Here is a 55614-nt window from a genome sequence, read left to right as displayed (position 1 = left end):
ATGTTAAAGGAGGACATTTATTTTGGCCCAGTTTCAGAAATTTCATTTGGTGTTGCTTGGTCCTGTAAAGGTAAAATTTCTAAGCTGATTCTAAGCTGCAAAAGTCTGAGTTAAAGTGTAAAAGACCGGGCATTATAAAGCTTCTAAATGGCAAGGCCTGGGCTAAAAAGTAAAGACTAGGTATTGTTAAAATTCTTCTGCTATCCCCGGAACCTGTAATCTCTGTAAAGTTGTTAGGACAATGCTGGAACTGCCCAGTAAATATTTCCACTGACTTTCTGGTTGTTTAATAGCTAAGGGTTCTGAGTTGCTTGGCACGTAGGCATTGCAGGACCTAAACCAATCAGTTTGAATGTGTACCCCACTTAGGAGCACCAATCACCCCTGTCCAATCTGTTCCCGCCAATGTATGCACTAATCCTAACTCAGGGTTGTTGTTCAATTTTCCCGCGCCTCATGATGATTTGTTCTGATGTATGCAAAGCCCCCCACCCTCTCCAAAAAGTGTATTTAAGCTCCGCTTGAACTCTGCTCTGGGCTCTGGGCTGCTCTCCCTTCTTGAGTGAGCACAGAGTCCCAGCGCGCTGGAATGGATCCTCAATAAATCCCCTTTTGCCAATTGCATGGAGTCAGTCTCTTGAGTGGTCTCTCCCTCCGACGTTTCGCCGGACCCCCCTTACAGTCCTGTTGCTTTAGGTCCATGATGAGGCAGAACACCATGGCTGGCAGCATGTGGCAAAACATATGTTCACTTCATGGTGGCCAGGAAACAAAGAAAGAGGAAGGGTCTAGGTCTCAATATCTCCTTCAAGGGCCTACCCCTATGGCATAACTTCTTTCACTAGGCTCTGCCTCAAATATTTCTACCACCTCTCCTCAGCTCCACCTGCAGGTAAGCAAGTCTTCAACAAGTGGTCTCTGGGGGACATTTAAGATCCACATAGTAACAGGTGTTCTTTTCAGAGCTTCCTGGTCAATCTTTGTAGGCTAGACCTCACACTGTGACAACTGTAGTTACTGATATGGGAAATTTAAATGAAAGGGGAATAATGGATCCCAGGGTAGTGGGGCCAAGTGATTGGGGGAAAAAAAATCACCAAAGTTAATGTGGCACAGTTTTCAAAATAGACAATCAGAACCAGAGGAGTAATAAGAATAGTCTGCTTGCCTAGACCAATGGCTTTGGTGATCATGGTTTTCCTGTGAGTGAAATAGACAGGAAGTCTATTAACTTCTTACCTAATATGTATAGGCACAAAAGTTCTAGGTCAAGTGAACAAAAACCTAACTTGAATCATAATGATGAAAGAATCTTAGACCCTGAATTAATTCCTAGACTTAAGTCAGTATACAGAAGTCCTTGAGCGATGCAGAGGCTGGGTCCTTTAAGGAAGGATTTTAGTACATTACTAAGAATTTAGTGTTAAGTGTCTCCCAGTCTTTTACAGCCTTTTGACAGGGTTACTATACAAGGTAAAAGACAATAATCAACTTTTGTGGAATACTGGATACTGGCATTGTACTGACACAAATTTCAACAAACCCAAAATGTCAATGTGGCCCACCAAGTGTTGAACAGTGTCTATGCAGGCCCATCTCCCAGTGTATCCTGTGGCTATTTATCTTGGTCTAGAATATATACTCAACAGATGGCAAAATCCCCATATTGATTCTCTAACCTGTGAAGTGTAAGCAACTATGGTGGGAAGGCTAAGTAGAAGCCACTAGGACTTTTATCTATTAAACCAAGAGCATTATAGATGCTCTTCAACTTAAGATGGGATTACACCCTGATAAATTCATCCTAAATTGAAAATATCATAAAGTGAAATATGCATTTAATATACTTAACATGCTGGACATCATAACTTAGACTTACCTACCTTAATAGGCTCACAATAGCTTACGGTTGGGCAAAATAATTTAACACAAAGCCTACTTTATAATGAAAGTGTTGAATATCTCACATAATCTATTAGCTTAACAATGGGGATATCTCTGAGGAATGTATCATTATGCAATTTCATCATTATGCAAACATTAGAGTGTGCTTATACAAAGCTAGATGGTAAAGATCAATCACTTGATATATCCTTTTGAAACAATCCAGAGACATGGTAAACATGAGAAATGTAAAGCTTCTGCCACCCTAACATGGTTGCAACTGTATTATCATTATTATTATTATTATTTCTGTGGTGCTGGGGATTGAACCCAGGGCCTTGTGTATACGAGGCAAGCACTCTACCAACTGAGCTATATCCCTAGCCCTGCAACTATATGTTTTTTATAAGTAGGAGTATACTCTTAAAGTATAATAAATACATAAGCCACTAACAGTCATGTTATTCAATGTTATACATAAGGAATGTACAATGACTGGCACATGTTTCACATGACTGGCAGTGCAGGAGCTTTACCATGAACACATAATGTTCTGTGCTATTATGTTATGATTCCTATAATGTCACTAGATAATCAGAAATTTTTCTGATTATCTAGTGACATTATAGGATGTATGATGGAACAACATATATGCATTCTGTCAATGACTGAAACATTGTTATGCTGAGTATGACTGTACAGTAATAAAAACAGAATGGTTGTATGGTATAGGAGACAGCGATTGGCATTTTGTAGACATAAGGTATGAAAACACAAAACACAATTGCCAAAAAATGCTGGAAACACACTAGAGTATTGGTTGTTTTCCCTCCTTATCATGTGGAATATGGAGAGCTGTGGCTGGTTACTACTGCTCAGCATGCAAGAGAGTATTATAACCCATAGCTCTGGCCTGGGAGGATCAACATTCAAAAGCTGAAGTGCTGTTTCTATTTAATGTGTGCCACTTTGGCAAAATTGTACATTTGAAGTAACTGTAAACCAAGGATCATTAGTACTAAATTCTTAAGGATCTTGAAGAGATCAGTGCTATAAGTTCTCAAAGGATGCAGGGGTGGTGATCCCCACTACATCCCTATTCAACTCACCTATTTAATCAGTGCAGAAGACAGATGGGATTTGGAGAATGATTGGATAATCCTAAGTTTAACTAGGGGAAGGCTCCCATTGCAGTTGCAGTACCAAAAGTGTTTTCATTGTTTGAACAAATTAATGCAGTTCTTGGTTTCTAGTACCTACCTAACTACTGATCTGACAAATTTCTTTTTCTTCATCTTTATTTACAAAGCGGAGAAGAAGCATTTTGCTTTCAGCTGGTAAGGCCTAACTCAGAAGTATATAAAAACTATCCACCCTATGTCATAATTTAGTACACAGAAATATTAATTGCTTTCTCCTTCCACAAGGTATTACATTGATTGGTCCATTACATAGATATTAGGCTGACTGGACTCATTGACTCGGAAGTAATTTAGTCTTATGAGTAAGATATTTGCATGCCAGAATATAATCTGGCAAAAATTCAAGGACCTCAGTAAAATTTCTAGGGGTCTGGTGATATATGTTGAGATATCACTTCTAAGGTGAAGGGAATGTGGTTGCATCTGCCCCTTCCCATAACCACAAAAGAGGTACACCACCTAGTGGGCCTCTTTGAATTTTGGAAGAAATGTATTCTTTATTTGGGTGTGTTACTGTGGTTGATACTGAGTGACCTGAAAAACTGCTAGTTTTGAGTAGGGCCCAGAATAGGAGAAAGATCTGTAATAGGTCCAGACTATTGCTCAAGCTTCTCAGTTGCTCAGGTTACATAATCTGTCAGATCCAATGACACTTGAAATGTCACTTGCAGATAGGGATGTTCTTTGGAGCTCATAGTAGATCTCTATAGGTAAATCAAGGGGTATATCCTTTTTGGAGCAAAGAACTGCCATCCTTTGTAAATAAGTACACTCCTTTTGAGAAACAGCTCATGGCCTGCTGTTTAGGCCTTAGTGGAAATATAACACTTGTCCACAGGCCACCAGTTATCATGTAACCTGAGATACTAATTGTGAACTGGATGTTATCTGATCCACCAAACCATAAAGTTGGATGTAAACAGCAGCACCCCATCATTAAATGAAACTGGTATATAGGTGATAGGGCCCAAACAGGCCACAAAAGTACAAGTTACATGAAGAATTAGCCCATATGCCCACTACTGCCTTTTTTTTTGCCGTTCTGTACTTGTGACCTTGTAGGAGTTTCCTATAATCATTTGATAGAGGAGAAGGCTTGTGCTTTTTTTGTAGATGATTCGATATGATATGCAGCCACTATCCTCTACAGTGGAGAGCTGTAACACTGTGGCCATTTTCTGGGACATTTGGGTATGACAGTGGTGAAGGGAAACCCTTCCAGTAAGCAGAACTTCCAGCAGTGCACCTGTGTGTTTACTTTGCTGTTACTTCAGCTTGACTAAAAGCAGTCTTAAATCATTTGATTTTATTGGACAATTTTTCTAATTTCTGTTTTCTTCTAAACCTATTTCAAATAATCACAGCTTAAAATTCAACCATGTACTAAGGTTTGACAAAATAATTTATTAAGAAAAACTTTTCTGTGATTGTCTGTTAGTCCATCAACATTACAAAAATGGTGTTTTACAATCACACAATTGTGCAAATCAGATATAGCAGAGGGAGAATTACCACTTTCTAAAGAGTATCATTTGTGATTACTGGGAACAAGGGCCAGTCTGGTGGTGGTGGGGGGAACAAAGAAAATAAATATATCTTAAAGAAGAATTAATGTAGCTTCATAAAATGAAAATTTAATAACTGAGTAAATTTACTCTGTGATTTTATTTCATATTACACAGATACTAAACAAAGTTTCAGTAGATATACACATCAAGTTCTCTAAAGAGGTTACTTGCAAAGTTTCTAAGATTTTTAGCATATCTAATAATTATCGAATAATTTGTTATCGAATAAAGTGCAGGTTTATAAGCCTAATTACAAATTAAGATAGAGTCTAGGAATCTGTAAATTATTAAATAACTCAGTGACTTTGATAAACGATAATGAGGTTACTAGGAGTTAAGTCTGTCCTTATTTCATGTTTGAAATGGATAAATGGATGGATGATGAGTAGGTCAGAATAGACATTATTAGTAAATCAAAGCAGAAGCAAGAATGAGCAAAATGTATTTAAGCCTTTCTAATCCTTTTCAGATTAGAAAAGACTCCAGAATCAAGCTAAAATAATCTGATAAATAGAAACTTGAAACTGAGGTTACAGAATAGGGGAATAATAATCTGAACGGTCATTTTTAAAGAGATGCTAATTTGATGGTGTGTACTGAAAACCGAAAAGCCAAATAGAATGTTTAGAATTAAATAATAAAGTATTAAGGAGTTACTTTACAATAGAAAATGTCATCAGAAATTTTGGTTAAAAAAAAAAAGTTGAACTCCCTCCTAACTGAAAAAAGTTGAACTTCCTTTACATATCTGAGGATAGGAAGCTCAAATGCTCAAAATTCACATTAAATATAACATTATAAGACACCCATTGTAAACATAATAATAACATCAACAATAATAGCAGTAAGTGTAAAATAATCTTCAACAGGTTTTTCAGACATTTACTTGCATGATTCTTGACACTGCACAGGAGTTCAGTAGCAGTTTGAATTGCCTAGGAAGATTATTAAGAAGTATTATTATTTTTTTAAATTAAAGCAAATTTCATCAAGTGTTATAAATGAAAAAGAGGCTTCTCATGTTCTAGAAGGCAGATGGAACAATATTTATACTCTGCAGTTTAATTTTGTTTATAGTTCTTTATATACTATTTAACCTACTTGGATTTATAGTGAAAGACACAAAGATTCAGTCAAAACAGAAAATTTGCTTCTGCAAAACTACAAATTAGAAAATTATTATTAAAGGCCTAAGAGACATTTAGGTTAAAATGTACATGTTTTATACAGGGAATAAAAATTTTGGCAGGGAGAATATAGAAGCAAAAAAGTAAAACAAGGCTTCAAGGAAGATCTAATTTTAAAGGGGCTTAAAGAATAGACAGGATCTAGATATACAGAAAGAGTATGACAGGAGGAAAAAAAAGCCTTATATGAATCAATCTTAGGAAGAATTTCTTATCTATAAAGGTATCAACAAATTTCCACAGTTCATAAAAAAGGTAAGTTGCTAAATGCTATGAAAGCAAATCCAAAGGAAGAGGACAGTTCTATACATGTACTCATTTCTTACCTTCTTTTAATGGAGTTTTGAGGGCAAAATTTTCTTTACTTTCATGATGAAAGGCCTTTGAAGGATCAAAGTGTTTGATACCCAGGACTTTATTCAATTCCTCCTGAAGTTTTCTCTCATTTTGTTTCTTTTTAGCAAGCTGAGATCGGAGTTTTGACACCTCCTACATGAGAAATGTATAGAGAATAAACAATTATTAAAGATCATGTTGGTAGAAATGTATTATTACCAATGTTGCAGGCAAACTGGGCAAAAATCACTATTACACTTTAAAAAGGAATTACAAAATGCCTTTGAACAGCTATGCAAGTGAGATAGACTTTTAAGTCTTTTTGTTTCTCTGTAAGTACAAAGTTATTTTTCTAATAAAAGTTCTACTCAAAAGAAATTGCAGAAATCAACTACTGGCATGATACCATGCAAGCTCTGCTAACCTACTTTCTAGTGAAAAAATTTATAAAAAGGCAATCAATTAAGGCCTCTGAAAAATGGCTACAAAGGCAAAATACTAAATGAAGAAACATTTATTCAAAAAGATCCACAAAAAAATCTGTAGGAAACCTGAAAGTCTGGGGAATTTCAACCCCAACTGCTCTAGCCACATAATCCTTCCTTCCCTCCCAACTTCCAGAGACTTCTTGCCAGCAAGATCAAGGCATCAGACTTTCTCATCTTGCCCAAAGCTTCTATTGCTGTAGTTATATCCTTGCAAATGCAGCTGAGGGTAGAAAATCCCTTCTCCTGCTCAGCCTCACCTGTGGTACAGGGGTTTGACTGGGACACAGTATGTTGAAAATACTGTGACCCTGATCACCCTTGCTCAGGCTCAATTTCATGTCAGAAAAGGCAAGCTGAGAAATTTTCCTTGCAAGACCTCAGCTCTAAGGGCAGATGTAAAATTCAAAAAACCTCCCACTATCCCCAATTTCAGTTCTAGAATTATAGCTCAGATATTGTCTGAAGGAAAAACACACCATAAAATAGCTCCTAATTTCTTTCCAAGGGAAGTGATTTCACTTGGAAGAGATTTCACATGCAGAGATGAAGCCTAAGTATGCTCTAAAGAGCAGAGGTGGTTGTGGTGAAAAGAAACTGGGAGAAGATTAGGGATAGTCTAAATTGTAGGTGGCTAATTTTGTAGGACAGAAATGGGGAATAAAACAGCTGGGATGAGCCTTTCCAGAATCAGAACAAATACCACACAGTACTCTCATATATTACTCCTACAAATGAACCAGAATTTGATTGGATTAATATTGTAGGCAATTTGTATGCCTTAGAACACTACTGAAAACACCCATGAACCAGCAACTAGTAGAGTTATCAGTCATGCGTGTCAGTAAAAGACAGGAAGATAGCACTACCAAAGCAAGACTTACGCCAGAGTAACTAAGCATACCCAAACTATACCTCCCTGAATAGCAACATCAGAGGTACAACAGTGTTGGGAGGCAAGGTTGTCATGTTTGGAAGTATCCACCCTAGATCAACATTATTAGACAAGTGAAAACTATAAGGCAGGTATTAATTTATACACACTAGAATGGCTAGAATCAAAATGTTAGGTGATATCAAGTAATGGTGAGCATATGGAGAAAATGAAACCCTATATTGCTGATAGAAAGTATAATGGTATAGCCCCTTTAGAAAACAGTTCTTTAAATGATTAAACAGAGCTACCATAAAACCCACCAATTTCACTCTTGGGCATATAACCCAGAAAAATAAAAATACATGTCCATATAAAAACTTGGATTTTTTTTAGGGAGAGTATATTGGGGATTGAATGCCAGTGTGCTTTCCCACTGAGCTACATACCCAGTCTTTTTTTTTTTTTTTTTTTTTTTTGAGACAGGGTATTGCCAAGTTCCTGAGGCTATCCTCAAACTTGGGATCCTTCTGTGTTAGCCTCCCCAGTTGCTGGGATTACTGGCTACTGCCCCTGCAGAAAAAACTTGTATGGAAATGATTAAAGTACGATTATTACAATAGCCAAAAGGCAGAAAAAACTCCAAATGGCCATTAACTGATGAATACATAAATGTTTATTCACACAATGAATTGTTATTAGTCCATAAAAAATGAATGAAGTACTAAAACATTCTACAACATGGATGAATCTTAAAAATGTTATGCTGCTTGAAAGAAGACAGTCAAAAAGACTACCTATTATTTGAGGCAATCAATTAGTAGTTGCTTAAGGTTGAAGCTGGGATAGAATAAGGAAATAAGAGGGTAATAGTAAAAAGAACAGGATTTTATTTTGTGGTGATAAAAAGTGATCTATAATTGTGATGCTGCTGCATACATCTGTGAATATACTAAAAACCACAAATTGTGTATTTTAAATGGGGGAATTATATGGGATATGAATTATATCTCAGTAAGCCTATTAAAAATTTAAGCATCTTGGGCCAGGGGTGTGGCTCAATGGTAGAGCACTTGCCTAGCATGCGTGAGGCACTGGGTTCCATCCCCGGCACCACATAAAAATAAAACAATTAAAATAAAGGGTATAATGTCCATCTACAACTTAAAAAAAAATTAAGTATACAAGTGTTTTTGAACATTGTTTGCTTTTATGGTATTTACATCAAGGAATTTGCTATTTTGCATACAGAAATGGATGTGTAAAGCTTTATACATTCTTCCAACTACACCAGTAATTTTAAATGTATTAAACCATAGCTGGAAAACCTGAGCACACTGAATATCCACCTTGTAAACACTAAAATAAATCCATTAATTCTCCGAATTTTCTCTGTAAACTGTTATTTTTTTTCTGAATTAGAAGACTTTCATCATACTTAAATATTATTAATAAGATATTAAGCCTTTAACTTGAATACTAAATAAAACTAAATGCTATTTTACAAACCGATTTCAGTTGGCTATTTTCATCTTTCAATTTCACAACATGCTTGATTTTTTGCTTCAGATTCTGATGACCCAATAATTCCGCATATGAATCTCTTATTTTATTTAGCTGCTCCTGAGTTGCACCATGTTCACTCAACAAAGCCTGTTTCTCTGCTTCAAATGCATCCAGTTGAAGCTAGAAAAGATTTTTTAAATGAAATAAAGACTTAAAATTATTAAATTTTACAGGTTTCATACAGAGCATAAAAAACTAAACCCCAAACCAAACCAAACCACAGTATGCTTACCTATTTTCCAGGATCTCAACAGATTTTCTGATAAATCTTTTAAATTTTTTAGTTTTCATTTTAAATATCATTAAGACAGAGGAAAAGAAACAAGAAAACCAACTAGATCTATCTGATACAGATAGATCTCATGTTATAACCAATATGTTTCTACTGTATTTAAGTGCCAAACTTAGCATTTATCCATTTCTTCTCTTAAAATGATACTATTTGAGCTGGGTGCAGTGGTGCTTGCCTGTAAAGCCAGTGGCTCGGGAGGCTGAGGCAGGAGGATCATGAGTTCAAAGCCAGCATCAGCAACAGGGAGGTGCTAAACAACTCAGTGAGACCCTGTCTCTAAATAAAATACAAAATAGGGCTGGAGATGTGGTTCAATGGTTAAGTGCCCCTGAGTTCAATTCCTGGTACCCCCACCCCCCAAAAAGATAGTATTTGAGATAGATCATAACAAAATGCACATCACAAAGTAACATAGATTAATCATCGAAAGTTTATTATCAGGACAGCCTTCTCTGATTGAACTTTGGGGTACTTGTCCACTGAGCCACATCCCCAGCCCTACTTTTGTACTTTTTAAGGTAGAGACAGGGTCTCAACTGAGTTATTTAGTGCCTCGTTATTGCTCAGTCTGGCTCTGAACTCTTGATTCTCCTGCCTCAGCCTCCTGAGCCACAGGGATTATAGCATACGCTACTGTGCCTGGCTAGAAAGCAACTTTTAACCTGTAAAGAGTACATTAAAAACTTATGGGGGCCGGGGTTATGGCTCAATAGTACAGTACTTGCCTAGCACGTGTGAGGCACTGGGTTCGATTCTCAACACCACATATAAACACATAAATAAATAAAGGTGCATCAATAACTAATAAAAAAGACAAGGGCATGAAAATTTAAGTCTAGTAAAATTTTAAATTATATTTCAATAAAGGTGGAAAAATTTTATGCATAATCCATTTCATAAATCTTTAATTGGAACTTAAAATAAACACATATAAGTTTAATTCTAAGAGACAAACCTGAAAAGGTTTTGTTTTCTTATACAGTTCTTCATAAAGGAGACGCCATTTATTAACTTCCTCAGTTAATTCTGCCACTGTGTTTTCTTTCCCAACTTTTCTATATGGGAAAATTAAATTAAGAAAACATTAATTATGAAAATTAATTACGAATTAGAAAAAAATAACCATTACATGGTACTCACTTTCCCATTCTAACTTACCTTACTTCTTCCTCTTCCAGTTGCTTCTTAAAGTCTTCATCTTGTTGTTTGAGTTGGTTCTGCAAATCAGTTATCTTTTTAAGAGAAGAAACTGTCATTTCTTTAATTTCTACTTCTTTCAGTGCTGATTTGTTCTGTAGATCTACAAGCATCCTTTGAATTTGAGAGAAAAGTCACTAAATATTTTAGACATTGATTTTTCTTTCACTTCCTGCTTTTTAAAATCAAACCAAAATACCCCAAATAACTCAAGTATCTTAATTTTATGGATTTAAATAAAAATTTATAATTTAAGATGACCAAAAGCAAGCCATGGGACAATTCCCTGCACCACTTAGTAGCTGAATTTTGACAATATTAAGAAGTTTTAATGGTTCTAAGGTATTAGTGTGAGCAAGCAGCTTATTCATACCTTGCATATTCTTGATTTGTGCTTTCAGTTGTCAGTATCTGATGTTGAACATCCTCTGCTCTTTTTTCAGCCTTGGCCACTTTTTCCTGTAGTGATGAGTTCTCCAGTCTAAGATCTTCTAGCTCACTAATTATTAATGCTTTATAGCTTATTAAAAAGAAAAAACAAAGTTAAAGTATTTTTCTAACTACTATGAAAATGACAAATAGAGTGAATCAGTTTACATTTAACATACTCTTCAGCAAAGTTAACAAAACTTTATAATATAATCCTGCACTTACACAGGTAGGAATTCAGGCTTCTAAGGTAAGAGTTATGAAGGGAATATACAAAGCACTTTAAGTTGGTAAAATAGGGGAACCTACATTTTGGTTGGTGATTCAGAAAAGGCCTTTCTAAGAAATTTAGAATTAAGCTGAGACATGATGTGTAAGGAGGCATTAGCTAGGCAATTAGGGGAAAGCATTTCAGAGGATAAAGATGATATGAGAGTGAGGTAGAACAATGTCCACTAAAGGGTCAGAATGGAATCTAATGAATAAGAGAGGCAGAAACAGAAGCCAGAGCCATGAAACCAATCAGGGGCACAATGGGTTTACCTAAAGAATAAGGGAGAAGCATTAATTTGTATGCAGATTACTCCAGAGATATGTGGAGGATGGATCCTGAAAATTAGAGGATGGAAAACCAGGAGATCAGAAGGAAGACAATTATTTATCATCCCAGGTGAGCAATTATGGAGGCTTAAACTAAGGTGTTAACAATGGAAAGATGGGAGATCTGTTTTGTAGGCAGAACAGAAAAACTAAAGAGATTAATTGGATGTTGGTGGGAAGGGAAAGAAAAACAAGTTTAGGATTTATGGAGTGAAAGGCTGGAAGATGAAGACGTTATTGCTTGCAATTAAAAAAAAACATGATAAAACAATGAGAGAATAGAGGTGGAAAGAGAAAGAAGACCAATAATTATTTGATGCAGGTTATTATCAGGCAATAATAAAATATCTACTTCAATATATCAAGTACACAGAGATGTATGATATGGAGCTGAAAAGATAAGTGTGTTTGAAGAAAAAAATTTTCATGTCATTAGCATACTGATAATATATAACGAATTAAGAGTTCCTGAAGCACTATTTTTTAAAAAGTTTTTTTATGGTTGTACATAGACAGAATGCCTTTATTTCATTTGTATTCTTTTATGTGGTGCTTAGGATTGAACCCAGTGCCTCACACCAGCTAGGCAAGTGCTCTGCCACTAAGCTACAGTCCCTCCCCTGAAGCACTATTTTTAAGCCAGTCTGCCCCCCCAACAGTGTCTCATTAAGTCACCAGGCTGGCCTCAAACTTGTCCTCCTACTGTCTCAGTCTCCCATGTTGCTCTAAAGCACTATTTTTTAAACCACTGAGAAGAAAAATTCCTTTATTTATTTATTTATTTTTTCCTTTTTTTTTCTTTTTTTAATTTTTATTGGTTGTTCACAACATTACAAAGCTCTTGACATATCATATTTCATACATTAGATTGAAGTGGGTTATGAACGAAAAATTCCTTTAGAGGACACTGTGATTGTGTTATTTACATATATGTTCTGATATATAAAAGTTTTTAGTGAAATATATGAAAAGTAAAATGAAAAGTAAAACTTGAAACTTTAAGAAGAAAAATAGGTAAATATCTTCATGTTGCTGGGATAGAAAGAAGTTCTTATAAAATTTATAAATTTAAAAGAATAATTAAAATTTCCAAATTTAAAATCAAGAATTTCCACCCATCACAAGAAACCATGAAGAAAATGCAGACAGGCTACACTGTGGAAGAAAATATTTACAACTCATAGCATTAGCATAGTGGCAAAATTTTAAAAGTACAGCAGCTTTGGTGAGAAAGTAGAACACTGGGTATATTCTTACCCTCACTTTAGAAAATGATTGGTATTAAATTTTAAAAATTATCATTTACATACAAGGATTCTTATACTTGTGTACTAGGAGACGCTAAGATAATTTTCATTAAATATACCACCAACAATAACCAAAACATAAATAAATACATTTAAAAAAAGGAACAACCCAAATGTGCAAAGTAAGAATGCATAAAAAAATTGTGGTATGTTCATACTCAGATATTCACAGCATGACCATGAACAAACTATATTCTCATGAAACAATATAATTCTGTTCTAGAAATACATAAGGCAGAGTGAAAACGCAAGTCAAGTCATAGGAAATGGCATATGGTATGATGACAATTTCTGTTCATGCTAAGAGTAAAATTAGATAAGTGATATTTGTATGGGTATACATGTTATAAAACTATAATGCATGGGGAAAAAGATGAGAAAATACTAAATGGAGGCTTTGAGACAGTGTTACCTGTTCAGAAATGGCATAGAGATGAAACTCATACAACCAATTTGTTGAATATCATTATACTTAATGGTTGTCTTTCATGGGTTCACATGTATTGGTTTTATACTTTATGCTTTATTATTCATGTATATTCTTTTGTGTCTAATATATGTATTAAAGTGGCAGAAACCTCCTCTCCAAATGGTCTAAACTATGATAAACAAAAATATTAATACACTGTTATCTTTTGCAATTAAACTTCTTTTTTTTTTAAAGGAAAAATAGCAAGAGGTAAAGAAGTAGATATAATATGCAGACAGATAAGCTTCTATTAAGAAGATGGACTGGGAATAGGAATATAATTTTAGGTTAAGACATATTAGAAATGGTTTGTATTGGACATGTACAAGAAGCAAGGAAGGGTCAAGGAGATTTTTTTTTAAAATCATGCATTTTAAAGATGACTGCACATTAACATTAATTCATATTGATGGGGAAAATTCCAGTAGAAAGGTTGAAAATTTTGAGAAACAAGGATCAAATATATAGTGATGTCACTGAAGGTTAAAAGATAGAAATAATCTAGTAGGTAAGAAGACAGTATGACTTTATAGCCATGTGGCTGTTTTTTAAGTTTGATGAGGACATGAAAGTTTTTGAATTTAAGCAAACAATATCAGGGAAGTAAAATAGAAGTGTCAAAAGTTCAAGAATGCATGAAATTTAAACTGGGTAGTGGGAGTGAAACATTTCTGAATAAATATAGTGACCAATTTATGGCAAGTCATTATGGTATGGAAAGTAATACCAAGTGTCATAGAACACGCCTATAATTACAGTAACTTGGGAGACTGGGAAACTGAGACAAGAGAATTACAAGTTCCCAGACCAGCAAGTTAGTGAAACTGTCTCAAGATAACAAAAAGGGCTGGGGATATAGCTCAGTAATAGAGCACTGTTGAGTTGAATCCCAAGGACCACAAAACAAAACAACAACAAAAATAATTTAAAGTAGTACCAGCCATCCTCTGTGTGATTACTTTGTTCACAGATTTCTGTAGATAAACACTTCTCCCTGCTCACATTATATTTGAGAGTAAAGGCTCCTAAGAAAAATACCTTTCAAATTGAGCAGTAACATCTCCAAGGTTTTGCACTGTACTATTATACCTTTCCTGCAAAATTAGGGTGGCCTGCATGTGAGCAGCATCATTTTTCTCCATTTCAGCTTCTTTCCTAAGAAAAAGAAAAATTTAGAAGATAAAACGCTAACAACAGATCATTAAGAAAGAGAATACATAGGAAATGTGAATCATACAACTCCTATCTTCATCTTTGCAGGACCTGCATTAGTTTAGAGTTTATGGCCTAATTCTCATATTTTTATTTACTGTACTAAGAGTACTGGCTTCATCTTATTTCTTCTGCTCTTATTTTACTTTTTCATCCAAATTTATGCATTACTAAATTCCTTTTTTCATACCATATGCATTTAAGTGGGTGTTTAAAATTTGGGGGACAGGAGGTAAGTAAAAGCCCTAATGCAGAATCTTAACAACAAAAGCCCCAAATTACAAGTTAAAAAGTACCCAGATTAACTCAAGTTTCATTCTCTGCACTTAGATACTAATACTAAACATAGTTAAACACTTCATTTTAAAAGTTCTTTTGGAAAAAGAGTTATAAGATTCTGTGGATTATTCTGATTATATGATTAATCCACATAATTAATTGTTATAAAAAATTCAACACTTAAATGGATTATTTTATATTGACAAAATAAATTAAGTCATCTTTATATATTATAAATCACAGAATTTTTTGAAATATTCATGATAGATTATCAAAATGGTGAAAAAGTTTTTACATAGTTATCTGAGCTTATGAGAAACCTTTTAAAGAATATACAAAAGTAAAACTGTAATAAGCATTGTGTACTTACAAACTAGGTAGGACACTGAAATAAGATAAATAGTTAATCAGGTTCATTAAGCAATGAGTTTAGATTTTTAAAATATACACATCACAGCAAAAGCTATCAAATGTTACTAAAGGGTTTGTAATAAAAACATTTTCTTCCTTATCCTTTAGAGAAATTACTTTCAATCCTTAGTTGATCTTTTCCTAAGCCTGAAATTTCTAGTCTAGGAGAGACCCTAGAGATCATCTTATAATTAAATTTCTTTATTTTATAGAAAATGATAGAAACTAATGATGTTTTGCTCAGAATCAGACAGTTAGTTAACAGATGCAATAATAAAATTCTTATGTCTTGAATACTACACCAGGGCTGGGGATGTGGCTCAAGCGGTAGCGCGCTCGCCTGGCATGCGTGCGGCCCAGGTTCGATCCTCAGCACCACATACCAACAAAGATGTTGTGTCCGCCAAGAACTAAAAAATAAATATTAAAAATTCTCTCTCTCTCTCTCTCTCTCTCTAAAAAAAAAAAAAAAAAAAAGAAAAAAGAAAAAATTGAATACTACACCAGAGTTCTTTGTCTTTAGGATAAATGTCTCAACTATCCTCTGTGAAATTGATATCTACTCAGTTTCTTAAGGTTCCTGTTCTTTAAAACTGGGAGCAGTACAGAACAATCCCCCTAGTTATACTTTTGTACTGTTTCCCAAAAAACAGGTATAAACTCTTAAGTGTTCTTTGCCATCACCAATCACAAAAAAAATAGAAGAGATTAATAACAAAAAAAATTCAACAAGAAAAAGTGGGAGATTTACTATAATAATATAGGTTCATATCTAATCCATGGTTCCTTACTAATAAAATGTTTTAGTGATGAGTTCCTAAGGATTTGCAATTCAAATTCAAGAATCAAAATGGATATTTTAATATAAATACATAAAATGGTGAAAGAGGTATAATATAATGAAAGGAATATAAAATTAGAGTCAAAAACCAAAATGAGATCTCAGATTTTCTACTTTGATAAAATTCTTATTTTTTAATGTTTTCCATTTCTGGTGTTTTTTTCCCATTTTGTAATGAAATGTAATGAAAAGTACCACTTACACTATGTAAATTGATGTACACATAGATAAAAAAATGCAATCCATTTTATTATTAAAGGGTAGAGTTATTAGTTTTTTTTCCCCTAAATTCATCACTGTAAAGCTGATGTACAGTGACTTTTAGAATACATAAGAGTAGTAAAATAGCACAAAGCTTCTGTCATTTGTTAACTAAAACTACTTCTGGCCTTAAAAATTTAAGAAGGGACAATACTTTTTATTTTAGCTGTCATATTGGCTTGCACAGACATTCTTTGCATGTATAGACTTTGTCTATTCCTTCTTGAAAAGCAATTTCAATCTCACATATTCACAATTGAAGTGAGAATCTTAAAAAAATAAACCAGGAAATAATTTTAAACATCTCAAATCATATATAAATAAGAGGTACACTATTAATACAAACTCTTTCAACTGTTCTTCTAGGAGTTTTAGTTCTTCTGCTGTAGTTTTTGTTTCCTCTTCCAACTGTTTGACCAGTCTTTCAGTTTGTTCTTCCTTTTGCTGAACTAGATCTAGTTCTTCCAGTGCAAGCTTTAATTCTTCCTTAAAAAGAGTTCTTTCTTTAATCATTTCTTCTTGATAAAAAAATAGCTTCTGCTGAAGATTAGAAGATAATTCCTATATCCAAAAAGATAACCAACAAAATAATTTGAAATGGCATTCTTAGGTTTTAGAAGAGACAAAAAAATTTATATATATATATATATATATATATATATATATATATATATAATGAAGTATGAAAACTAAATTTAAGAGTTTCAAAATAACATTAAAAATATAGATATATGGCTGGGCATAGTGGCATATGCCTGTAATCCCAGTAACTCGGGGGGCTGAGACCCTAAACAACTCAGTGACATCCTGTCTCAAAGGTAAAGCGCCTCTGGGTTCAATCCTCAGGACTATATATATTATATATAAATAAACATAAACATAAATAGACAAACACAAACTTTTTTCATGAGCTATTTTCCACATCTTAACACTGTGGCAACTTTCATTTCAGGCTTTTTTTTCCTATGCAACATACACATAAACTTATAAAACTAAAATTATATTTATATCTGTTTTACAACTGGTTTTTATGTATACTTTTCTCCTATAATACTATATAAAAGCATTTTATGATTTCAACATTATATAAAATACTTTAAGCTATATAGTACATCAATTATATAAACACATCATCATTGTGAAAAACATTCTAACATTACAAAGAAAATGACTATTATCTTTGACTACTTCCCACCCCAACTTTAGTTGTCTCTGCCCAGAAACATCTACTAATTTGGAACATGTATGCCTTCTGGTCTTTGTCAATATATTTATATATACGCATACATATTTTTTGGACATATGTAAAGGTCATTATAAAAAATCATAGATAGTTGAGATCTTTCTAACTCAATGTGTTCTACTTCATTTGTTGTACGTTAACCAAATACATACTACTTCACATCAATGCTGCAGTCCGGCTGCAGCAAAATAACCGGGGTGTGGGTGTGGGTGCGTGTGTGTGTGACGAGCAACTTGGTGTACATTGGTACAGCAGGAGTGGGAGCTGTTTATTGTAGGACAGGAGCGGTATTTATACATTCCACACAGCTTATATAACTAACATAAACTAGATACGGCAGTCAACCAATAAGGAATCTCCACACTTCATGGCTCGCTGGCTTACTTCACAAACCACTCCCTCTGGCATTTTGCCAGGTGCCATCCAGACTTGTTTACAGACTGTAACACATCAATGCATGTAAGTACCAATTGTCTCAACCATTACCAATATTTTACATTATTAAATGTTTTAATTTTCACCAATCTTGTAAATGGAAAAATTTTATTTCCATTTCCTTGATTACTACTGAGATGGAGCATCTTTCATAAGATATGGGAGAATTATCTATTTCTGCACTATATTTTAGTGGACTGTTTTCTCTCTCTGTCTCTCTCTCTCTGTCTCTCTTTCACACACACACACACACACACACACACACACACACACGTAATGTTATTCATGTAATCTAAATTTTATAATTATATTTTTCCTGTAGTAAGATATTCTTCTAAAGACAACTCTAAATGTCTACATGGGCTTCAAATACAAAAATGTAATAGGAAAGCAATGTTAAATGATCCCTACTTTGCTACATCTGTATTTTAATTATTTGACATTATTAATAACCACATAGTGAACACATTGTGAAGGTGTATGGCTAAGTCTTCAGAATATCCATGGTCATTTCCTCAGGATTAGATTTTAAAATTAGAATTGTTGGATCAAAGGATATATAACAAAGTTTTCTGACAGTGAAATTTATGACACATAATAAGCATTCTTTAATTTAAAAAAACATTGCAGTTAATTACTTTCTCTTGTTGGAGAAGTGACTCAATTTGCAACTCTTTTTGTTGTAGTCTTTCATGTTCTTGTTTTTCCAGAATAAGCTTCTCTTTTAAGTTTTGCATCTCTGCATTCAGACTTTTATCCCTTTCCGTTTTCCTGCTGAGAAGGTCTTCTATAAAAGGAAAACATTTAAAATACTGTAACAACATACAAACAACATTAAAAAAAACCTAGATACCCAAAATACTTCATTATGCTGGTGTTTAGCACAATTCACAGATCAAAAATTTTCAAAGGAAAAAAGCAAAAAATTATGAAGCTTGTACAATTATTACAACATATAACATATATTGTATGCTATATAACAAAACCCTCAAAATTAGTTCTATGTTATCTACCAATTTTAAATAGCCAGTCAAGGGAAGTCATGAACTGTACAATTGTTTCTTTTTCTATCAAGAAAAGCAACATACTGAAATAGAGAATAAACATTATAAAAAAAATTTCAAATACAGAATAAGGTTTTCTGTTGTTGATTACATAATTTTAAAAAAGTTGTTTTGACATAGCAGTGCTTTTCTTAAATACAATAATGCACTAACTATAAACACAATAATACCTTTTTCTCTTTCAAGCAGCTCACATTTAGCATTCAGGTCTTCTACTTGTTTAGACAAGATAACATTTTCCTCAATAGACTGCTTAAGGATTAAAATTTCATGATTCTTCTCTTTCACATGTTCTTCTAACTGGGCAATATCTAGCTTATATTTTTCCACTTGATCTGATGCACAACTATATTAAAAATATTGAAAAAGAGCATATCTTTTTAGGCACATGGAAACAGCAAAAAGATGAAAATGATGTTTTCATCAGTGTTTAACAAAATAAGGTTCAATATTAAGCTACGTTTTCATATTACCTAATTTCTTCGATGTATTCTAAGAGTTTCTCTGTTTCAGATTTTTCATCAATCTTTTCTTTCTCTATTGAAACACTAAAAAAAAAAATTGGATGTTAGTTTATTTAATAATTGCACATATAGGAAGGGGATAGGAAAGGCAGCAGAATACAAGAGACACTAGTATGGCAGTATGTATAAACGTGGATGTATAACCAATGTGATCCTGCAATCTGGACACGTGGTAAAAATAAGGATTCATACCCCACTTGAATCAAATGTATGAAATATGATATGTCAAGATCATTGTAATGTTTTGAGCAACCAATAAAAAAATTTCACATAATGCTTACTATGTATAAGATACTGTTGTATTAGGCAAGTGACTGCAGAGTTCAAATTCTTAATCATTAAGAGTGACTTACTTCTCAGGTTGACAATTTATATGCAAGCGAGAGACTAATGATTTTACTTAAGTAAAAAAGATTTTCAAAGGTACTATGACAAAAGAGCTATGATAATGAGAATCATCTCACAACATCCCAAATCAAAGACATAATCTTATTTTGTAGCTTTCTTGGTCTCCTTACCCACCCAAATAGCATTTTGAGTGTCATAAAGCTTTTGTTTCAGGCTATCTGGCATTCAATTATTTATATGTTCAACTCTTCTTAACAACCTAATTTAAGAAATGAACAAAAGACTTAACTAGACATTTCACAACAGAAGATGTAGAAATGATCTATAAGTACACAGAAAGATATTCAAGGTTCATAGTAACAAAGTTACAAATTACCACTTCAAATCCATTAAAAAGGCCAAAGTAAACAGGATACATCAAATGGTGTTAGAAATATAGAACCACCTTGCTAGTGGGGGTATAAATGATACAACAACTTTGAGGGTTTTTTTTTAATGTTATATATTACCCTATGACCCAAGAATTCCACTTCTAGATATTTACACATGAAAAGTACAAATAAATATCCACAAAAATGTATGTTTATAGTAGTCTTCTTCAGAGTAAGAAACTTTTAAAAAGGCCTAAAATGGTGAAAAGAACAGTAAACAAATAGAGATGTATTCATAGAATAGAATGCTACTTGGAAATAAAAAGGAAGAAGAGTATACATTGATGAATTGTGAAAAATTATGTCATACAAAAGAAGCCCCCAACTAATACTATAACAAACTTCTCATTTATGATGAAAAATAGAAAGTAGCTGCAGGGATGGCCAGCATTACATAGGTAACGAGGGGTATGAAAGTAACTTTCTGAGGGAATGGAGATATTCTCTCTGTTATTTGGTTAATGGTCACAAAAATGTATATAGCTGTCAAAAGTTATCAACCTGAATATTTAAGATCCGTGCATTTATTATATGTAAATTACAGAAGTAATTATAAAAAAGGAATATTACTATGCATTAATCACAGCTTCTTATACCAGTGTTTCTCAGTTTGGTTCCGACTACCATCTCCGTAAGATTACACTAATGGGAAGATCATAAGCATTTCCTTTTCATTGCTACTGAAGATGGGACAAAAGTACTACATTCATATAACTTTCTAGCATTAAATGTTTGAGAATGATTAGGGTTCACTGTCACTTAAGAGAAATAGGGAGGACTGGAGTGTAGCTCAGTGATAGAGTGCTTATCTAGCATACACAAGGCCATGGGTTTAATTCCCAGGACCACAAAAATAAATAAATAAAAGCATACTCCTGGATCCCAGTGTGGGCTTCCTATGTAAACCATGGAGGATTGAAAAAAAAAAAAAAAGAAGAGAGAGAGAGAGAAACAGGAAAATTAAGGAAGTGATAAGTGTTGAGGAAAGATTAAAATCTGACTAAGGAATAATTTGCTTAGAAAAGCCAGCGAAGAACTGCTAACAACCTATGGCTGCATCTCCCAAAAGCAAAAAAACTAGAATGAACACAAAATTAGTAGAAGGAAAGAAATAATAAAGATCAGAGTGAAAAATCAATGAGACAGAAACTAAATAAAATAAGAAGATAAACAAAAGGAAAGTTGGTTCTTTGAAAAGATTTTAAAAATTGACAAATTCTCAGCCTAGTTTAAAAAAAGAAACCAGGGGCTGGGGTTGTGGCTCAGTGGTAGAGTGCTCGCCTAGCATGCACAAGGCACTGGGTTCGATCCTCAGTATCAAATAAATGTAAAATAAAGATATTGTGTCCACCTAAAATTTAAGAATAAATATTAAAAAAAGAAACCAGAAGACTCAAACAAAATCAAATACGTTTATTTCATAAATAAAATGAAAGGGGTATGCTACAATTGACACTGTAGATACACAAAAAACTGAATGAAGATTATTACGAACAACTATAAGCCAAATTTGACAACCTGGAAGAAATGGATGACTTCTTGGACACATTCAGCTTAACAAGATTGAATAATGAAGAAATAGAAAACCTGAACAGATCAATAACAAGACTGAAACAATAAAGAAAAGTGTCCCACCCAAGAAAAGCCCCAATCATACAATTCAATGCTGTGTTCGACCAAACATTTAAGGAAGAACTGGTATCAGTTCTTCTTAAATTATTCTCACACATTGAAGAGGAAGATATTCTTTCAAACATATTAAATGGAGACAGGATTACCCTGATATGCAAACCAGACAAGTGAATAAAAAAAACTGTAGCCAGGTACAGTGGCACATGCCTGTAATCTCAGTGGCTCAGGAGGCTGGGGAAGGAGGATCGAGAGTTCAAAGCCAGCCTCAGCCAAAGTGAGGTGCTAAGCAACTCAGTGAAACCCTGTCTCTAAATAAAATACAAAACAGGGCTGGGGATGTGGCTCAGTGGTTGAAAGCCCCACAGTTTAATCCCTGGTATCCCTACCCCCGCAAAAACAACAACAACAAAAAAAACCCTACAAGCCCAAATCCTCATGAACATAGACATAAAACTCTTCAGCAAAATATTAGCAAACAGAATTTATAGCACAGCTGAGCCTGATGGTGCATGCTGTAATTCTAGCAACTTGGGAAGCTGAGGCAAGCTGATTCCAAGTTTGAGGCTAGGCTCAGCAACTTAGCCAGATCCTCAGCAGTCTTGTCTCAAAATCAAAAAATAAGAAAGGTTGAGATGTAGCTCAGTGGTAAAGTGCCCGTGGGTTCCATCCCTGGTACATACACTACACACATACAAAACTGTCAACAAAATCCGTAGCATGTTAGAAAGATTATTCAGATTATTCACCATGATAAAGTAGGATTCTTCCTAGGTATACAAAGATGGTGTAGCAGAAGCAAATCAATAACTATGACAAACCATATCAAGAAAACATAGGATAAAAACCACATCATCATTTCAAGAGAAAGAGAAAAGTTATCTAATAAAATTCAAGCCATTAGGCATGGTGACATTATAACTTTAATCTCAGCTATTTGGGAAGCTGAGATGAAAGAATCCCAAGTGTGAGGCCAGCCTTCACAACTTAGTGAGATTCTGTCTCAAAATAAAGAGGAGTTAGGATTGGGGTTATGTCTCAGCAGTGCAGTGCTTGCCTTGCACCTGTGAGGCCCTTGGTTCAATCCTCAGTACCACAAAAAACAATCAGTCAATCAAACAAAAAACAACTTGGGATGTAGGATGTAGTCAGTGGAAGAATGCCAACTTAGCATGCATGTGGGCTTGATCCCTAGCATCAACCAAAAAAATTTAAAAAACAAAAAACCTTCAACATTTCATGATTAAAAAATGCTGAACAAATGAGGTATAAAAAATGTACCTCAATATAATAAAGTCCATTTATAATAAGCCAACAGTGAGCATATTGGGAAAAGTTGAAAGCTTTCTAAGATCCAGAAAAAGATAGGGATGCCCACTTTCAATCAAAGTAGTACTAGAAGTACTAACTAGAGCAGGAAAAAGAAATAAAACACATCCAGACTGGATAACATAAAGTCAAACTTTCATTGTCTGTAGATGACATGATCTCACATATAGAAAACAACAAAGTCTCCACCAAAAATTTAAATCAGAGAAGTTGCATGATACAAACTCAACATCCAAAAATAGGTATCAATATTACTCCCTAATCGTTTACTACATGAAAGAGAGAAATCATGAAAGCAATTTCATTTATGATAGCTACAAAAAAATTTAAGGAATAAATTTAATCTAAGATATAAAATATTTCTACAGTGAAAATTATAAGGCACTGATGAAAGAAATTGAAGAAGATACAAAAAATTGGAAAGACATGTCCTGCTCTAGGATTGGCAGGTTTAATATTGTTAAAATGTCCATATTACCCAAAGTGATCTACAGATTTAATATCAACCCTGTCAAAATACCATAGCATTCTTTACTAAACTACAAAAAATTATCCTAAAAATTCAAAGAAACCACAAACCACCCCCAAATTGTCAAAGCAATCTTGCACAAAAAGAGCAGAACACAAAAAGGCATTACACTACCTAACTTTAAAATATACTACAAAGTTACAGTAATCAAAACAGCAAGGTATTGAAAAAAATTATACACAGACCAATGGATTAGAAGAGACATAAATAAACCCATACATCCACTGCAAACTGGTTGTCAACAAATGTGCTAAGAATAAGCACTGCAGAAAGGACTCTCTTTTCTATAAATGATATGGGGAAAAATGGGTATCTACATTCAGAAAAGTGAAACTAGACCTTATCTCTCACCAGCTATAAAAATCAACTCAAAATGGATTGAAGACTTAAACTTATGACTCAAACAATGAACTAGTAGAAGAAAGCAGACAAACTGTTTTAAGACATTGGAATCAGAAGATTTTTTTGAACCAGACCCCAAAAGCATAAGAAGAAAAAGTAAACAGGACAAATGGGCTTGCATCAAATTAAAAATCTTCTGCACAGCAAAAGAAACACTCAACAGAATGCAGAGACAACCTACAGAATGAGAGAAAATGTTTGCAAACTATACATTTAACAAGGTTTGTTTTGTTTTTTGGTGGTACTGGGGATTTAACTCCTGGCCTTGGGCATGCTAGGCAAGTACCTTACTACTGTGCTACATTTCCAGCCCTTCTAACAAGATTTTGATATCAAGAACATATAAGGAACTTCAAAATCTCAATAGCAAAACCCCAAATAATCTGATATAAAAATGGACATTTCTCAAAAGAAGACATAAGAATGGTTACCAGATATATGAAAAGGTGCTCAATATCACTGGTCCAGTAAATGAAAACTTAGTCATATAAGAATGCCATCATCAAAAAGATTAAAAATTAAACAAGTGCTTATGGTGATGTACAGAAAAGGGAACCACTGCATACTGGTGGTGAGACTATAAATTAGTACAGCCATTATGGAAAACTGTAGGTTTCTCCTTAAAACAAACAAACAAACAAACAAACAGACAAATACACCATGTTTACTGCAGCACTATGCACCATAGCCACGAAATGGAATGAAAATGAAAACACCTAACTGTATATTTACTAATAATGGATAAAGAAAATGGTCCATATACATCATGGAATACTGTTTAATCATAATGAAGAATGACATCCTGTCATTATTACAACATAGACGGAACTAGATATCATTATATTAAGTAAAGCAAGCCTGGCACAGAAAGAAAATACCACAATATCATTCATATGTAGAATCGAAAAAAGGTTATCTTATAAAGTTGAAAACAGAATGGTTATCAGAGCAAGGAATAGTAAGGGTAGGCAGAGAGGGGAAAGATTAGTCAATGGGCAGTAAGTTGCCATTAGGTAGGAGTAAGAAGTTCTGATGTGTTATTTTACAGCAAGGTGACTACAGATAACAATTATATATGGTAGACTTCAAATAGAAGAAAGAGCCAGGCATGGTGGTGCATACCTGTAATCCCAGAAAATCAGGAGATTGAAACAGGAGGTTCACAAGTCCTAGGCTAATCTTAGCAATTTAGTGAAGCCCTGAACAACTTAGTAAGATACCATCAGAAAATAAAAAACAAAAAGGGCTGGGGCTGGGGTTGAGGCTCAGTAGTAGACTATTTGCCTAGCATGCATAAAGCACTGGGCTCAATCCTCAGCACCACATAAAAATAAAGATATTTTGTCCACCTAAAACTAAAAAATAAACATAAAAAAAAAAGCACTGAGATTGTAGCTCAGGACAAAGTGCCCTGGGTTTCTATTCTCAGTGTGGGGTGTGGGGGGAAATTCTGTATGTTTTTGCAATAACTGAGAAGATAGATATGTTTAACCTGATTTAAACATTACACAATGTGCGTGTGTGTATACATATACATACACACACACACACACACACATACACATATATATATATATATATATATATATGAACACCATGAGGCAGTCAATGAATGTGTGCCATTTTATGTTTTTACTTATCAGATAAATAAAACAAAATAACTGGTTACACTTAATAATTTCTTTTATTCACTTACATTTTCCCCTCAAGTTGTGCTATTTTCCCCTGAGACTCTTCCAGATTCTTCTGAGTAACCAGCAGCTTCATTTCCATGCCTTCTTGTTTAGCCATCATACTCTACACCAGAGAAATTTGTTTTAAAGAAATTTGAGTGCTTATATGTGTAATAAGAATTGTAATGCATTCCACTGTCATTTATTTTTTAAAAAAATCACTAAAAAAAGAAAGAAATTTGAAATATTTAGATCTAGACACAGTAATTTACCAAAGGTACCACTCACCCTCATTTTTGTTTCTCTTTTGTTTCTAAGTTTCATCAGCTCCAGGCTTAGCATTCTTATATTTTTCTGGTTACCATCTTCCGAAAACTAAGCACAATAAACATGCAAAAAATTCAGAAATATTTTCTGCTATGCCAAATATAAAATCATTTAAATACTGATCATTCTATTTATCATTGTAGCTATTATTTGCCTATACTATACTTTGGTAGAGAAAATAGCTTTTGATCAACATAATTACTGATTCCATACTAATACTGTTTTTGTCCTTTTTTTCCCTTAATGTGACTTTCTGTTTTATTTCTGAAACCCTCTGGGTGGTTACTTACATTTATATGCTGTAAAATCCACAGCAAACCTCTAAAATTGCCTCTTCAAGAGAATTTACTGAAATGTGTTGGCTTACTAAAACTAATCACCTGGTAAATCTGAAATATGCAGAATACCGGTTCCGTCCCCAGCGTACTAAATAAGAAGGCTCCTGGGAATGGCCCAGGTTACTGCTCCCTTCCCCATGCTTGAGTCTAACGCACTTTGACTCTCTAAGTGAAAAGAGCCCTGAACATTACAGGCTCTGAATTAGTGACTCTTATTAAACTGAACACTTATTTACATCCTCCCTCAACTTCTATAACAAGCATATGAGGACCATGTTCAGCTCTTTAAGATCATGAGTACATTAATATTGATAAATGCAGATTATTTATTGAACATTACTTATTCTATTAATTCATTTCCCATAAGGATTAAAGATAGAAGCATGCTGCTATGCTATTATGTGTTTCAGAGAAAGATCTTTAAAATGAGGTCAAAATGTAAAGTCTGTGATTTTTATTGATGATGTTAATTGGGGCTGATTATGAGAGGTGAGAAAATGTGAAGACATTAAAACAAAAAGTAACTTGTTTGTTTATAACCACTCATGTGCCAGACAACCTAATAAAAAAGAGAAACACTAGTTACTTTAAGTATTAATATTTAAGGTACATTCAGAGAAAGAAAAGGGCTCAAACAGAGCCTCCAATTCCCAAACAAGAGAAATGAGTTTTCTCAACACGCTTATTATTTATTTGATTTTAAGTGTTATCATGAGGTTCAAATACCTTAGATTTTAGTAGTTCATTAGTTCTAGTTAAGTCAATAAGCTGTTTTTCCAGTGAAGCATTGTTTGCAGAGAGAGATGTTTTTTCCCTGACTACAACATTTAACTTTGCTTCCATCTTCTCCAACTCATTTTCCATATCCTGGATCCTCTTGTCTTGAACACCACGCTCCTGGACAAGGACACGAATCTGGAGAAAACAAGATCATAAATGAATAATTCGCTAATAAAATACCAATGTAAATAAATGCTACTGGTAACAAAAGCATTAAAGCTTCTAGAAAAACCATGAGTTTTGACACCATGCTCTCATAGATATTCTTATTTTATCAGTTATTTGAATAATAATATTTACCTTATTGTAAATCTTAAAAATCTGCATGCATCTTAAGAACTGAAGAACTTTGTCATAAATTTCCAAATTCAATTAAGCTGTCTATTCACTTTAAAAAAGTATTTCTACCTATTACAGCTCTTCTTTTCTAGTTCTAATTACACAAATATTAATTATAGTTTGAGATGGGGACTCTTTCTTATTTTGAGAAGGCAGAACTAGGCTGTCAAGTACAATGTAGTAGGCATCAGCCATAACTCTTGCCGTTACTAACTAGTAGATTAAACAAAACAAAATAAGAAAAGACCCCCAAAAGCCCTAATATTTGTCAACAGAAATGTAGAAGCCAGAGACAAGGAAATCCTACAACTTTAAAATGATCGGGGAAAATCTTTGCACCTAAAATCCTATACCAAATGAGATAATTTATGCAAGCTATCAGTTCTGATCCTGACACTACCATTCACTCACCAATTAGTTCACTGTGACTCAGTTTTTAGATGTTAAGTATCAATTGCATGTATCCTCATTGACATGTACCCTCAATAAAATGACAATCAGTATTATTAAATACAAAAAGATCAAAGCAACCGGAGCAAAGATTCACAATTATTTTGGTATATTCTTGGTTCTAAGATATCATTTGACTGTGATTAAATGGAAAGTCTTAATATAGCAAAAGAACATGTCCACCACATTCTGGTTAGTCATGGAAGTACGGAAAAGACTGGCAGAGAAGCAAAGAGTACAGTGAGCAATTTAGTATTGTGAAAGATAAGTGGGTTCTTTAGGTCAACACTGCACATACAAATGCCTGCCATGTTATAAATGCACTGCCCAGTAGAGGCAACTGAGCAGTTAAAATGTGATTAATGCAACTAAGGAACTAAGTTCTGTTCAGAATTAATTTAAAAACAACCATATGTGCTAGGCACAGGGGTACACGCGTATAATCCTAGCAACTTGAGAGACAGAGATAGGAGGATTGCAAGTTTGAGGACAGCCTCAGAAACTTAATGAGACCCTGGGGCTGGGGATTTAGCTCAGTGGCAAAATGTCTCTGGGTTACATCCCCAGTATACACCTACCACTTCCAAAAAAAAAAAAAAAAAAGCCAAAAATAGCCAGATGTGGTGAGCATCTACAATATTGGACAGTACAGTCATCACAGTCCATCTAACCTGTTAGAATTGTATGCTCAACATGTTAATTCTCTAGCTATGTTGTCTTAACAAAGAATGTCATACAGGAAGAGTATACACTACAAATATTTGACCCACTCATCTGTCCATATATTGTAATTTTAATAAATGGACACAGATTTCCCAAACTACAACAGAATCTTAGTTTCTCAGTTGTATGTGATCCTTTTTCCATAATACAGCATATTTACTTTTCAATAAAAGTATTGCTTACCTCTTTTTCTAGTCTCTTCAAATCTTTATCATTCTTTTGAGATTCTTTCTGTTTAAAAGCCAAAGAATAATTATAATCAAGCTTAAGCACAAGAAATATCACGTAAAATTTGATTTTTAGCTATCTGAAAAAATTAAGGGTTTTCCAAATAGTTAATTTCTATTTTAAAGAGTTCACCGAGTCTGCGAAATATTTTGTAGATCACTTATTTGGTTAAGTGAAGGAAAGGTTCTTAAAATCTCAAAATAAGCCATGAATGGTGGGACACACCTGTAATCCCAGTGGCTCAGGAAGCTGAGGCAGGAGGATCAGGAGTTTGCCAGACTCAGCAAAAGCAAGACACTAAGCAACTCAGACCCTGTCTCTAAATAAAATACAAAACAGGGCTGGAGATGTGGCTTAGTGGTCAAGTGCCCCTGACTTCATTCCCTGGTACCCCCGCTCCCCAAATATCTCAAAATACTTGAGGTTTAAGTTTTCAACCCAATAGGCCAATAGCTATTTCTATGAAGCCCCGTTGAGGGTGGTGGGGGGCAGGATAAATGGAAGTTTATGGATAAACTACTGACAGGTTACCTATCTTCTAATGTTAAATAGCAACAACACATTTTGATTATCCAATCTCATACGGAAAAAAATCTTTTAAAATCAACTTAAACTTCAAATATGCAATTCCAGAGAAATAACAGAAAAATGTAAACAGTAAAATCTGATTCTAAGGCCAGGCGTGGTGACGCACAGTTGTAATCCCAATGGCTTGGGAGGCTGAAGCAGGAGGATCATGAGTTCAAAGCCAGCCTCAGCAACAGTGAGGTGCTAAGCAACTCAGTGAGACCCTGTCTCTAATAAAATACAGAAAAGGGATGGGGATGTGACTTAGTCCTTAAGCCCCTGAGTTCAATCCCCTGTACAAAAAAAAAAAAAAAAAAAAAAAAGAAATCTGATTTTCTCATTACCTTTATCCTAAGACACAATTTCACACTATATCTTTTTATATACAACAGCTTTTCTGATGTAGTAGCTAGAAACAGTATTGATTTTTGGCATCTAAAAATGGAAGAAAACATCTTAAATAAAATCTGTTTATTTGTTTCTACATTGAGGGGAAGGCACACCAATCTCATGTTTTATTAATTTTTAAACTGATATTATTTTGTATTAGAAAGTCTATTATTTGGGAGTTCTACACATACTTGTGTGGTCAGAACTATAGTTTTCTCAAAATACTACAAAAAAAAAACCTATACAATTCAGTGGCAGTAATTAATGAAAGTATCATATAGTTTGTATAGATTTATAAGAAAAATTTATCTAGATATAGAAATGACAGAAAAATAGTAATCATTTTGTAATTGTGAACTAAGGGCACATTTAAATATAGATTTAGTAAAGTCCTAGGCAGAATATAAAACTTGAAAGAGTCCTAATGATAACTTATTCCATCTATTTACAGATTTAATTATAATTTTGATTTATACTTATAACTCATTCTAATTACAGATAATACCCTTTGGATATGTTTTCAATGATAATTGATAAGCCAGATGGCAGTAAAAGCTCCTCACCTTTAATCTCAAAGTCTTAGCTTTTTTAGCTGAAGAAGGCATGGTACTATCTTTGTCAACACTAAGATTTTGTTGAGATTCTGCAGAAAAATGAATTGTACCAATCATAGTTAGTATTTACATGTTTCTACCACACAAAACACAATTTCTATATTACTGCAACTAAAAACACAGCAATATAAAGTTATTCTTTTCTTGATAATATATTTCTAAATAATTAATTGTACAATATTTATACATCTAAAAACCTTTCTCATTTTCCTAATATTCTCCAAGAGAAAGGTTAAGGAAATAACCAAAGAGAAAATTACATATCTATGAGCATATTGCTTAATATACAGTATGATGATGAAAGCATTATTTTGTATCTGATCCTTTCATAAATCCACCAAGAAAGTGTAAATATAATTCTAGTTTTATATCTTTTGAGATGCAACAGCAACTTTAAATTTAAATATTGTCACTTATAACTTTAAAACTTATAAAATAATATAACCATTGTTTTATTTTGGGGCACATTACCTTTTTGTTTTTTAAATCTCTGTGATTTCTGAAAGGATACCGGTCCTTTAGATATTTCTGAAGTGTTAACATCATAAGCACCTGGAGATGGTGCACAGCCTAGAAAACACAAAGTATCAATGTATTATATAATATTATTTATGATGTGAAGTTAAAACTATGTCATGATAATGTGAATATAAGTGTAAAAATGCCATTTATAATTGGATTCTTTGTTTCTGTAAGTGTAACAATAGCACCTATTTGAAATGATGAAGAACAATATCCTAATCTTGCCTTTTCTATAGACTGGGTCAAAGGAACAAAAATCATATGATTTTGTTGTTCTTATTTTTTGCAGTACTACTGAGCTACATCCTCAGCACCCACCCCCCCATACACTTTTAAAGAAAGCCTCCCCTGGGGCTGGGATTGTGGGTCAGCGGTAGAGTGCTCGCCTAGCGCGTGCGAGGCCCTGGGTTCGATCCTTTGCACCACATAAAATAAATAAAATAAAGGTATTGTGTCCATCTACAACAACAACAACAAAAAGACAGTCCCCCCCCTTTTTTTAAAGACAGTCTCACTAAGTTGCCCAGGCTGACAACTTATACATATACATTAATATATACTGTATATTAATGATGCTGTTACCTCAACCTTATAAGTAACTGGGATTACAACAGGCATGTGCCCCTGAATCCAGCCCATAGTTTTGTTGTTAAGAACTAAATATACAAAATAAAATATTTGGTATCAACTGTCTTCAAATAGAGTCACTAAGATAAATACCATGGGATTCTAGGAATCATAACTAAAATGACCTAGCCTTAGTATATATACTTAATGGAATACTACTCAGCTTTAAAGAAGAAAAATAGTAAAAGAGTAAAATTATGGCATTTGCCAGTTAATAGTTGGAGCTGGAGAATATCATGCTAAGCGAAATAAGCCAATCCCACAAAACCAAAGGCCAAATGTGTTCTCTAATATGCGAATGCTAATTCACAAAAAGGCAGGGGCACTAGAGAACAGCATTTCCTTAGATTAGGTAGATGGAAGTGATAGGAGGGGAGGGGAGGGGATTTGGGGATAGGAAAGATAGTAGGATGAAACAGACATTATTGTGTGTGTGTGTGTGTGTGTGTGTGTGTGTGTGTGTATGTGACTACATGACCAATATGATTCTACAACATATACACTCAGAAAAATGAGAAATTATATCCCATCTATGTATATCAAAAGTGCATAAATGCATTCTACTGTCATGTATAACTAATTAAAACAAATTTAAAAATTTAAAAAAGAGTCTGTAATAAAAATTTAGAGTAATAATATATGTCTGGCTAATATCAACATGTATAGATGATATCAACTACAATTGGAATGCAGAGACAGAAAGCAATTGCACTAATAACAAGTAGAAATTTTTAGTATTTACTAAATGCCGCCATTGTGCTAAACAGGTTAGAGATATTATTTTATTCAATCCTTACAAAAACTTTACATGTTAATTTATAGATAAGGAAATTGAGGCTCTAGAAATCTATAGTCATATTATATGAAATATGAACTATACTATAGTTTTACTTTCAAAAAGTTCATACTGTGTAACCTCATTTAACTGGAGTCCCAAATTTTAAGGAATTTCAGGGTGATTACAGGTAGCAGAGTTGAAATGGGACTCTCATGATTTAAATATTAGCATAAAGCTTTAGCTGATTTGAAATCAACAGGTTAGATCTATTCTCTAAAAAGCTATTTACTTGTTTAGATTCTCATGTAAATAAAAAGGGAATATCAAAGAACATTGACCATTCCAAGCAACTACTACTGTCCCTAAAATATTTTTCAAATAGTAGATAAGCACTCATTAGTAGATTCAACTAGCATTTAAAAAAAGTAAAACATAATAGAAAATATCAGTGTAGCTCATAAACAACAAAGTTAGGCATTTTTTTCCTAGAATTTAATTCTGTGTGTAGAAATATAAAATATATTGTCAATGGGGTGGTTTTCCAAGTTTCTTTGAGGATTTGTCACTTATGTAGAGAAATGCCTTTGATTTATGGGTGTTGATTTTATATCCAGCTACTTTGCTGAATTGATTTACTAATTCTAAGAGATTTCTGGGTCCGGGACCAAGAGGCGACGATGGAGGCAGGAAGGCTTTTACCCAGAGCCTGACTTCCCAGACAGGGAAGCTGAGGACAAGGCAAGAGTGTTTGACACTACCTCAGGACCTTGGGAGACCAATGCCTCCCACCCTGTTCCCTTCGCCCCAGGCATTCCTCGTCGCGCTGCTTAGGAATATTCCTCCCCGTCAGAAGGAAAGGTCCTCCGGGCAGGGACACTGTTTCACTGACCATTGTGTCATTCGCATCCTTAACATGCTTGGCGTGTGTCACAAACGTTTATGGGAAAATAAAAAACAGGGAGCCGCGGCCCTCCCTAAAGTCGCTTCAGGCTCTCCCGGGTGAAGGGGACCAAAAAGGGCGAGAAGCGTAAGGGCATCTCCCGTCCCTCCGCCACCAACCCGCACCTTCCAACGTACACACCTGAAGGATCATTGAATCGCTTCAGCGGCGCCTTAGGAAAAGACATGCTGACGGCCGGCTTCCCAAACGAAGCTAAATCTCCTCACCGATTGCCGACAGCTACTCGTTTGAATTCAAATATCCGCGCAGAGTCCCCGCCCACCAACATATTAGCCAATTGGAGAAAACCCAAACCCCGGGGCAGACCAATCAAGCAAGGAAACACCAAAGGAACATGCGCACTAGCTCCTTGCCGCATCCAATTAGAAAACCTGTATATTGAGGCTCCCAGCCAATGGGAGGCTGGTTTTGTTCGCTGCTTCCACGCCCAATCATTTTTGCGGTTGCTCACTTGCAGCCTAAACACTAGCAACATTTGCGCAAGCGCACTTCAAACTGGAACGTTAAGGTTGCATTTTGGCGTCACATAAGTGAGGGGGTAATGAATTCCTACATCACTGGTTCCAAACTTCTCCCACCGTTCTGTCCCTTCCCTTGATTTCAGTTCTTTTAAACCGGTTCCTCTCAGTGCCTTAAATGGCCCTTGAGAGGGAAAAAAGGGCACACAGGGAGTCACCACCTTGAGCCCCTGCGCATGTGCAGTGACCCGAGGCGGAACCGGAGCGTGGGGATTTGGCGCCTGCGCTCGGGTGGCTCGGTGCGGCAGTGCTGGCCGGCGGCGAGAGCATGTCAGCCCCTTTTGAGGAGCGCAGTGGGGTAGTTCCGTGCGGGACGCCCTGGGGTCAGTGGTACCAGACTCTGGAGGAGGTGTTCATTGAAGTGCAAGTGCCACCGGGCACTCGAGCTCAGGATATCCAGTGCGGTCTGCAGAGTCGACACGTGGCCCTGGCCGTAGGCGGCCGCGAGATCCTCAAGGTAGCGGCTAGTCGGGCCGGCGTTCTCCTTCCATAGACCTCCGGAGCCCCGGGGCCCTAAAGCCCGCCGTTCCCGAGGAGTGGTTGTTGGTGGGCAGGTCGGCTCCTCTCTCCGGCAGCCTGGGAAAGGGGTGAAATTGGCCTGTGTTTGCTCTGTTCAGAGCACCCATTCTTAGGGCAAACCGTGAATTGTGGAAATTTCCAGATTGCATTTTACTGTTTAATTTCCCCAAAAAGTCAGGCTTCTGCTTGCGATTACTCCAGAGGTCGTGCGGAGAACAGGTTAACTAGGTCGTTAAAGGGACAAGCATTGATCCTACATCTCTTTTCCGGGCACTGATCTAGGTTTGGAAATGAAAGACGGATAAAATCCTCCTGCTGCAGAGCGGGTTACGTTCCTAGTACAAATGTAGGCTGGTATGGGAAAGCACAACATGGAAGGGACGGTATAACAGGGTGAGAATTAAGAGATAGTGTCAGGTGACTTGTCATCTGGAATTAGACATACCCTACCTGTTTGCAAAGTGGTCAAGCCAATTGTGAAGAGGAGTAGAAAAAATAATTAGCGCCCATTTCTTCTCATCGATGCCCTTTGGGTCTGGACCTGCTTTTTTCGTTGCTAAACCCAAAGCAGTCAAAGTTCACATAACAATTTGAAATTAAATTTTGTTCCTAGATTAGAATCCCAAGATGTTTGGTTATCTTGTAGTGTGGAGGTGAAGGGAGACTACTTGGTAGGATACCCTGCTGTGCCAGTTTTCTAGTTTTTTAACCTTAGTCAAAAAGTTATTCAAAGTTCTAAAGACCTCATTTATATGCAAGGTGTGGTAATTATAGAACCTTTCTTAGGGTTGTTTTGATCAAAGTATGGTATCCATGTGATTGAAGAGCTTGCAGAGTGCTTGGTATGTTATTGTCTCACACTGCTCATCTGTTACAATTATTTTCTATAGAAGCGCCTTGAGTGCCTGGGATGATTTGTGCAAAAGATATTGATTTATGTCCTCTTGGATCTTAATGAGCTTTCTGAATATCTGTACAGTTCCTACTTTCCAGAATAATTAAAATTCCCAGCACCTTTTTATTTTTTATTTGGAGACAGAGTCTCCCCGAGTTGCTGAGGCTGACCTTGTACTTGGATCCTTCTGCCTGAGTCTTCTTGAGTTGCTGGGATTACAGCCATTAGTCATTATACCTGGCTAAATGATTTTTTAAAAGTAACATTTTAATTTCAATTACTATAACTTAAAAGTATGTGTTTGAGCATGGGCATTTTCATCTAAATTTATATTTTGCTTTTTTTTATTGACACAAGGTTTTGTGAAAAATTAGAGCACTGTGTCATGAGCTACAGTATATGCTTTAAGGTTTTTGTTTTTAATGCCAACATGTCAGCGAAGAGATTGATCCAGTTTTTATGTTTATTTATGTTTATTTTAAACCATTTTTTAAGCAGGAAATCCCTTTTTGTATTCTTAAATTTGATTAGTAAAATTAAAGCATTTAATATATAAATTTTACATTTGGCCAATTAGTGATCAGTAGTACTTCTTCATCTTCTAAAAAGTTAAGTCTGGGCACAATGGGGCATACCTGTAATCCCAGTGACTCAAGAGGATGAGGCAGAAGGATGGCAAGTTTGAAGCCAGCTTCAACAATTTAGCAAGACCCTGTCTCAAAATAAGACGCAAAGTATAAATGGCTGGGAATATAGCTCATGGGTAGAGTACCTTTATGTTCTAATCCCCAGTACCACAATAAATAAATAAATATTCAAGGGCCCTGGTCTTCTTTAGGGAATTCTGTGTTGCTTGTCATAGTAAATATTCCTATAACCTAGATTTCATTTAACCCTGGAAGGAAACTTAAGGTTGAGCACATAAATGTAGTGAAATGGTGTAAGATGTGTTCAGTTTGAAATTAGCTAAGTCTTAATGAAAGCTTTGTAAAACTAGTGTGAAACTCTATATTTAGTAACATGTTTATTTTTCAGGGCAAACTCTTTGATTCTACAATAGCTGATGAGGGAACGTGGACTTTGGGTAAGGATAATCTTTTAGAATTCATAGAATCTTTGTTAAAATTTATTTTTTGTTGGAACTTAATATCTTTCCCCTTAAGTCCTTTGTCTTCAGAGCTTTGGAGAATATAGAAATACTTTGAGAATAGTTATATGCAAAAATTACCTAATGTTTTTAGGAATATATAAAACTTAATAAACTCTAGTATTTTTTAAATTTTTTTCTTTAGAGGATAGAAAAATGGTTCGTATTGTTCTCACAAAGACAAAGAGAGATGCGGCAAATTGTTGGACTTCTCTTCTGGAATCTGAATATGCAGCTGATCCTTGGGTACAAGACCAAATGCAGAGAAAACTTACATTAGAGAGATTCCAAAAAGAAGTAAGTCAGATGACTCTATGAAGGTATATGGTTATATATCTAAAAATAAGAGAATGATTATTATTTGACATTAAAACTCAATGTGTTTATGAAAGGTAATAAAAATTAATGTAATTTTTAAGGTAAATGATTAGAAAATTTGCTTTTATAATTTTTTAAAATTTTCTTGAAAATAACTTACTTGTATTGCTATGATTTTGAGTTTAAATTTACTTAATGTACATCAGTAAATCGTGAGTAATGAATTCTTTTTTTAATATTTTTTAGTTGTAGATGGACATAATACCTTTATCTTATTTATTCATTTTTAAGTGGTGTTGAGGATCGAACCCATTTTCTCACGCTTGCCAGTCAAGTGCTCTACCATTGAGCCACAACCCCAGCCCCAAGTAATGAATTCTTATAAAGTTAGTATTAGGATACATATGTGGCATAAAAATGTATAAGGTCCCTTCACCATCATTCCCTCATTTGTTTCATGTCTCATTTTCATCTTATATTTTGGCATTTCTGTTTGTTTCATTTTTAGTTTAAGTGGAGGTTCACACTGTATTATTGTTGTTGTTTTTAACATTGAGAGTTTATTAGTCATCTGGCCATGGTCCTTTGATTGAATTCATAATGCAAAATATTTATATAGCAAATTGCTAAAAGGGGTGGTATCAAATCAAGAGAGAATGCAAAAGGCAAAGCAAGATTTTAGTTAGTGAATAGAGTATATTAAATACATTAGATTTGAGAGGCAGAGATATTCATACCCCTCTGAGGCATTATGAAAATATCCATGATGGAAAGGAAAACTGCTTGAAAGACAACCTGTTCCACTGTTGTTTGAGATGAAAAAAGTGAGTTTTTAATCATCATTCTGCTGTGTACTCTTTCTCATATTTACTAAGGTGTAATTTGTATATCATATAATGGACCTATTTTAAGTGATCCATTGGGTTCCACGCTGTGTTGTTTTTCATGTTGTCTTCTCATTTAATAGTGTATCTTGGATATCTTTCCCTAATAGTATATATGGATAAAATTCAGTCCTTTTAATTTGCTTCAGAGCATTTCCTGGTTTGGGTCTATTAATTATTTATTTGGCTATTTCTCTTTGATAATATTTGGATTTCTCCATTTTCCTCTATTTTAAGCAGAGCTTATGTTTCCGTCTCTGTAAAACTACTTGAATGTTCCAAGAAACATATCTTTGAGACAGATATCTAGGAGAGGAATTACTGAGTCAAAGCACTTTTAAAAATTTTTGATGAATAATTCTTTTTATATGATGATTTCCAAATACATATATCTAGCCTAGACTTTTCTTCTGAACTTTGGATCTGCATATTCAATTACCTGTTCAGCATCTCCATTTGACTATCTGACAGATGTACCAAACTCATCATGTCCAAATTAGTAATCTAATTTCCTCCATAAATTTATTTGATTTCCATCCTTCTCATCTTGTTAAACGCAATTGGGTCTAGGGATTTTGCTCAGTAGTAGAGCACTGCCTAGCATGTATGAGGCCCAAGGTTCAGTCCCCAGCATTGCAAAAAAAAAAAAAAAAAAAAAAAAAATGTTAAATCAGTTAATGGAAATTAGTTGCATAGGTCAGAAAAATTGGGAATCCTCTTTGATTCCTATCTTCTTTCTCATGACCTTTCCAGTTTGTTAGGAAGTCTTATTAGAACTATCTTCCAGATGTATTCAGAATTTAACCACTTATCACTACCAGCGCTACTACTACTCTGCTGTATACCATCTCAAATATATTACCTGGATTACTTCAATGATTTTCTAACTGGCCTCCTTCCTTCTACCTTGCCCAGGCTGTCTTCTCAAAATAGCAGCTGGAGAAGTCCTTTTAAAATGCAAATTGGATCATACAATTTCTCATAACTCTGCAAGTTGCTTCTTTTACTGGATTAATCTAATCAGTTACTCTATTATCTCCCCAACCTTCTCTTCTCTTATTGCTGCCCCCCTCAGTCCTTATACTCCAACCATGCTGTTCACTACTATTAAACATAGTAGCCTTTTCTTTAGTTGTCCTGACTTGAATACTCTTTTTCCATAGTTTAGCTAACTTCTGCATTGTTTTCAAATCATTGGTTGATGGAGCATATGTTGATCAGTCATCCCATTTAATACTGTAGATTTCTCCCATTCCCTTACCCTATCCTATCCTATTTTTTTTTTTCTCTTTTTTATGGCATTTAACCAGCTTTTAACGAACTAGACCAGTGATTGGCAAACTGTGGGTTGTGGACCAAATTCAGCCCAATGCCTAGTTTTTAAGTAAAGTTACTACTATACATCATGCTCATTTGTTTGTGTATTATCTTGCATGCAGCAATTTCATATAGTTGTATACTTGTGAAAGTTGTATATTTGTGTATACTTGTGTTGTCTGCAAAGCCTGAAATATTTACCAAATGACTACTTTAAAGTTTGCCAACACTTGTATTCAATAATACATGGTTTATTGGTCTCTTCTACAATGGAAACGCCACTAGAGCAGGAATCTTTGTTCACTCTTGAACTTCACATGCCTTTAATGGTGTCTTTCAAACAGTAGTAATTCAGTAAATTTGTTAAATAAATGAAATTGCCCAATGAAAAGATGAAAGCCTGAGGTGGTATGTATTTTATAGAATTGCTGTGAGAGTTAAATGTGTTGATATATATTTACAGAACTCTGCATGGCAATACAGTAAGCTTTCAAGATAGCTTTTAAAATCGGTTTACGTATTGATATTCAAATATGTTTCTTTATAAGTTTGTCAATGCAGTACTATACATATCAATCTAAATATCTATAAATTGTAAACTTGAAAACTACTTCATTGTTTTAAATTTTATTTTGGTGATTACAATGAGGTTTGGTATCTTCAGTTTTTGTCCATTTAGATCTCCTTTTTTTAATCAATTACTAGTTCATACTTATCTTTTTCCTAGTTTAAGTTTTATATCATACATTTTTTTCATGTCTTTTAGAATCCTGGTTTTGACTTCAGTGGAGCAGAAATCTCAGGAAACTACAGTAAAGGTGGACCAGATTTCTCAAACCTTGAGAAATAACTGCTTTTTTTTTTTTTTTGCTACATTCTGTGGATCCTAACTGATGTTGCCAACTTAAAGGAACAGATTATGTGCTAGAAGAAAAATATGGATGCTTGCAGTTAAATTGCAAAATACATTTAAATATGGTTCTAAAAATTGCATTCAAATATGATTTACATAGGAAACGTACAGTGGGAACTGTCTGTGAACATATGACAATTTTTTTGGACTTATTTTTGCTCAGCATAGAGTTTTATACGCTACATTTTACCAGTTTCATATTTAAATGCATTTTTACTATAAAAAACATTGGGGTGCAGATCATATTAAATGAAAGGGTGCCTTCAGAGAAAATTAAGTTTTTCTTTTGATAAGTGTGATGCAGGAATAAAGTTCAATAAACTTTTCAGAAAGAGGATCGTATGCCCCTTCATCTAAGTACATTAATTCACATAAGTACTAAAAAAAAAAAAAAATTAACAAAAATTCCACAAAAGTATTTTGGGTAACAATATTAAAAGACTTAATGTAAATTTCTTAATTATAGTATTATTTCTTAAGGGATTACTTTATGTCAAGAAATTGAAAAAGTTAAAAAAACTAATAATTACTACAAATGAGAAGTATTAATACAACAGAGAAGCAGCTAAGTGAATACGGTTATTGGGCATGGCGTTTGTAGTAGCAGAATGCAAATTTAGGTCACTATAAAGCAGAGGCATTATTTTTCTCTTAGTGATTCAGAAATATAGACAGGGATTTTTGTTGTTTCTTGTTTCTGGTAATGGGAATTTAACACAGGGGTGTGTTTTGCTGAGCTACATCTATAGCCCATTGTTTACCCCATAAGACACAAGATTTCACTAATTTGCCCAGGCAGCTTCAAACCTTTGATCCTCCTGCCTCAACTTCTTGAATTGCTGGTATTTACAGGTGTGCACCATTGCCCCTGGCTATATATAGGAATTGTCGAGATTTCATTTCATCCTGTATCCTTTTTAATTTTTTTTTAAGGAATCTCAAAATGTATAGCAAAGTTACAAAGTAAAGTATACAAAATTTCTTTCTTCCTGAGCCATTTGTAAATAAATTTAAGAGATAATTCACTTTAGTACTTTACTGTGTATTTGCTGCAGAAAAGGACATTCACTTTCATAACTATAACCCAACCATTAAAATTAGGAAATTTATGGTGACATATTACTACCATCTGTTCCTCAGATATTCCCTCTAATCACAGTAAACTGATAGTCCCAATAATGTCTGTCATAACAAGAAAACTCTTTCACAGTCATAACCTGCCTGTAGATGTCAGTCTGGAACAAGTTATTTTTGTGTTTTGTTTTTAACCCCCCTTGGCTTTCAAAACTTTGGCATTTTCAAAGATTACATTCTAGCTTTATGTGATATTCCTTTTGTTTATTTAATTATTTATTTGTGATGTTGGAGATCAAACCCATGGCCTTAAAGCATGCTAGGCAAACACTCTAGCACTGAGGTACATCCCCAGTATCTCTGATATTTTTTCATGATGAAATTCAAGTTGTGAATTATTGTCAAGAATGTTATAGAAGTGATCTTATTTTATCCTATCATAGATTAATGATTTCAGTTTGTCCTACTTAAGATAGTGTTACTTAGATCACTGAATAAGATAGTGGCTGCCATACTTCACTATAAAGTACCTCCTTTTAAGATTAATTATTTTGGGAGAAGGTAATTTAAAAGTACTACCATGTTTCTAGTCAGATTTTAAATTTATATCTGTAGAATCAATGTCTTACTTGGTGGGTGAAAATCTATTATTTTTATTACTTTGATGTTTTAAATTCATAAAATTAAATTATTGGCCAGTAAAATACACATGCTAGGTGCCTTCTGTTGTTCTTTTAACATATTCCCATGATTATTTGAGTGATTTCTTACTCTGATCTAATATACACCAGGCTAATTACACATTCCCTGCCCCAGCCCAAGAATCAGCCATTTTTCCAAGGAACCCATGTTCTCTTTAGTGAATAAGGAAGGGTATTTTTAAGAAGCTGGGGGTATAGCTCATTAGTAGAGCACTTGCCTAGCATGTTCAAAGACCTGAGTTCAGTCCCCAGCACCACATACACAAAACTATGATCTGTGTGTAAGTAATTACTGTTAGTTTGTATATAATATGTGTAGTACATCTGTGTGTGTATCTATATATAAAATTATATGTAAAACCATATGACTTCACACCTAAACTTTGAATCCAAATCTAAGCAGGTTCATTTTACTTTTATCTCTTTTTATCTTTAAAACTCCCTTAGCTGTAAGAAGTCTCATTCCTATTATACTTAATCTATTTGACTACCTGTCATAGGTCATCTCACAGGGAGATCTAATATTCTATGCTAAGCAGGGACATCCTCCTCATCATCTCTGAACCCCAATACTTAACTCTGGATCACTGTAGCCTGTCCTCCTCTGATGCCTACTTTGTTCATTTTACCTAGTAATTTCAGGAACGAGTTGTTCTTTTAATTGGTTTCTTTTTGGCATTTAGTTTTACAGGAAAATTTTAACTTTCTGGTGTATAATTCAGTGAAATTTAGCACATGTATAGATACATGTGAACAATTTCATAATCACCCTAAAACAGTTCAATCACTAAAAAATACCCCTATGCTATCTTTGTAGTCACCCCATAACTCCCAATCTCTAAACTTTGTATATATAATATAGCCAGGCATAGTAGTGCATGCCTGTAATCCCAGCAACTTGGGAGGCCGAGGCAGGAAGAACACAAGTTTTAGGTCAGTCTCAGCAACTTAGCATGACTCTTGTTTCAAAATAAAAAGGGATGGGAATATAGCTCAGTGGTAAGGCACTCCTGGGTTCAATCCCCAGTATCCAAAAAGGTATGCATTTAAATTATAAATGGGATCACTTAATTTTTTAGAAATAGCTTTTATTGACAATTCACATACATTTCAACGAAAGTATATAACTCAATATGCACAGTATATATAGTCATTACCATAGTCAATTTTAGAGTATTGTCATTTGAAATAAAATCCTTATACGCTTTTTAAAAAAAAAATTTAGTTGTTGATGGACCTTTATTTTATTTATTTATATGTGGTGCTAAGAGTTAAACCCAGTGCCTCACACGTGCTAGGCAAACGCTCTGCCACTGAGCCATAATCTCAGCCCCCAAAAACCTTGTACACTTTAACAGTCATCTCTTCCTGCCTCACCAGCCAAGCAACCACTAATTTATTTTCTGTTGCATAGATTTCCCTGTTCTAAACATTTCATATATGTGGGATCAAATAATATGTGGATTTTGGTTACTGGATTATTTTACAACAGCGTTTTAGAGGTTCATCTGTGTTCTAGCATATATCAGTATTTCATTTTTATGTCTGAATGTTCCATTGCATGGCTCTATCATACTTTGTTAATTCATTTGTAAATTGATGGGTGTTTGGGGGTGTTCCATCTTTTATCTATGCTTTATATTGCTGCTATAAACATATGTGTAGAGGTTTTTATGTGCATATGTGTTTTATATGGAATAGAATTTTCAGGTTATGTTTAATAATTTGAGGAACCATTAGATTGTTTTCCAAAGCAGTTACATCATTTATTCCCACCAGTGGTGTACCAGAATTCCAGTTTCTTCACATGCTTGCCAATACTTACTTGACTCTTGGAATCTAGTTATTCTGGTGGATATAGAGTGATATAGTTCTTTGTGGTATCTCTGATTTGCATTTCCCTAAAGCCTATGTCAGTCTTGTGCTTATTGAACATTTGTGTATCTTCCCTGGAGAAATGTTTTTTCAAATCCTTTGCCCCATTTTGTTTTTCTTTTCCTTTTTTTTTTTTTTTTTTTGATACCAACAATTGAACCCAGGAGTGCTTAACCACTGAACCACAGCCCCCTTTTTATTTTATTTTTAAATTTTGAGACAGGGCCTTGCTAAGTTGTTAGGCTGGCTTTGAACTTTCATTCCTCCTGCCTTAGCTGAACTTCTGGGATTACAAGTATGTACCACCACACCCGGCCCTTTGCCCATTTTCAAATTGGATTGTCATATTATTTAAAGTTCTTTATTACCTCAAATATCTGGTATATGATTTGTAAGTTGTTCTGTGGGTTATTTTTCACATTCATGATGGTACCTTTTGAAGCAGTGAAGTTTTTAATTTTGATGAAGTCTAATCATCATGTTAGTAGATCATGCTTTTGGTATCATATTTCAGAATGCTTTCCTTAAACCCAATCATAAGGATTCTTTCCTTTGTTTTTGTCCTAAAGTTTTATGATTTTATGTTTTACATTTAAATCAGTGGGCTGTTTTTAGTTAACTTTGTATAAGGTATGAAGTTTAGGTGGAGGTGATTTTTTTGTATGTGGCTGTTCATTTATTTCAAAATGATTTGTTGAAAAGACTATCCATTCCCCAGTGAATTCTCTTTGCACCTTTGTTCAAAAATCAGTTGTTATAAATTTATGTGTTTTTGTATGCTCTTTTCCATTGAACTATGTGTAGATCCTTTAAAAATACCATACTGCCTGGATTATTATAGCTTTATATTGCAATTGGTTAGCATGATTCCTTCAACTTTATTCCTTTTCAGAATTGTTTTGGCTATTTTATTTCCTTATCTTTCTATATAAAGTTTAGAATCAGCCAGGCAATATCTATGAAAAAATCCTTGTAGCTTTTTTTTGGCAGTACTGGGAATTAAATCCATGGAGCTCTTTCACTGAGGCACATCCCTAGCCCTTTTTGAGACAAGGTTTTGCTCAGTTGCTAGACTGACTTGGAACTTTTGATCCTCCAGCCTTAGTCTCCTGATTCTTGATAGGGTTTTGAATGGAATTGCCTGAATCTTTCAATCTAAGAACATTAAGTATCTCTCCATTTAGCTCCTTTTTGATTTCAGTCTTCAGCATTTTGTGTTGTTTGTAGTTTATCTATTTTGTTAGATTTATTCTTAAGTGTTCATTTTCAGGGAGGAGATACTGTAAATGTTTTTGAAATTTGGGTTTTCATTTGTACATTACTAGCATCTACAACAAATATGTTAGAGTTTTGTTTGTTGACTTATAGTCTGTTACTTTACTACACTCAATGATTAGTTCTAGGAGTTTTTTGTTCTTATTGTTATTGATCCCTTCCTTGAGTTTTCTACATAAACCATAAATAGGAAGTTTTATTTTATCGTGGTTAGTCTATATACCTTTTATTACTTTTTCCTGCCTGGTACACCAGCTAGAACAATAAAGTGGAAGAAGTGACCTTATCTGTTCTTTAGGGTTTTGAAAGCATAGCTTTTCATCATTAAGTAGGATATTAGCTGTACATTTATTTTGTTCTGTTTGTTACTGGAGATTAAACCAACAATGGGGTGGGGGACAGAGTGAGGGGGGCAGTACAATACCACTGAGCTACCTTTCCAGTTATATCTATACATTTACAGCTTTATATTATTATTATTTTTTAATTTTAAGACAATGCCTCACTAAGTTGCTGAGGCTAGCTTCTAACTTCAATCTTCCTCACCCTCCTGGGTTGCTGGGATTATAGACAGGAGCCACTGTGTCCAATTAGCTGTAGTGTTTTTTCATACATAATTTCATCAGATTGAGGAGGTTCCCACCTATTGATTTCTAGTTAGCTGAGCTTATTATCAGAGTATGTTGAATTTTCTCAAATGATTTTGCTTTGCTCAAATGTTTTTACCCTGTTTAGAACGTTAATATGGTGGCTTTATATTGATTTTCAAATTTTGAAATTGTTTATCTCCACACCCCCCACCCCAGACTTGGTCATGGAGTATGTTCAGTTGATCCATCTAGATTTAATTTTCTGAAAGAGACACTGTAGAATCTTAATCCTTTATGAATTTGCCAGAAAGATTTTAAATAAGCATTTATTTTTTAAAAATACTTATATAATTTATTTAAGCTATCCAGTTCATTTTGGTTAATTTTTAGTACTTCTTGTCTTTCATGGAATTGGTTTAAGCCTGGCACAGTGGTGCTTACCTGTAGTCCCAACATCTCCAGATGCTGAGGCAAGAGAATTGCAAATTCAAGGCCAACCTCTGCAACTTAAATAAAAAGGGGCTGGGGCTATAGCTTAGTGGTAGAGCATCCCTGGCTTCAATACCTAGTACAAAACAAAAAAATAAAGAATTGGTTCATTTTACTGTGATTGTATTTGTTCATATTTCTTTGTGTTCTTTTAATGTCGTTAATGTTTATCAGTTTTATTCTTTTCATTTTTAGTACTGGGGATTCAACTAGTATGAACTATAGCCTTTTTTATTTTTTGAGACAAGTTCTCATTAAGTTACTGAGGCTGGCCTGGAAATTGTAATCCTTCAGTCTCCCAAATTGCTGGGATCATGGGCAAGTGCCACTGCCCCAGCGTTTTTACTTTTTTCAAATAACTGATTTTAAAATTTGTTAATTTTTGTCTAGTGTTGGTGTTGAATTTCATCAATTCCTCTCTGTTTTTTTTTTCTTCCTTTTGCTTGTTTTGGGTTTTATTTTTTATTTTTTACCTAAAGTTAAAGCTTATTGATTTAGACCCATTTTCCTATTCAATAGAAGCAGTTGATGCTGTCATTTGCTGAGTATTAGTTTAGTTGCACTCCACAGTGTTATTTTCATTTACACTGTTTAAATTATTTTCAAATTCCTTTTAAGGCTTCCTTTTAGAGCCATGAATCATTAGTCTTTAATTTCCAAGCACTTGCAGATTTCCCTATTGATTTCTATTTTATGTTCAGAAAACATTTTATTATTTAAGATCTTTTAAATTTGTTAAGATTCTTTTTAAGATCCATGAAAGGGTCTTCCTTGGTGTGACTATTTGTGCTTGAAAAGAATGCTTAGGAAGCATTTTTAAGATGGTTTAAGTCAGATTTGGTTGGTGGTTTTATTCAGTTCTACATTTTTGCTAATTTTCCAATAATTCTATATGTTACTGACAGGAATGTTTTAATACCCTAACTGTGATTTGACCATTTCACTTTTCAGTGTTGTCAGTTTGATTGATGTATTTTTAAGTTGTGATATTCTGTGTCTACAACTTTAGGATTTTCATTTCAGTCAGTCAATTGCTTTATCATTGTATGTCCTTTATCCTTAGTAATTTTGGTTGCTCCTCAGTATAATTTGTTGAATTGACATAAAAATTGTTTTATCTTCTAGTTCAATTATTTTGTTTACTGTTTTGGCTTATCTAAAATTGTGTCACAATTTCTCAATGTATAAGCAATGACATCTTACAAAAATTAATTACTGTAAAATTCTCTATTATTATTGTCATGATCATAACAACACTGAAGTTAATGTGGCTAGAATTAGTTTTGTTAGAAATTACAGTTTCACATGAGTCCAATGAATCCTCTATTTACAATTAATCTATATTACAAGGTAATGTAAGAGGTAAGAGTATGGTAAGAACATGGCCTCTGGAGTCAGAACTGCCTGGATTTGAATTCCCCCTCCAAGTACCAAGTAAGTGACCAGAGGCAAATCATTTAGCTTCTCTGTGCTTCTACTTCATTTGTAAATTTGGATGGCCTCACTCACTTTAGAGAATTACACATGATGATTCATATAAAACATCTAGTAATAGTACCTGACAACAAAAACTGCCATTGCCAGCTTTAAAATATTAGTTAAGGGTTGGGAATGTAGCTCAGTGGTAGAACGCTTGCCTAGCATGCACAAAGCACTGGGTTCAATCCCCAGCACTACAAAATAAAAGAATAAATAAAAATGACTTTATAAAAAAAAGTTAGCACAGAAATAGCTCTAAGGATAGTAGTGTGTAGTATATCTCAATTTAGACAGCATGTTTCATAATTAGAAAAACAATCAGGTAACTTTTTAAAAAATAAAACTATTAAAGATTTTTTAAATGTCTAATAGGAGTCAAGTGCAAAAGAGTTTTTTCTTTGATCAGTAATTCCTGGCAATGTCCACATTATAAGATATCTTATTAGCTGTAGTTAAATATTAATAATTTGAGATCATATATTGTTTCTATTGAACAATAATCACCAACTGATCCAACCAGGATTAACATAATTAGTCACTTTGCTGCTGGAATGCTAGTTAATTAAGTTGAGAGGGTTTGCACAAAAATTGGGGTGGGGGAATCACAGTCTTCGGGACAGGAGTCCCATGTTGCCTGCAAAGCAATAAACCTTTTTCTTTTTTCTCAGAACCAAAAAGCTTCAGGTGGGTGGAATCTACATCCGTAGCAGTGATGAATCTAAACGACAAAAGTGATTAATATTGCACAAACATCTTTTTAATGCATTGAACATTAACTTGTATCAAAATATTACAAAGTGTCAATTAGGTAATGGCTGTACATTAAAAGAGATTTTAATTTCTGCTTCAATGTATCTTTAGTAAAAAATTTCAATATACTAAATAGAGACAGATCTTTTATCATTTTTATCATTTTATTACTATGCTAAAATAATCAGAAAAGGAACAAAACCACCCAGCAAAGGATTGCATTTCAATAATTTTATTGAAAGGTATATTCCTTAGTACCAAACATAATGGTAGTTTGTTAGGTTACATCTGTCAACTCAAAATTAACATTGATGTTTTCAAAATATTGAAATATCAATCTTTTGGGAAAACTGAAAAGTTATCCTTGACATACCTTATAAAAGTTAAGGATAAAATAAACTGTGGTTCTTTGGTTTATTTTTCAGTGCTTATATATCCATAACATTGTCAAAATTGGTTACAGCCTTTCTGGATAGATTCAGGCTACACACTACACTGAATCATTGCTTACAACACTTTAACATGGTATGTCTCCTTATATTCACACGCTGATCTGGAGAATAGGGAACACTACCTCAGAGATCTCATGATTAGAAGTTGCCTACATAAGACACAATAGGGGCATTTGTGAAAGTATATTCTCTTAACCCATTATATCCCATCCTATATACAGGACACCTAAAAATGAAGGAGTTTTATAGGGCTCCTATAAAATTCTATAGGTTTTTATAGGTGCCTTGTATATAGAATGATGGGACATAATGGGTTAAACAAAATTTTACATTAGAAGCAATGGCAGTTGTCTGTAGTAAAAACTTTGGGGAGTGCTTTATCTGGCCTAAATTTAACAGGGTAAAGCAAGTTTTCGAAGTATTAATTTATTTTGAGTTACTAATATAATAGAAACATTTTCTTAATGAGGCAGTAAATTCTATGTAAAAGTTTTTATATCATGAATACAAACATCACCTGTTTCTAGAAGAAATATTAAAGATAATGATTATGCCAAATTTACTAGGTCTATAATTTTTGCTTTATATAAAATGCCCTCAAATTTAAATGTAATTCTCATATAGCATTGAACCCTCATCTCTGAATTATCTGTTACTTGAATTATAGGTGCCAAGAAATAATTTACATTGCCTAGACTATTAACCCTTATCTTGCCTTAAAGTGCTTTTGTGAAATGTTCATTTTTGATGTAAATCTGATAATTTAAGTAGGTTACCATTTCAGTACCACCTAAATACAACATATTGATCTGTACAGAAAAATCAATGTAGGAAATGAAGATTCACAGTTTACCTTCCCATGCTTATAATCACTGTTTCACATTTTTGCCTTTAGCTTCATTTGAATGCTTCACAGGTTAATTTAATCTAAACAGTATTTTACTACATCATACTATTAGACAGTTTTTTTTAAGTCCGAGAACATTCTGCTAGGCTTTATAGCTTAAATTCATTATAACATTATGGAATCCACATCTCAGGGTTCTGGAGAAAAGGCCTCAAGAGAAGAGGTTTTTTTATTGCTACAGAAATAGACCTTAAGTAAACAACCAAAACAACAAAAAAAATCCCAACTTAGCAGAAGTCTGCCTAATTATTACTACAAGTTAACTGTTCATTATTCTCAGATTCATAATCATATGTAGATGTTAAATATTAACATTTTGTTTTAATAGAAAAAAGATAAATCATTACTGTGAGTTAAGAAATTTAGATGACAAGAATATATAACATATGCAGTGGCCAAGTTTACATTTTTTATCATCTAATTACTTCCTAGTAGTTCAACTGCTATAACAATGATACACTGGCAATTTCCCAGTGCAGAGATCATCTCCTTATATTACTCTTTAAGTATGATTTTTTTAAAAATATGGGCCAAATTGGTTTTTTGTTTGTTGTTTGTTTTGTTTTAATGGATATTTTTGGTCCTCTTATCCTACTTAGGCTTGTATAACTTTAAATGAGCTAAAGCTTGGGTTATGCATACTGCAAGATGATTTTGGGGGGGGTCCTATTTCAGTGCTACTTTACAAATTTGGACTATCTATCATTGACGATGTTTTCTAAGCTGATAATTTAAATGGTCATTAAGTGAAACAAACATATTAGAGGTTGGATAATTCCTTTCTCTAAGGGTGTTGCACCTTATGTGTAGTAAATGCATTCAAATATTAGCTGACTAGATCAATGTCATTTTTCCCTCTACTATTCCAACTCCATTTTGCTTATTTTGAAAATAATATTGCAATTTTTCAATTGTAGAAGAAAATTATGTCATTGGAAAAATTTCTCTATATGAAGAATAACAACCATATTTGCCAGTTAAGGAACCGTTTCAGGAATTGTTGGAAGGTGAGTTATTTTATAGTAACTATGCTTCAGTTGCCGTGCAGTACGTCCAGAAACAATCCATTTCAACTTCTGAACATTTGGTTTGGAACACTTGTTTGATGAATATTCAGTTAAACACTTGGATACAAGCTCCTGCCAGAAGGTCAAATCTCTGCCATGTATCTGCACATAAAATTTTAAAAGTTATTAATGAATTAAAATAAAGTCTTGTATTTAACTACAGTAACAAATACAGCCTACTAACATGTGTCTTTCCTTGTCAAAAATGATTCAAGGCTAGCTACTTAAGTTTCAAATAAACACATTTTATTTCAGGAGATAGTACAAGTGGTCAAGTTTCTTTCACAGTTGTTAATAGGATTTAAGCTATGACCTTGACATACCTTGGAATGTTTCTGAAGACATTCTACTCCTTCTGTTAACTCTACACAGTTCTGTGCTTGAATCTCCAAAGCTATGATGGACAAAGCCAACACAGAAGGCTGAAAAGAAATAAATATAATGTAAATGTCAAATATAAAAACAGATCTACATAAATGTTTACTCTTTATAAAATATTTACCTTTGCTTTAGAAAATATGATCCTGCAATGACATGCCTTAAGTTGAGCTTCCAATCTTTCAAAATTAAGGCTATTTCTCCTTTAAAAAGAAAATGGAAGTGATTTTATTATATCTAGTCAGGAACAATTTTTTTAAAAATATTGAAATCTGTTTTTAAAAACAACACGCACATTTATCATAGGAAGTCATTTGAAGTAAAAGAAATTTCCCTTTTAATCAGAGACATTGTTTTTAACCTGAGTTTTAAATGATTTGAGCCAAAAATAAATAAAATGAACAGAATCTTGCTACAAATATCAAGATTTATTTTCATTTTAATCTATTTCTGTACCTATTGAATGTTCTTTTCCTTAAATCTGAATTAGGTGCTACACTGTTACAAATATTGATTTTATGCAATATATAGACTATCATTCAAATTTCTAAAGTTCATTTGTTCAAAACAAAGTGCACATACCTTTCAAATGGCAAGTTCTCTTGAATGAGTGAGTAATAGAGTTGCAGAAATTGAAAGGCAGTAGTAGCTTTAACTTTCCAACACACCTTCTCCAATACAATCTTTTCCATTCTCATCAGGTCTGAAACTGTGAATCTATATTGACTTATGCGGATCAAGTCAGTTGCCAATGGGACATTCCTTTCTTCTTCTATTGATTTAACAGCCAAATAAAAGCAGCTCAGTCCAACACACCCAAGGTGCTTGGGCTGTACCTAAAAACAAAAACCAAGCCGATGCGTCTATCATATTTCAATTAATATAGAATAAAGAATAATATAGAACTCAGACTCATCATTATGAGTCATTATACCTAAAATGTAAGCCTGTCAACACTATGTATCCCTGTTGGAACTATTTTTTGACCAATATAACTAGTTTTCAGTACAATGTGTAGCTTCAGCATAACAAAATTCTGACTTTAACTGGTCAATGACTTAACACAAGTACTCAAACATGTTATAGCTTATACACAATTTTCCTTCCAGGATGTTATATTTTTTTTCCACACTGTTTTTGCAGTAATCAAAAATATTTTAAAAATACTACTATAACACATACCATTTACTTTGCCTATAAATTTCAATCTACAACAAATCCTTTTTATGTATTTGTCATTTTCTAAATGTCTACAGTGTGAAACTGTAAGGTTTTAATCAATATCTCTGTTCTCTTAGAACATTTTTGAAAAAAATTTTAATTTTTAAATTTTTCTCTTATAAGCCTTTAACAGTAAATGTACACTTCTTTTAAAGCATAATTAATTTTCTTTTTCTTTTTTTTTTTTAAAGAGAGGGAGAGAGAGAGAGAGAGAATTTTAACATTTATTTTTTTAGTTCTTGGTGGACATAACATCTTTGTTTGTATGTGGTGCTGAGGATCGAACCCCAGCTGCACGCATGCCAGGCAAGTGCGCTACCGCTTGAGCCACATCCCCAGCCCCAATTAATTTTCTTATTACTATGACTTCTCCTATGACGATTATCTGTAGAAACATTCCCACATAAAACTATTATATTTGAAGGACAGCTCTATACTCTTCATTTTGTGAAACACAGATTCAAAGGTAGTGCCCACACATGGTGTCTAAAGAGTTGTTTAATACGTTTTTCAACCATTCATTTCAACAAATATCGAATTCTTTCTATACATGATGCATTGTGTTAGCTACTAAAGACTAAAATGTGAGTTTCATTCTAATTTTGACATTATCCAGTGATCTTGTAGGTACAGGGAAGGCAGATGTACTTTTAACAGTTAAGCTTTTAAGCTTGAAAGCTACACACGGATGTCTTACAGAGAAATAACTATATACCCATACTCCTGGAAAATGATACTTCTTGAAACTGAAATAGTTAAAACAATTAGAATTTGTTATGATTAGTAGAGAAATATATCCTCATTCTTAATCATAATCTAGCATTCTGCCTTTAACAAACTTCGTTAAATTTAAAAAACAACTGTGAATACAGAAGCACTATTCACACTAGCCAAGCTATGGAGCCAACCTAGGTTAAATGAATTGAAACTGGAGACTCTTGCTATGTGAAATAAGCCAGTCCTCAAAAGTCAAAGGCAGAATGTTTTCTCTGATATGTGGAAGCTAATCAAAAAAATAGGGGAGGGGGTGTTGGGGGGAGATTTTTTTTAAAAAAAGAATAGAAGAAAGATCAGTGGAGTAGACAAAGGGAAATAAGGGAAGGGAGGAGGGTGGGACAAGGAAAGATAGTGGAATGAATCTGACCTAACTTTCCTGTGTACATATATGAATACACTACAGTGAATCTCACCATCATGTACATTCACAACACACTAATTTAAAAAAACTATAAATAGCAGAAAGACCAGTAGAGAATAGGGAACAGATGGGGAGAAGAAGAGGTGAAGGGGAAATACTGGGGTCTGAATGAGAACAAATTATAGTCCATGCTTTTATAATTATGTAAAAATGAATCCTATTGTCATGAAGACTCTGCAATTATTTGATATTGGGCTATTTTCCATCTCAGAATATAACTAATAAATGATACATTATTCTTGATTATGATAAGGAAGCATCTAATACAGTAGTGCACAAAATTCCTATAGTGTTTTGGTTATTTGCTGAATATACAAAAGTTTATGAGTATCAGGCAGAAGCTAGCAACTACATCTCTAACACAATGAACAAAATTAAGAAATATTCAGGGTAATATAGCTTAAACATACCTTCATTTTAGACAGAAATCTGTCCAGCAAATTCACAGCTAGAGAAAATGTCTCCGTGTCGAAGCCAAAGAACTGAGTTAGACTAAGAAGATCTTTTACTTCAAAGTCCCTTAGTCTTGCAGTCATTCTGAGGCCATTATCATGGGCAGACTCAATTAGCCTCAAGCCACAGACCTTTGGCTGACATCTAGACTCCTGTTCCAACAGGGTATTCAGCTGGTGTAGCAGTTTCTGAGAGTCAGTTGTTGTCAGTACCTCTATCATCTATATATAGAACAAATCCCAGTTAGGAGTAACAGTAGCTCTTTCTGCTTTCCTTGGCTATCTTTGCATTGTGCAAAGAGGTATTCTATAGTACATATCTTCCCTCTCTCAATGGGGCTAGGGAATCTAAATCATTGCAAAGCGCTGTTACATTCCCCTGCCCGCTTCTACAAGTTGGTCACATTGTAAATTCTGAGTTTCTAGAACACAAGAACTATACATTTTTTAAAAATGTAAGTCTTCAAGAAATATTGTGCAAGTTGCTTACTGACAATGGATAACAAATGAACAGACATTGTAAGGCAGGATACCAAAACTTTGGGATCGAACAGTAAGTAGCATGTATTGTGCCTCATATTAACAATGTGAACCATTCATGTTACTTAATTTTCCTTAACTTTTATGTAAAGTGGGAAAAAGGTTATTACCTGCACAAGTCTACCTATGCAGATTAAAATGAAATCGTTTAGAGCTTATCGCATAGGTAGATGCTTAATAATCATTGAACAATAATGAGCTCATTTCCACATCTAAGATGAAGGTTACAATATCTGATTGTAACGATTACACAAGATGATTAAAGAGTGTAGCACGGAGCTACTGATTTTTATCAGTATTATGAGGGGAGAGGGTGCTTTGCGGGGCACGTAGTAGGCTGGCGGGGCGGGGTGCGGTAACCTAGTCTGCGAGATGAACCTGGGAATTACTGTAACTGTGCATAATACAACTAAGACCCCGCAACAGTTAAGTCTAGATACGCGGAAGTTAACTAAAGCCTCACATCAATTTAACGACGGGAAGGCAGGACACCTTAGGGTTGAACCACTAACTTCAGGGGTCCAACCTTTAGGATCCTGGAGTGGTCTTTGGGACTGACACCTCAGGAGCACTGAGCCAGCTCCGCCCCTCCAGGCTCAGACTAGCCTGGGCTTGTGCACACACTCTCAGGACTAGGGCGCGGGCCAGACTTAGCCCTCCGCGCGTGCCTCCACCCTGCTTTCCACCCGCCCGAGAGTCACCCGAAACCCCACTCAGCTCACCTTGACAGAGACGGGGGCTCCTCAGCAGTAACCACCCTCCCCGGGCCTAACTCCCACTTCGCCCCAGGATATCAAATCCAAGAGATCGCGAAGGGGAGGGGATTCCAGAGACAGACTGGAAAGGCCCGGGGAGGGGGAGCTGCGGGTGGTGGTTTCAGCAACGCAGCCGAGACGCCTCTGCACTCCTCAGGGTCAGCTCCGAGCCGAAGGGGCCACGCCTGGCCTCCGGAGTGATATATTGGAGGGCGGGCCTTTCCCGCGGGGGAAGCACTTTTGCCGCTG

At 34.4% G+C, this 55614-nt stretch overlaps 3 protein-coding genes across 4 annotated transcripts; 1 reads left to right on the top strand and 2 right to left on the bottom strand.

Moving 5' to 3' along the window:
* Positions 1–4532: 4532 nt before the first annotated feature.
* Hmmr (hyaluronan mediated motility receptor) lies at positions 4533–33872 on the bottom strand. Of its 2 annotated transcripts, XM_026395362.2 has the most exons (18): positions 33772–33872; positions 31235–31333; positions 30713–30792; positions 29148–29195; positions 27399–27587; positions 26296–26382; positions 26031–26131; positions 19616–19690; positions 19313–19488; positions 18717–18865; positions 16747–16961; positions 14435–14551; positions 10965–11111; positions 10553–10705; positions 10350–10449; positions 9046–9222; positions 6168–6330; positions 4533–5589 (listed from the first exon to the last, which is right to left on the bottom strand). In XM_026395362.2, the coding sequence occupies exons 1-18, from the start codon at positions 33815–33817 to the stop codon at positions 5570–5572; spliced, it is 2142 nt and encodes a 713-aa protein (XP_026251147.2). In that variant the 5' UTR covers positions 33818–33872; the 3' UTR covers positions 4533–5569. The 2 variants fall into 2 exon arrangements, with proteins under 2 accessions (XP_026251147.2, XP_077653853.1); XM_077797727.1 differs by lacking the exon at positions 30713–30792 and having other exon boundaries at positions 33772–33853.
* Positions 33873–34375: 503 nt separating this feature from the next.
* Nudcd2 (NudC domain containing 2) lies at positions 34376–43942 on the top strand. The gene is made up of 4 exons (XM_026395368.2): positions 34376–34626; positions 36619–36667; positions 36876–37027; positions 40016–43942. Exons 1-4 carry the CDS (start codon positions 34438–34440, stop codon positions 40097–40099), a joined length of 474 nt encoding a protein of 157 aa, XP_026251153.2. The 5' UTR covers positions 34376–34437; the 3' UTR covers positions 40100–43942.
* A 4669-nt stretch (positions 43943–48611) lies between these two features.
* On the bottom strand, positions 48612–55553 carry Ccng1 (cyclin G1). Its single transcript, XM_026395370.2, has 6 exons — positions 55333–55553; positions 54029–54292; positions 51782–52035; positions 51324–51402; positions 51145–51243; positions 48612–50923 (listed from the first exon to the last, which is right to left on the bottom strand). The coding sequence occupies exons 2-6, from the start codon at positions 54290–54292 to the stop codon at positions 50732–50734; spliced, it is 888 nt and encodes a 295-aa protein (XP_026251155.1). The 5' UTR covers positions 55333–55553; the 3' UTR covers positions 48612–50731.
* Between the last annotated feature and the right edge of the window lie 61 nt (positions 55554–55614).

This window comes from Urocitellus parryii, chromosome 1, assembly GCF_045843805.1.
Source record: "Urocitellus parryii isolate mUroPar1 chromosome 1, mUroPar1.hap1, whole genome shotgun sequence".
Taxonomy (NCBI): domain Eukaryota; kingdom Metazoa; phylum Chordata; class Mammalia; order Rodentia; family Sciuridae; genus Urocitellus; species Urocitellus parryii.
The sequence above is the reverse complement of the archived record's forward strand: the minus strand, read 5'-3'. Positions and strand labels throughout refer to the sequence as shown.

Bases quoted from the DNA above. Each gene is read 5' to 3' on its own strand.
- Hmmr (XM_026395362.2), bottom strand. From the start codon at position 33,817: ATGTCTTTTCCTAAGGCGCCGCTGAAGCGATTCAATGATCCTTCAG. The intron at 29,196-30,712 runs GTGAGGAGCTTT...GCTTTTAAACAG, and splicing joins CTAAGACTTTGAGATTAAAG to AAAGAATCTCAAAAGAATGA. The intron at 26,132-26,295 runs GTGAGTGGTACC...TCTCTGGTGTAG, and splicing joins AAAGAGAAACAAAAATGAGG to AGTATGATGGCTAAACAAGA.
- Nudcd2 (XM_026395368.2), top strand. From the start codon at position 34,438: ATGTCAGCCCCTTTTGAGGAGCGCAGTGGGGTAGTTCCGTGCGGGACG. The intron at 34,627-36,618 runs GTAGCGGCTAGT...TTTATTTTTCAG, and splicing joins GCGGCCGCGAGATCCTCAAG to GGCAAACTCTTTGATTCTAC. The intron at 37,028-40,015 runs GTAAGTCAGATG...CATGTCTTTTAG, and splicing joins TAGAGAGATTCCAAAAAGAA to AATCCTGGTTTTGACTTCAG.
- Ccng1 (XM_026395370.2), bottom strand. From the start codon at position 54,292: ATGATAGAGGTACTGACAACAACTGACTCTCAGAAACTGCTACACCAG. The intron at 51,403-51,781 runs GTATGTGCACTT...TTCTTTTTAAAG, and splicing joins GAGAACTTGCCATTTGAAAG to GAGAAATAGCCTTAATTTTG. The intron at 51,244-51,323 runs GTAAATATTTTA...ATTTCTTTTCAG, and splicing joins TCATATTTTCTAAAGCAAAG to CCTTCTGTGTTGGCTTTGTC.